General features: G+C 32.3%; 4 protein-coding genes and 1 long non-coding RNA gene across 5 annotated transcripts; 3 read left to right on the top strand and 2 right to left on the bottom strand.

Annotated features, from left to right (window-relative positions):
- Positions 1-1,752: 1,752 nt before the first annotated feature.
- Positions 1,753-5,009, bottom strand: LOC116000127. The gene is made up of 2 exons (XR_004094066.1): positions 4,819-5,009; positions 1,753-2,175 (listed from the first exon to the last, which is right to left on the bottom strand). It is a non-coding gene; the product is annotated as an uncharacterized LOC116000127 (long non-coding RNA).
- An 8,612-nt stretch (positions 5,010-13,621) lies between these two features.
- Positions 13,622-16,752, top strand: LOC116000088 (3-oxoacyl-[acyl-carrier-protein] synthase I, chloroplastic-like). The gene is made up of 8 exons (XM_031240107.1): positions 13,622-13,805; positions 14,464-14,825; positions 14,919-15,350; positions 15,449-15,622; positions 15,706-15,819; positions 15,994-16,095; positions 16,220-16,286; positions 16,381-16,752. The coding sequence occupies exons 1-8, from the start codon at positions 13,655-13,657 to the stop codon at positions 16,446-16,448; spliced, it is 1,470 nt and encodes a 489-aa protein (XP_031095967.1). The 5' UTR covers positions 13,622-13,654; the 3' UTR covers positions 16,449-16,752.
- An 18,323-nt stretch (positions 16,753-35,075) lies between these two features.
- LOC115999675 (auxin response factor 9-like) lies at positions 35,076-39,550 on the top strand. Its single transcript, XM_031239534.1, has 14 exons — positions 35,076-35,645; positions 35,743-35,855; positions 36,158-36,253; positions 36,435-36,488; positions 36,575-36,745; positions 36,854-36,938; positions 37,075-37,165; positions 37,297-37,461; positions 37,585-37,698; positions 37,781-37,853; positions 37,937-38,093; positions 38,181-38,641; positions 38,744-38,931; positions 39,048-39,550. Exons 1-14 carry the CDS (start codon positions 35,588-35,590, stop codon positions 39,178-39,180), a joined length of 1,959 nt encoding a protein of 652 aa, XP_031095394.1. The 5' UTR covers positions 35,076-35,587; the 3' UTR covers positions 39,181-39,550.
- On the top strand, positions 39,483-40,337 carry LOC115999504 (auxin response factor 9-like). Its single transcript, XM_031239351.1, has 4 exons — positions 39,483-39,543; positions 39,629-39,918; positions 40,021-40,209; positions 40,326-40,337. Exons 1-4 carry the CDS (start codon positions 39,483-39,485, stop codon positions 40,335-40,337), a joined length of 552 nt encoding a protein of 183 aa, XP_031095211.1.
- A 12,573-nt stretch (positions 40,338-52,910) lies between these two features.
- Positions 52,911-55,322, bottom strand: LOC115998649 (probable E3 ubiquitin-protein ligase RHA4A). Its single transcript, XM_031238272.1, has 3 exons — positions 54,783-55,322; positions 54,441-54,526; positions 52,911-53,659 (listed from the first exon to the last, which is right to left on the bottom strand). The coding sequence occupies exons 1-3, from the start codon at positions 55,008-55,010 to the stop codon at positions 53,287-53,289; spliced, it is 687 nt and encodes a 228-aa protein (XP_031094132.1). The 5' UTR covers positions 55,011-55,322; the 3' UTR covers positions 52,911-53,286.
- Positions 55,323-64,591: the final 9,269 nt, after the last annotated feature.

Raw genomic sequence — 64,591 nt, 5'->3', positions numbered from 1 at the left:
ATATATATATATATATATATATATATATATATATATATATATATATATATATATATATATATATATATATATATATATATATATATATATATATATATATATATATATATATATATATATACCCTTATTCACATGAGGACCCTAATATATAGTGGACTATTAAGACCTATCATAACCATCCATATGGATGGAATAAATGGTTGAGATTAAATGTGATTATTCACTAGGATCATGTAAGATTTTAAGAAGGACAAAATAGTCCAATACTAATTCACGAAAGAGTTAAAATAGGGAAAGGAAATATTTAACATATCTGGACGTGAGTAGTGTAGTAATTAGTGGATGTGAATAGGTGTAGTATTATTGGTAGTAAATGAAATGAAGAAGAGACTGGAATGGAATTAACATTACAAGGAATATTTAACATATCTGGCCAGACTCTTCCGAATTCGTGTGCCTTTCTTGAATCTTACATGTTAAATGGAAAGACGCATAGAAACTTAGGTAATTCATAAATTGAGATAGGGAAAAAAAGATGGAATTTGCAAGGCCTATTTATCATATGAAAATGCAAGATCATTTGTAGCGAAAAATTAACAGTAACCAATTTGAGGTTTTTTTTTTTTTTTGGGTTAAATGTGAGCCTATGTTTAATAATTTGGCCAGAATTGTAGAATTTGTAGTTATTGTGTGCCAAAATCGAATATATTGTGTTCCAGCCGTGCATTTGTTGTGTGTCATACATGTTAGACGCGGGGAATAAATCCCCAACGTGTAAATGCCTCTACAATTTGCGGTTAATATTTTTATTTTCGTATATTGTGAGCCGATGTTTGAATGCCAATTATGCTTACTTGTCTTGTTTGCACACTGAACTAGACATACAGGGGAATGACGGTGAAGCATGTAAGGTGCAAATATGTCTTGAAACAAACAACGAATTTATAACGGAATGTGAAGAATCAATAAAGTCATACCTTCGTCAACAATTTAGAACAATTGACGAAGGTGTTTAGTTTTACAAACAATACGCAACCACGGTAGGATTTGATGTTCGATGCAGCACCATGAGGAAGAACCGAGACGAAGACATTGAAATGAAGTATTTTGTATGTTCCCAAGAAGGGCACGCAATCAGCACAAATGAAGGGAACCAAACCAAGTATAACTTATTTTGATTTTGTTATGTCCACTTAAACCAAAGAAAAAAAAAACAGAATAAAAACAAAGGGAACACAGCATAGTTTTTAAAGACTAAATGTAAGTCTTCATTGACTCTTTAGTTCAGCGTGATTCCAAACTACAAATTTTAATTAGACATGATAAAAAAGTATTAATGAGTGATTAAATAAATGTTGGCAGTCCTACAATTTGAAAATGTTTGACGACAATGACCTAAGCATTTTTGTTTTTTTTTTTTTTTGGATATAATGTTCACCTATGTGTGTTAATTTGCTCAAAATTGGAGATATCATGTGCCAAAGTTGAAAATATTTGTGTGACAGTCGAGCATATATTGTGTGCCATACAAGACAGATGGGGGGAATAAATTCCACGCGTGAAATAGAGTTCTCAAGACTTTGCTTTGCGCAATTAATGAAAAGTCCGGTATAATTTGCGGTTATTATTCATTTTCCATAAATTGTGAGCCTATGTTTGAATGCTATGTATGTCATATATTTTCAGGAGGGCACATGAGGCAGAACAAATTGGCACATTATATAACGTAACTATCGTAGAGTGTCGTACCCGTTTATAATAAGTTACATATAACAATTTAAAACTTGTGCCACACCAGTTTATAACATGTACCATAATAGTATATAACGTGTGTCATACAGTGCAAAGTGCAAACTCGTGTCCACGAAATGTAAACCAAACACAATTAAATGATTAATATGGTAAAACAACAATGACAAAAAAAGAACCTATAATTGATCAACTTCTAGGGACTGCCATGGGAAACAACAACAAAATCAAAATGGTGATGTCAATACAGTGCACAAAACCAACAATCTTTGGTGGTAAACAAAGGAGACCTTTCCAGTTCCTTTGCAGTTAAATCAATATCTGGAGCATCGCACATAGGATCTCCCGGCCCATCGACAAAATCGTCATCCTCATTAGAAATATGAGACGAACACCCCATGTCAAGTGCACCACTGTGTCATTTTGCTGCCACCAAGAAGCACATATAATAATCAACAGTAGCACACAATGCGACCCAAAATGGCATGCATAATAACAAACTGTGGGACACAACAAAAAACACTAATTGGCGTACAAAAAAAAAATTGCACACAACAAAAAAAAAAAAGCAAAAAAAAAAAAAAAAAAAAAAAAAAAAAATAAAAAAAAAAAAAAAAAAAAAAAAAAAAAAAAATTAAAAAAAAATAAAAAAAAAAAAAAAAAAAAAAAAAAAAAAAAAGAGACTTAGGAAAACTTAAAAAAAAAAAACAAAAGGAAAATAGTCGATACATTCAGATAAGAAATGTGCATGATTGAAAAAGCTAACGAATATAAACTTACAAAAGCATGGCACACAACATCTTCGAGCAGCGGTGTACATAATTATAACATACAAAAATCAACCTACGAAAATCAAGATAATCATCATCGTAGCACGCAGATTGAAGCGCAAAATGTTTAAATAATATTATAACATACTAAACTATTCAATACCAAACTATTATAATACCAATAAATACAACCTAACATGAAATTAATCTACAACTTAAAACTACCAACCACCATCATTTTTAAAATGCCTGCTTTAAAAAAAACACAGCAATATAATAAAGCTACCACCCTGAACCCACCACCAGCACACATCCCAAAAAAAACAAACAAAGATAACACTCAATGCTCGTTATTACAACCTCAATTATACAATCAATGCTAGTCACAGAAGAAACACTAAACTTGGTCACAGAAGAAACACAATTGTGGCACACAATTTAACCCCATTTGGCACACCATCAAATGAAGCACGAAACCACTACATTATAACCTTATGCACACAAGATTTGCGCAATAGCACACAACACTATACCGGCACACCTATAAATGAACAACGAAATCCCCCCATACAATTGCAAAATTAAACCACATAGTTGACCACATACGTTTGCACAACATTCTACATCAAAATTTGTATAGAAAGAAAAAAAGGAAAAAACTAACAAAGACATGTAGGACAAATATAATTTCACAAATAAATAAACAAAAAAAAAAGTCATACTAAAATCTGTTAGTCATTATATGCATTGGCACACAATATTGACACATTGGCATATAAAACCAAGTCATTATTGACATTGGCACACAATATAATTTTACAGTATAATAGGTGACCTTTTTTAAACATTTTTTAATGACTTGCTAATTTAATATTAAGGAAAAATAGTCAGAGTCAATGAGTTCAATAATAATTGCCCTAAAATATATTTCAGATGGAGTAATACAATTTTTTTTGGAGAGGAAATGTTAAGTTTAATTATTGGATAAAATCTTTGTTTTTAATGAAATTCAAACTACGATTTAACAAATGTAATTCCTAGGTAATTTTTCTACTTTACATTATAATTGTACAGTATAATCTGTGTCACTTTTTAAACAAAATTTAATGACTTGCTAATTTAACATTAAAGAAAACAGTCAGAGTCAATGTGTTTGATAGTAATTGCCCAAAGTAGTTTTCATCAAGAGTAACAACAGTTAACTATAATTTATAAAAGAATAACTTAGCCTTAATTCACATCAAGTTGGAATATACATGTATCTATGCAGGTTAGCATATCCTTCACATGTGTAAATCATCTTCATCAATTCAATCAATTTCTTCTCGAGTAGATGCCATTTGGCACACAATTTTCTCAAATTGGCATACAATTACATACCACTTGGCACACCAAAAAAGAACCAGAAAACATGTTTTCTTCTATTCGTTTCAATACCATTATTCAAACGCACCATATGAGGAACACATTCAAACTCATAGTGACATACATAATCATAAAAAGCTATGAAATGGCACACATTCAATCTCAAATTCCTTCTATTCCATTCAATACTACTATTCGAAAACACCACATGAGGCACACATTCAAACTCATAGTGCCAACACATACACTGCCAACCACGGTAAACAAATACGATGAAAAAAAACAGACAGACTACGAGCAAGAACAAAAAAAAGCATAATTAACAACATACATAATCCAATCAGGAAAAAAAAACAGAACCAGGAAAAGAAAACCACTAAAATCTAATATCTATTTGAATACTATTATTCAAAAACACCATATGAGGCAGATATTCAAACTCATAGTGCCAACACATACACTGCCAACAACTGTAAACAAAAACAATAAAAAAAAAAATCACGGACATAATGCGAGCAAGAAAAAAACAACATAAATAAGAACATACATAATCCAATCATAAAATGAAAAAAATCAGAACCAGGAAAAAAAATCAAAAACTCAGAAACCCTACCCCATCCCGCCACACGCCGCCCGTAACCAAACCGCCCACCACCGCCGCAGTAAAACATGAAAACGCCGAACCCAAACCCCCCACATCCACCCCACCACCGCCGCAGCAACACATGAAAACGCTGGACCCAAACCGCCCACCACCACCACAACTAAAAAACAACTACAAGCAATACATATACAACTACAAACCGAACAAAAAACACACAATAAAAGGCAGGAAACAACACACGAACTGAGTATTGAGTGCCCTCTGCCATTGCTGATTTTTTATCCACGAAAAATTAAAAAGAAAAAAAAAATTGAAATCGGATAAGCCTACCTCGATCAGCCACCCTAGCAAACCTCTCTAATCGAAGCCAAGACTCGCCACCATCTGCCATTGATGCGCCGGTATATCCGCCACGCTCAACAGCCGAGAAAATTGCCGAACACCGTCGAAGGGACGGACGAACTCAGCCAACGGAAGTGCTCTCCAAAACCAAGAAGAAAACGAAGAGTCGAAAATTTACCTCCAATAAGAATCCGAAAAATCTGATATTCCAAAAATAAAAACCACTTTACAAAGACAAAAACACCCTCTAACCCTGATATAAACCCAAAAATTACCTAATTAAATAACACAACTAATTAAAAAATCACCTAAATCTACACCATTAATTTTTATAAATCAATGGTTAAGATGAGTCCTAGTAATCCTCTATAATCTAATAGTACTAACTCGAATACAACTCTATATATATATATATATAGAGTCCCCATCAGATGCGGCCAGTCTCCCCGTGCGGTTGTGTGGCCTTATTTGCACCATTAGATCCCATGATCTAAGGCTTCATATTAATCCAAACAATATAGGCGCCGATCTTTAGCTACGCGAACGGGAAGGATAATGTTGGCAATTCACTACAACTTCAAAACCAGATCAGATCAGAAGACGACGAAGACTTGAAGTCGACGAGCACTGAGCAACAAACACCAGACGAGCGTAGAAGGGATTCCATCACCAGCAACGAGCGCTCCGTTCTGAACAAAACGCATAGGTCGACTCCAACAGAGAAACGAGAATGGAGTAATTCGCAATGCTCTGTGCATTATCAACATTAATCTGGTTCATATTTAAGATAATGTTGTTGTAATTCGCAATAGTATGTGTATTTGGTGTGTGGTGGTTAAGTGGTGTGTTTTAATCTGAGAACTGGTGCATTTTATAACGTATAGTGGTGTGTTTTAATTTTGTTGGTGCATTTGAATTGAGTGGTGTGTTTCGGTATGGTGGGGAATGGTGTGTTTTAATTTGTCAAGTGGTGCATTTTATAACGTAGAATGGTGTGTTTTAATTTTGTTGGTGCATTTGAATTGAGTGGTGTGTTTCGGTATGGTGGGGAATGGTGTGTTTTAATTTGTCAAGTGGTGCATTTTATAACGTAGAATGGTGTGTTTTAATTTTGTTGGTGCATTTGAATTGAGTGGTGTGTTTCGGTATGGTGGGGATTGGTGTGTTTTAATTTGTCCAATGGTGGATTTTATAACGTATAATGGTGTGTTTTAATGTTGTTAGTGCATTTGAATTGAGTGGTGTATTTCGGTATGGTGGGGAATGGTGTGTTTTAATTTGTCCAGTGGTGCATTTTATAACGTAGAATGGTGTGTTTTAATACACATGGTGGTGATTTTTACGAGAGTAGTTGCATTTGGTGTGTGGTGGTTAAGTGGTGTGTTTTAATCTAAGAACTGGTGCATTTTAGTATGTTGAATGGTGTGTTTTAATAATACGTTTGTTGGTGTTTTCTGTACTCTAAAATTACCTTCCTACTTACAATTACCATAAAGCCCCCACTTAAGTTACGCGAATTAAACTTCCTAAATCCTAATATATAACCTCCACCATCAGATCACCTCCATCCAGCGACATATCTTGGGCCACACGACCGCACCTAATAACACAGCCGCATTTGATTAAACTTATATATATATATATATATATATATATATATATATATATATATATATATATATATAGGTCATGATCAGGTGTGGCCTGGTCATTAGGTGTGGCCGTGTGGCCTATTTTCAGCCATTAGATCATATCAACTCATCAAATCAACGCGCAATATATATATGTTACAGAACACACCATTCTACGTACTAAAACGCACCAGAGAACCGATAAAACACACCATTCCACACAATATACCAAATGCGTCTATTCACTTAAAATTCACCAATATACTTAATAAAACACATCATTCTACGTATTAAAATGTACCACAACGTGCCTCATGTCAGATTATAAGCATACACTATTTACAAATATTAGAAAACATGTGCTAAAATATGAACCATTATACGTATTAAAATGTACCACACTTATTAGAAACACATGTGTTAAAATACACACCATTCAATGTATTAAAATGCACCATACGACATATTAAAACACACCATTCCACAACACAGTTACACATTATTCTACGTATGAAAATGCACCAACGGATAGATTAAAACACACCATTCCACAACACAGTTAATGCACCAACGGATAGATTAAAACACACCATTCCACAACACAGTTAATGCACCAACATACGTAATAAAACGCACCACAACATGTATTCAAACGCACCACACTATGTACTAAAATGCACCATTCCAATTCACGTAATATAAATACTAAAATTACCATAATAACCCCACTTAAACATACGCGAATTTCAGTAAGATTAATGAAATTGGACGGTGCAGATTAGGCCGCATGACCGCACCGGAGCTCGCCACCGCATTTGAACCAATATATATATATATATATATATATATATATATATATATATATATATATATATATATATATATATATGGGTTTTAAAGCAATTGTTAATTGGACTCAATTTCATCTCGTCACAAATTTGTCCAATCTCCATACATTTAGCCTAAATTTTTGTAAACTATATATACATAAAAAAAATATATGGGGCCCCCAAAAATTGGGGGCCCTGTGCGATCGCACATGTTAAACATGCTCAGATACAGCCCTATATATATATATATATATATATATATATATATATATATATATATATAACATGCTGGCGGTTGCATTGTTTATATTTTCTTTTTTAATTTTTAATTTAATTTTATTAAGATTCTTGTTTTTTTTTTTAAATTTTAATATTGTTATGAAATTTATAATTATTAATTAAATTAAATTTTCTTAATTGTCAATAGTATTATTATTAAATTTATAATTATCAATAATATTGTTATAAAATTTATACGAAGTAATTATAATTACAATTATAATTTTTAGAATGATAACAGATAGAGAAATAATTAAAATATAGTAGAATAAAATGGTGGATTCATAAACTAGAACATCCATATCAATGAATTTTAGGGGTTTTTGAAACAATATAAAAAAATTGGATTGGTTTTTTCTTGATGTCGGGTGTTTTTCTTCTTCTTCTTCTTCTTCTTCTTTTTTTTTTTTTTTTTTTTGTGAAATTTACTCCTGCATGGGTAAGATTTTTGTGGGATCTACTGCTGGTGAAATGGATACAAAGGTCTCTGCTTTTCTCCGCGTGAACCAGGCGCATGCACCACGCGCCTGCTGGCGTGTTTACGTCTCTGCACCCGCGCGTCTACATGCGTTAGATTTTTATTTTTATTATTATTATTATTATTATTATTTGCGTTCTCTCACACTCCTCTCTCTACCAGTGGCACTTAAAAAATTGTGTAAAGTTTCTAACTGATATGAATATTCAATGGAGAGAAAATTTTTGTGATTGAGTGAGATAGTGGATGATAGACCCATGACAAGCTGAGGAAATATATAAATAGATAGATTTCAACAAACTTGTGGTAGTACGGTACTACGGTTGTACCAAAAAGACAAATTCAGTAAACTTTAGTAACTTTAATTGTTGCCTTGTTGTGCGAAATGGGCAATTACTTCTACCAACATATCTTTGGCAAAAACTCATGATAAGGAAAAAATAATAAAATATCGTTACCCATTTATTTTTCTCTACTTACAAAGTCAATACAGAATAATATTGAAGTAAAAAAAAAAAAACTATTGTATGTCTCATACTTAAATCAGTACTCAACATTTAAAGGTGTCAACGTAGGCCGTCCATCTTGTGACAAATTAATATGGTTCACAGGGTGTTGTGTGGACAAATTATTACGTGGAGCATGATTAACACAGTGCTGTGTAGACTATAAAAAATATATTTTTTAATATACTAAAACTACATTATTTGTATATTGAATGTACATTATGCAAATTAATGTATTTTTAATACTCAAATAATATATTTTTATGAATATAAAGTATATTTTTTATATACTAAAAACACATTATTTATGTACTGAATGTACATTGTTTGATAATATGCAAAACAATGTACTTTCAGTACAACTGAAATTTCAAATAATATGCTTTATATACATAAATAATGTATTTTTTATTTATGGTCCCATATGTGGACCATTTTTTTTGGGTGTACCCAGGAATTTCACTGTCAAACACAGCGGCCCTGTTTGGTAAATGGCTATTAGTTGATACTGTTAGCTGATTGAGTTAGAAGGTATAATTAATTGATAATATTAGTTGATTGTAGAAAAGTGTTTGGTAAATTAGTTGTTAGCTGATAGCTGTTTGGTATAATTTATTTTCTCAAAAGGCGAATTGAAAATGTTGCTTTGAGTACCTTTTGAAATTTAGTATTTTGGAGTTACAAAAAGCTTATTAATCAAACATTTATATTGATTTTTTAACCAAGTCAAACAACTAATAATGATCAAATAGGCCAAAATTGACTGATAGGCTAATTATTTACCAAACAAGGCCAATAGCTAATTTATCTAACCCACTTGAGTGTATGCACCTCTTTGGATGGAAGTTGTTATATCGTGGACCATGGTCCATAGAACTTTGTGGACCATGATTCAAAAACGACACCGTTTCTTTAAGTAAAGAAATGACTGCCGTCACATTTTAAGGGAGCTCCGTAAATGAAATTACAGTTCATCTCAAATGATACTGCCTCACATTTATTTTTATATATTATCAAATGAAACTGTTGTTGGGAAACAATTCTCGAAATACCCAAGAAAATGGACGAAATAGAAAATCCACTAAAACAAATATTACAAGAAATATTACAAGGAAAAATAATCCACGAAGGATTACAACAAAAAGGAAATTACAAGAAAATTCCAGGAATTTAAACCTACAACAAATGTTAGATAAACCTGGAATACAGGGACGGTGTATAACGGACTTTGGGGTAGTTGTAAGTACGAGTCGTGTTGTCACTTTCCTTAAAACCTTATTTACCGCTTCCCGGGGTGCTGGAACGTTGCGGCCTAGGTTTCCCAGGATAAAACGTACTACGGCCCTTGCGTTTGAGCACACAAACTCGGGACCCGGCGAACGAGAACGTGGGATGAACACATGTGGCTTGAAGGAAGGAAGAGCAGAGTTTCGAGGTAGGAAAACTGATTTTCGTCTCTGTGTATGGCTTTTCACAAAATGCTACTGCTCCCCTGGAAATATATAGGAGATTAAGGAATAAATAGCATCATAAACATGGCATTCAATTCTGGGAATGTAACCTTCGTAACAGCCTTCCACTAACCCCCACTAACAAGAGTTTTAACTCTGAAATTAATAATTGGAATTAATCTGAAATTAATTCCTTAAAGACTAGAGTTAATTCTCCTGAACGGTCACAATGGAGGTGAAGAGTTAGCCTAGAAGCTGTTCTCAAGAGGTCACCCGAAAGTCACGCTGGAGTACCGCCTACGAGACGTGACTCTTTGCATCGAGAGGTCGATCGGGCGGACACGCGGGCGTAACCGCACGAGACATCGCTGATGTCTCGAACTGCGCCCAGTTCGAGACATCCAACGATGTCTCGAACTATCGCGAGACCTATGTCTCTGCGCCCAGTTCGCTATCGCGAGACCTATGTCTCGAGCGCTGCCGCTGCGCACCTTCGAGAGGTCGCGGAGTGGTATGAGATGGAAAACCGCTCGGAGTTTTAGCCCGTAAGGCCTGCCAATTTCCGGACGACATTCGTGCCCGCAGGTGCCGACGCACACGAGTTCAAGCCTTTCGAAGGCATTTTTGGGATTTGATTTGCACCCCCCCTGCACGTGAGAGAGAGCATCTATGCTATACAAGTTAATTAGTCATAAAATGACTCTTGTTATATAGTGGGTGAAATCTTCTTCCCAAACCAATGTGGGACAAAGGCTTTCCTTAAAGCTTTTTCCCACAATTTTTCCATCTCAATGGGTCTACTTTGAGAACCAATTTCTCATTCACCCATTATCCATTTTGAGCGTATAATATATCGATCTCTTCGTCTAAGAACGAAGAACCCGAATCCACTTTGACCCGACCCAAAATCGGAAGTGGACCCACATATATTTATACCACAAAATGGCCACTTAAAATGCCATTTATTGCCATTTTTTCCAACAACTGTAGTTATATCAAAATGAAACTGTAATTGTGTTGAAAGGAGACTGCAGTGTATATAAAATGAAACTGAATAATAGTTTCACATATTTGAGTGCATATTGTCCAGTGAAACTGTATTTATATCGAAATGATACTGTAGTTGTATTGAAAGGAAACTGCAGTGTATATAAAATGAAACTGAATAATAGTTTCACATATTTGAGTGTATAATGTTGAATAAAACTGTAGTTATATTGAAAAGAAATTGTAATTGTATTGAAAGGAAATTGTAGTGTATATAAAATGAAACTGAATATGTTATACACATAGAGTTACTTTTACGAAACGGCGCAGAACGAGTGCGTTTCTTTTCATTAATTAAAACGACGTCGTTTTGATGCATGAACTGCCATACATTATGGACTGCATTCCATAGTAAAATTTACGTCTGGTTGGATAGTTGGCCTAAAGATTTAAAATTGTTACATATCTAATATAAATGTGTAGACCATGATCCATACAATAATACTCCCTGACTAAAAATTATTTAGGCCCTAACCCATGTCATATTGATTGACGGGGTTTGCAGATAGTATTTTTTTAAAAATATCATCAATCTATTTTGAACTACCATCTTTATTCACCTTAAGACTTCCCATTAAAATGACATTTTAAGACGGAATTTTGCAATGGAATATAACCTTATGACTATTGCAGTACTTTTTGGAAAGAAAAAGGATTAAATAAGTCTATAAATTTTATATGTAAAGTTAATTAGACTTACAAATTTTTAATAATTGTAATTAAATATATTAACATGTAATTTTTGTGCGTCAATAATAAAAAACCAATCATTCACATGTAATAAACTGTTATGGAGTATTACAATCCTGACGAGCAAAATTGATTAATGTAATTCAAGTTGAAATTGTTTAAATATTTCAATCATAACTAATAGGCAGAAGGGTCAAATAGGCCTATATACTACAACTGATTGTTCATCCAGCACCATGAACTACAATATGGTCCATCTAGACCCTCAAACTTATTATTTTAGAGCAAGCAAACCCTCTAACCAATTTGTGACCTGTAATTGCAGGTATTACAAGTCATCTAGAGCTCCGGCGAACCTTCGACCAAATTCCGGCAACTATAGTCACAATATCAACGACCAGCGATTGTTGACTATCGCTGTCGTCGGTCGCATCCTACCAAAGATGGCTAGTTGCCTTCTCTAGCCATGCAAAAGGCGACCAACTTGATCGCCATCTCCGGCAGTGGAGAAAGCCAAGGTGACCGACTGGTCACCATCTCTAATTGCCGGAGATAGCGACCGGCCTTCTTCGGCAGAACGCGACCGGCGACAACGACAGTCAACGGTTTCCGGTCGTTGATATTATGACTTTAGTTGTCGGAATTTGGTCAGATGTTCACCGGAGGTTTGCCGGAGTTGGTCGGAACTATAGATGATCTGTAATACCTGCAATTACAGGTCACAAATTGGTTAGAGCGTTTGCTTGCTCCAAAATAATAAGTTTGAGGGTCTAGATGGACCATATTGTAGTTCCTGGTGCTGGATGAACAATCAGTTGTAGTACATAGGCCTATTTGACCCTTCTGCCTAACTAATATGTCAAAGCCCAAAGGAAAGGGTAACTCTTTAGTATATACTTGTAAGTAATATGAACATGAGTTTATTTAGTTTACTTTATACTGCCAAAGGTCCTCACAAGCGCCGAGGGCTTCGGGCCGGGCAAGGGCAGCAAGGAAGGATCGTTTCCCCCTTGCTCCGCTTTGCTTCGCTTTCCCCTTGGGGGAACCTTCATTCGGACTTCCTACGGAAGCCTTCCTTTTAACCCCTTGCTACGCTTCACTTCGCTTTCCCCAAAGGGGAATATTAAGAGCGGTCTGCCCCTTACTCAATTCCCTTTAGGAATTGCGGGGCAGGAAAAGGCTTCAATTTCCTTCGGTCCATTAACTACGATCCTTAGCCGCAGAGAAGAGTAAAGAACAAAACTCTTTAGACTGCTAGGGAGAGTAGGACTTATTCCTCTTCAAAGGACCTTAGGGCTAACCGGTCAGCTCACTCTAACCAGAGTAAGCCTCATTTTATGGAAAAATTGAAAAGCCATCCCAATTATATATATCTTTCTTGTTTAATGCTTAGATTGGGCACTTTTTAACTTTAGTCACCCAATTATACAAAAGTCACTTATTGACACTTTTTTCCTTGGTTAATTATATCTCCCGTGGTCCTTGATCTAGCTCCCTTGATCTATACAACTGGTGGTTTACTTGTTTTGCTCAACCGTACCTTGGAAAACTGTGATTTGTCTCTTTCTTAGTGTATAGATACCAATTATAAAAGAACAAAATTTTATAACAAACAATTTACGTACTCTAATTCCTTGTATTTAACAAATTAAATGTGGTTTATCGCTCATCGCCACTGCTGTTCTGTATGGAACTATAGAAGCATGGAGACGGTTGACAGTTGGACGGATTTCCCAATACCCAAAAAGTTCCCCTTCAACAAAAACCAAGAAATCCACTTTGTTGTCTATGTCAATTTTGTGTACAACCCAAAGTGTTTTATAGATATATATGTATATATACACACACACATTGTGCATTGACTGAAGGGAAAGGGTGGGCTAGCCAAAATTTTCACAAACAGTGAAGAGAGATGACTAGCATTGGCAGTACATGTTCTTCTGGGTTGGTTTTCAAGAATAAAGAGTCATCAAGAAATGGGGCTTCTATTTTGCAATACAATGGGCTTAAACCAGTTCAAACCATGCAACTGAGATTGGGTTCAGCTGCCTCTAAGGCAAAAGGTGACACTATCATCCTCTCTCTTGATTATGGCCCTGTTTGGTAAACGGCTGTTAGCTGATTGGGTTAGAGGGTATGATTAATTGATATTCTGATTGTAGAAAGGTGTTTGGTAAATTAGTTGTTAGCTGATAGCTGTTTGATATAATTTCTTTTTTCAAAAAGCTAATTGAAAAAGTTGTTTTGAGCAACCTTTTGAATTTTAGCATTTTGGAGTTACAAAAAGCTAATTAACCAAACACTTTATTGATTTTTTAACTAAGTCAAACAACTAATAGTGGTCAAATAAACCAAAATTTACTAATAGACTAACTATTTTACCAAACATGGCCTATATAAAGTATTGTATAGCATTATGGTTACAATGCATGTTGTTTACTTTTGATCATGTTTTTGTTGATGTTTGATTGCACTTTGTGAGATGAGTAGTCTAAAACTATAGTGGATGATCATTTTTTCTGCTGCAAATTATATAGATTAATGAAGGCATTTGTATGAGCCCTTTGTGAATCATAACTAACAATTGTTCGCTGAAATTACTAAACGAAAAGGCTGGTGTTTCTCGTTGTCTTGATGAACTGAATAATGGTAGAACAGCTGCATTATATTCTCCATATTGAAGTTTAACGTGGCGTTAAGAATATGGTTTCTTCTTTCCAGCTCCAAGAAGCTGCAGGAGGATCAGGGCCATGGCGTCTACAAATGTTTCGGCTCCCAAGCGAGAAACAGACCCCAAGAAAAGGATTGTCATAACTGGAATGGGCCTTGTTTCTGTGTTTGGCAGTGAAGTGGATAAATTCTATGAGTGTCTTCTTGAGGGACAGAGTGGAATAAGTTTAATAGACAGATTTGATGCTTCGAGTTACTCTGTTCGATTCGGGGGACAGATACGAGACTTCTCCACTGAGGGTTATATAGATGGAAAGAATGATCGTCGTTTGGATGACTGCTGGAGATACTGTCTGGTTGCTGGGAAGAGGGCCCTTAATGATGCAAATCTCACCCAAGAAGTTCTTGATACTGTGAGCCTTTACGGTGCTGTCAATTCTAGCTTATCACTACAGGCATTTCTTTCATGACAAAAGAAAAGAAAAATGTTTTCTTGTATTATGCAGATGGACAAATCCAAGATTGGTGTTTTGGTTGGATCCGGGATGGGAGGATTAACAGTTTTCAGCAATGGCGTCGAGGCCCTAGTTCAAAAAGGATACAAGAAGATAACCCCATTTTTCATTCCTTACTCGATTACCAACATGGGTTCGGCTTTGTTGGCTATAGACACTGGTTTAATGGGTCCAAATTACTCGATTTCAACAGCTTGTGCAACCGCAAATTACTGCTTCTACGCTGCTGCAAATCACATCAGAAGGGGCGAAGCGAATATCATGGTGGTCGGAGGGACTGAAGCAGCCATCATTCCCGCTGGGGTCGGTGGCTTCATAGCTTGCCGTGCCTTGTCCCAGAGAAACGACGAACCAGAAAAGGCTTCAAGGCCATGGGATAAAAACCGGGATGGCTTTGTCATTGGCGAAGGCTCTGGTGTACTGGTATCAATAAATTAATTAGCCCCATCTGAAATGATCTCCAGCTAGTTTTAATATAACTTAGCTTTGATTTGATCCCAATTTGTTCTCGACATGTTTAGGTTATGGAAAGCTTGGAGCACGCAATGAAACGAGGCGCCAATATCATTGCAGAGTACTTGGGGGGCGCTGTCACCTGCGATGCTCATCACATGACTGATCCCCGATCAGATGGACTTGGCGTTTCGTCCTGCATAACCAAGAGCCTAGACGACGCTGGCGTTTCTCCTGAAGAGGTAATAAATAGGATTTCTGTTTCATCGATACAGATTATGATAGGTACATTGTTTTAATTTTAAACATGATGGTCCAATAATAGGTGAATTACATTAATGCTCATGCAACATCAACTCTTGCTGGAGATTTGGCTGAAGTTAATGCTGTCAAGAAGGTCTTCAAGGATACAAGTGAAATTAAAATGAATGGAACCAAGGTGAGAAATTTACACAAACACAACAAACAAAGAACTAGAAGTTTGGTTTTTGAGTTTTGTAATGTTTTTTCTGTGTTCCAATGTATATATTCTAAGTCCCAAGTTAAACATTGGCATCTCTACAGTTTATATTTATAACACTCTTGACTGATATATATTCTCCTTCGTTTTCAGTCTATGATTGGGCATGGACTCGGGGCTGCTGGCGGGCTGGAAGCCATTGCAACAATCAAAGCAATCACGACGGGCTGGATACATCCAACTATTAACCAATATGTACTATATATCGATTATCAAACACCAAGATCAATTTATCGATATTAATTTCTTCTGTTTTCCGACAAACTGTTAACTGTTATTATCAACCGCATTTCCTGATGTGTTTCTCGTGTTATTATAGGACTTGGAGCCTGAGGTTACTATTGACACTGTCCCAAATGTCAAGAAACAGCATGAAGTTAATGTTGGTATGTATTCTCAGAAAACATTACTTTCATCATCAGTCTGCAGCTCTTATCTAATGCAGCATTCTTTGTGTTTTGTTCTTATTGTGGCTGGCAGCTATCTCAAACTCATTTGGCTTTGGTGGGCATAATTCAGTTGTCGTGTTCGCGCCTTTCAAGCCCTAAACAGATTTAAGGGAAATCACTCTTTGTCTTGGGTCATTTGTTATTCCTCTAGACCAGAAACTCTGTGTCAGTTCACTTAGAATCTTTACACAGATGCAACAATTTTCTGAAATATTGAGGTTTGGGGAACATTATTGTCCCTTGCTGTACTCTTTCAGACTAGGATCAAAATAATGTTGTTTTTGGCTACATTAACTGCAACTTCATTCTCAACAAGAAATATATACCAATCCTGTCAAAGAACTCTTCTGTAATCTGTACTTCATCTTTTGTGATTACAATCAAACATTTTGATCTTTGCTAATGTTTCTGACATAAATTGACTGTCAAAGAACTCTTAAATCAACATTTTTGAGTGTCAAACAGAACCAATCCGAAAGTTGGGTCTTTTAAGACCCTGCGAGACGGGTTTAGCTGACAAAAATTGAACTCGTGACTTTTAAGTACGAGAATTATACTTCACCCACCTAATTACCCTCTCGGGTTTAAGGTGCTTAGCTTCTGTTTGAAGAAAAATGGAAGCATCTTGTTAAAGTGTCTTCTGGGATTTTGATTTTCAGATCAGATACCAAATTAAACCACAACCCTTCACTGGTACAAGAAAAAAGGTTAAAATTTTGGCACGACAAATCAAAACCCATTTCCTAAAGAGTGGTTAAGTTTTAATAAACATTTATAATAATCATGGTTTACACATCATGTCTATCGTAATCCTGGTTTGTCTTTTTATATATAATGTGTTTTTTTTACCGACCAACTCGTACCTAGTAGCTACTATGTACATAGGCCTTTAATTATATGATACATTGTTGTAAAGTGATGAACAGTGGCAGTAAATTAATACTTTTAATAATTTTGCTTCTTTTTTTTTCCCAACCATCGCTGATCTCTTTGTCCTCAGCTCTATGATTTTGGGTTTAGACTACAAATAAAGAACATTAAAAGGATAGGAAAAGTTGCCAGAAATAGCAACTTGAGTATGGTAGTTTATTAGTTTGCTTAGCTATTGCGCAAACATGATTGGGTAGACTTGCTATTTATACTCATCATACTCCCTAATTAGGATCATTATTTATTATTTTGGTTTATTAATGGGTGCCAACTATTAAAGCAAAGTTTTTTTTTTTTTTGAATATAAATGTTGCCAAACCATGTATAATTATTGTGTCTAAGGCTTTTATTAATCAAGACTATCACACACACACACACACACACACATATATATATATACACACACAATAATGTTGTAATTTTTTTTTATATAGAGAAAATAACAAGAAATTATAGTTAAGCAACACAAATACAATCAGTTAACATAGGTTTAAGACTGTCGGAGATAACAACAATATGATACGACACTCAAGTCAAGACAAGCCAAGAACATAACTCTACCACAAAATTAAAGCTAGCTCACTACACAATCAATTTGCCCACTCCTTGAGAAGTTGACGTCTGCAGCAACTTACTCTATGACGGCGACCCTACTAAACACTAGGTAGCCCTTTTTTCCCCTTTGAATGGCTTCACTTTAGACTCTTCTCGGTTCTCCGATCAAGGATCGGGTAGCCCTTTTCCGAGATATTCCGACCTCTCAATGAGAGCACCAAATGATACGGCACTCAAGTCAAGACCCTAACTCTACCACAAAAGCTAACTCATGAGTCGAGGTTTGGCCCTACATTAAATACGTACCACTCCACAATCTCTTGTGAAGCAAATGTGGCCTGGTATCGTATCACACAACAATTGACTTCTTTGTGAACACAAATAGTGCAACACCTCCATTCCCATTCTTGCAATTAACCACTATCCCACGCAAAAATGCAGTCGTGATCTGGGCTGGTTTTTTTTTATTTGCGTGGTCATGTGCTGGTAAATATGTGAGGCCCTATCAAAGTATAAATAAACTGTGAATTGAAGAAAAGTGATTCAGGTGAATATTACGGAGTATAATTTTTTTTGAATAATACGTAGTAGAATTTAGATCAGTCATGAAAACTTAATTTTGAACCAATATAATTACAAATACATATACTAACTATTGGGCCAGGGTTGGACTAGGGACCCCCAAAATTTTGGGCCCTGTGCGGTTGACATCTTGCATGCCTTAAAATCCGACCCTGGTCGTGATAGATAGTCCAAAGTTCGAGAAAATACAAAATTTTACCCGTTGTCATAACATTGAGTTGTCCGGCCTAGCCTTGTCATGCATACAATAGTGTTAATGAGATACTAAGATTGTTAACAACAACAAAGTTTATACTGTTTAATAAACGTTTGTTAATATGAGATTATATTAATAGCTATTTTTAAAGAGAAATTTAAATATATAATTTTAAAGAAAGGTAATAACCTTAAAATTTTGTTTAACCTACTCAATTAATCGATTGTGTATTACACTATTACATAGTTATTCTCATAGAAAGTAGACCAAGAGCATCTCCAAAGAGTAGATTTTTTTAATACTTTTTTCATACAACTAGGAATGAGATGGAGAAAAAAAGGGGATAAATATTGTTAGAATATATATAGTTTATGTTTTCTGTTAAAAAAAACTCATTTTTAGAAGTTATTTTTTAGACTAATATTATAAAATTAGCAGTTTAATTTCGAGTAATTTTTAGATCTTATTTTTAAAATATCTTTGAATATGTTTGATTTATATAGAATAGATATAATTTTAACTTAAAATATTTGCAAGATTTTTACCTTTCATATTGAAACCAAATTTATATTCGTATATAACATAACTAAAAATATGTTATCATATATGTGTGCGCGCGTGCGTGTGAATTTTACATTTGATATCCGAACCAAATTTATATCTATATACTTTGTATAGAATACAATTTTTTTTTACAACAATATAGATCAGAGTTCAAATTTTATTTGTGATAATGTGAATAGTGCCTAACTTTAAGCATAAACAAATAAATTTTGTTTATATAAGTAAATGCGAGTAGAAAAGATATAAGATATTGATAAGTAAATGAATATATGATAATGAATGTAATTATAGTAATGAATAAATATGTAAGTATATAATGGTGAGATTGTGGTTATAGTGATATATAGTCAAATAGATGATAGAGATCGATTCTATTTTTTTTTTCTAATTAGAAAAACAGTTTTTAAAAGTTCTCAAATTTTTTAGAAAATTAAAAAATGTTTTTTTGAAAAGAAAATTAAAAAATGTTTTAAGTTTTCAAAATGGATAACTGTGCTAGTAAACATGTTTTCTGTTTTCTATTTTCAAATTCTCTAATTTTCTAAAAAACTAGAGAAATTCTCCAGTTTGTAAACGGGTCATCGTAAGTCTTCTTTCCTTCTTATTCCCTCCTCCTCCATTGAAGACAAAGAATGAGTAAATAATTGTTTTAAAAAAGAAAAAAGAGAGAGAGAGAGAAAGAAGATGAATGCTATCTTCCCTTTCTTTTAAAAAAAGTTTATATTAATTTTTTTTATTGTTCATTTTTTAAAATGTCGCGTCAGCTGTCACGTATAATTTTACCTATTATTGTCGGTAATTGGCCTGTTTTTAGATCTAAATACACAAAAGTAAAAAATTGATAGGTTTAATTACAATTTTTAAAAGTTCATAGGTCTAATTGACTTTCTTATTCAAGGATATACTTGACCCTTTTTCCAAAAAAAAAAAACGTTTTTATTAAATTTTTAGGTCAAAGTTTATTACATTTATCAATGTGATTAAATATGATGAGTTTGGCAGGGTCGAGCCAAACAATAAAAATCTTAGTTCAGCCTATCTATCTCCTAAAAAAAAAAAAATTCTTCAATTTCTTTAGTTTAGAATTATTATATTTGTCAACTTATATATTTATTTTTATTATATATAATAAGTTGCAAGTTTTTTTTAAATATAATAAGTTGCAAGTTAATTTCTTTTATTTACATCTTTTTATTATAATTATTATTAATATTTATAATCATTATATAATTTATATTTTAATATAAATAATTATTATCATTATTAAATCAATTAATCTTTTATAAAAATAACGTTATAATAGATTTATATATGTTCACGATTTTAAAAAGAAACTAAACATAAAAAGTATATCCATAATTTTTTGATTTATGGCCAAATAGAACAAATTTGTTTTCTAGCTTGTAATTAAACACCAAAAAACAAAATATGTTATAGAACTGAATCATTTTCCAATATCATTTTTTACGTTTACAAACGAACCCTTGGTTAATATGTCCAGTGTTATATGGTCCAAATTTTTAGCTGTCGAATTAATTTCATTCTTAATAAATTTAATTTATCAGAGACAAATATTTGGTAAGCAATTGAATTTATGTAACACAATTAGTATTCATTGTATTCTAGATAGTTTTTAATGCAGCCCTTGCCTTGATTTTTTATTTTTTTTATTTTTTTGAATAGTGGACTTGCCTTGAATATTGGTACGGGTAGTTAAGCTAACAAAATGATGTAATTTAGATTATATTATAGGGAAAATAACAGTTTTAGTCCATTAATTATACTTATATTGTAGATTTAGTACATAAATTATTATCATATACATATTGTTCCTTTTAATTATGCGTAAAATGACAGTTTTAATCCATTACTAACAAATTCTATTAAAATTTACATTTCACTTCAAATTCTCAAGTTATTGAAAGACATATAACTCATTTCATAGAATTTTCTCAAATTCATTCAACTAAATCTTCATATGTAACGATTTTCTTCATTCATAATGAAGAATTGTTAGTTTTCTAAGATTTATAAACATGTGTCTACTTATATTTAGTTTTAAGGCCGGTTAAATGTCAATTTACTAGTTAGAAAATGAATTTATCTTTCTAAATAATCAAGGTGATATTTATATGTTTGATTTCATATTTCTATAGTAGTAAAATATGACCAGTATGTCTTATTTGTAATATATACTTTTGTTTCTTACATAGATTCTTGAAGAGCATTTAAGCAAAATGAATGTTCAAATAACAGACATTGATTTGTGAATTATAATATGTATATTGATATCAATTTTTCATACTAACATTTTTTTATTTGAGCAAAGTATTTCATATAATAATTTTCTTTTAAAATATCTTTCAATAATCTAATATGCTTGATATTTGTGTTGTCTTGTTGCAAATGGAAAATTGAAAATGCAATTGTGATAGAATCATTGTTCTTTTTTTTCTTTTTAAGAAAATGGAAATGACATATGATGATATGAATTGAAAATGCTTATAGATTGAAGACTTACTCCAACTTATCAACATGAAAACAACAAAGTATTTAAATTCGTAATATTTATTTCAACTAGTAATATTTAGTAAATTTGAAAACCAAAATAATTTTGAAGTTCTAGCTATACTCAAATGAAAAAAAAAATGTGTTTGTCAACCTCAACGATTAATTAATTATTTAATATAAAATGGTATAAATAAAAAATGACTAAAGTGTCTCTCAATAATTTGGAATTTTAAAATACATTATTAATATTAACATAATTGCCACTTTACACATAATTAAAGAAAAAAATTTGTGTGTGATAATAATTCATGGACTAAATCTATAATATAAATATAATTAATGGACTAAAACTGCTATTTTTCCCTATATTATAATTATAACTTAGTAATTATTTGCATGGTTAACATAAATTCTTTCAAGTGTATGTATATGTATGTGTGTGTGTGTGTATATATATATATATAAAAGTTGGTAGGGAATTATTAATATAAAGTATTTTCAAAAATTTAGTTAAGTTATTCACAAAATTAATTCAAAAGCATGTAACACGCACATTTTCTTTAAAATTTCATATTTCTCGAACACTTCGAATTATTATGGAATAGAAGAATTGACCAAATCCTTGCTCAGGTCATGGGTGCACACAAAACTTCTATGTTACACAATTCAAACTCTTTAAAAAGTTGAATTGTATTTATACTAGTGTAAACACACATACATTTTCAACGTGGGTCAAAAACTACTTAAAAGATCAGACTTCCCAAACCTCATTTTGTCCCACTCAATGGATACATTTCGAATATTAATTCTTTTTTTTTTTTTTGGTGAAAATATCGAATATTAATTCTTATTCACTTATTATCCATTTTAAGCGTATAATATATCAAATTCATCATTTTAACTTAAAATTAATCTAAGTCTAGTGACCCAAATTGAAAATGAACTTCACTCAAATTAATACCTCAAAATGATCATTGTACTTATGATGTGAATTTATACTTAAATTTTGTAACAAAACAAATTAAATTCATATGGGTGTCGAAATAGGCTGGTGGTAAGGTGATGTGGCATGTGACAAAATCCACCTTAGTTTATCAACAAAATGACAGTCAAATACTTGTTTACAAACAAAAGTGGCATAAGCAATAGTAATGAAATTCCAAATCATTGTGTTATATAATGTAAATCTGTGTTGGAATCTTGCCAATACAAGTCCCCCACAAAATCACATCCTTTTTCCACCGAATTTCCTTAATAGAATACTGAATTATAGGCTAGTATCAAAATATTATGTTACCGTGTTATGGTCCTTTGTTAGTTAGGGTCATAAAGTACAGTTTACTCAGTGCACACTTTCAAATAGTGGTTATGATGAGTTTCTCTCGTCATTTAAAAATATTATGCTATTATGTATCGGTTAGTGTTATGTGAAATCATCCTACATGAGACAAATTTTAAATATTGTATATAATAATAATAATAATTATTATTATTATTATTTTATTTGCAAAATAGGGTTAACAAGTAATAGTTTTTAGTAAAAATGTAATGCTTTGTTGACCCAAAAAAATAGATTTTTATATGCAAAGTATTATATATTTTAAATTTGTCTCATGTAATAAAATGATCTCACACAAATTTATGTGATTATGAAAAAGGTAATGCATGCAGCATATACATTTATATATATATAATACTATTTTCTTTGTATTAAAATCATTATTTAATTTTCACTCCTTAATATGAAATTCTCGAGAGCCAAATTTTATATTGTGTCATCAGACCGTGGCGTTGACTACTACGCAAGTATAAAGAAATAAAATTATACAATTGCGACTAATTACAACTTTTGCCATAATGCTGGTAAGCGCTTGATCATATATATAATTGGTATCAGAGTTTAGTCACGGGATTGATACGTAATAAGCAATATGGAGAAGCATATGAGCATATCTTGAGGGTATTAATTATGTCCTCTGTTCAGATTCTGATGCGCCAAGTCTCATCTCCTTTCAAGTTCACAAGATTTAAAGGCTTTTACAACTATAATATAGTACACAAATATGTATATTTTAAAAAAGAGAAACATATAATAGAGACATGCATATATATATATATATATATATATATATCAAATCACCAATCACAATATGTTGATATATGGAGGGATGGATGGGAGATAAACACAAAAGCACAAGATTATTGATCATATATATCAGATCGTCCAAGTGGTGTCTTTAATGGAAGATCAGAGGAATTAGTGCATGCCCCATTCAACTAATTTGCGCACTAAAAGTGATGATGGATGGCTCAGTTTTTTGGTCCACCAATCATACCATTGCAACATGGTTTTTGACTTCCACTGCTTTACTAATCTCACAAACATTGCACAAAACCAATAGGAATGCGATAAATCAGCGATTAGAAAATAAACCCCACTGAGCAAAGATGCAAATATCCCCCAATCCTTCTGCACGCCCAAACATTGCCTATTTAAACATAATAACTAATTAAAAAACCCCTACATCTACACCATTAATTTTTATAAATCAATGGCTAAGATGAATCCTATTAATCCTCTAAACTCTAATAGTCCTAACCTGAATACAATCCTATATATATATATATATATATATATATATATATATATATTATAACCTTTACTCTCATCTTTCAACTTTTCCCTACCTGCTTAAGTCCAAGCTTTTCTGAGCTGGATGGTGCCTTCATTTTTGTGTGGTAGAGGAATCCTCCACATACATGAAACTTGTTTCGCTACAATGTATGAGTTTGAATCTTTAATTACCTTGAGGAGTTGTATAAATTTGTTTCGGTTGTGTACACCAATATACAAGTATTTTAAGAAGTTTGAGGTTATTGAACTTATTCACAATGAGAACTTTCAAATTTGAAGTGGAGCCTCTTTTTTTTCTTTTTTCTTTTTTGAAATTTCATAAAATGGGTTGACATGACTCAAGGGATCATAGGCATGCAAATGGAAGTGAGGTCCAATAAATATATATATATATATATATATATATATATATATATATATATATATGACTAAAAATGTGATTGAAGGTGTCCCTTTCAATTCTTCCATGGCCAAAAAGGGAAGATATGAAAACATTTCAAAATTGGATCACACATGGATCTTCACAGGAAACAATTAAGTTAGCTATGTGTGTGTATATATAGTCTTTTTCTCTCTCTTTTGGGATACATTAAAAAAAAAAAAAAAAAGACTATAGGCTGCTCATGTTTCCCATTAATATTTTTTATACTTGATAATTGTGTTTCAAGAGTTTATGTATTAGTTTAATTTCCATTGAAAATGAAATTTTGAAAGAAATTGATATCGAAAATTTGGTAAATGATTTTATACTTATATAAATATGCATGAAGAAAGTCACTTTTATGTTAAATTTTGAATTATATTTTTCTGTGTTGAATATGCATTATATGTTGACAAAAGTTTTTAAAATAAATATAACATTTTTTTATTTTATAGTTGTACTTATATAATTAAAAAAAATTAAAATAAAAGGTTCAAATTAAACTATTAAACATTATTACCTCTATTTTTGTTGGATCAAATTTGGTGCCTTATATCCATGGAAAAAGGAAAATATAATGGTGGGACAACCCCAATTAGTTAGGAGTTGACTTGATTTTCTCAGTTTGAATCAGTCAATTATAACTTATAAGTAACTTAGGTTGATTTTTATCTTATTGTAATATTATATTCGGTAAGGTCACAAAACGAATTTCATGACCTAAAATGTATTTTTAAATATTACGTGGGATTATATTTTTTCATAAATTACAAAGAAAATGGACGTCAATGGATGTCAAGTATGATATGATGGGGTATATAGGAAGGAAGGGCCAGCTTCAATTCATTAATCATTACAAAAAATGAGGTTTGTGATTAGCAGAGGAATCTGTGTTTTGGATAGGAGGGCATTTAGTGAATTGAAGATCAGAACATGATCACATGCTGGATATGTACTACTCAGCCTTGCATAGGGGACCAATATCTCATCTATGCATATATATGTGTATTTCCCCACTCAATAATCTTTCTATTTCAATTAAAGTTTTTTGGTTGTTAGGTATGGGGATTCTAACATGCCGGAATATAATGATGAAGTTTGAACAAGAATCTTCAATATTTTTATATCAAATGTGGGTATAATATGTCTACGAGATTTATAATATATAAATCAATACTTTTGTCATGTTATATCAGGTATAAATATACGAGTATAATAACGATACTAATTGTACATATCCAATGCTACACATTTGTGATTGTATCAAATACTACAATATGACATTAGTGTTATTTGAAATGGTAGAAATTTTTTTTTTCAAAGTTAATTAGAATATAAGATACAATAATTAATTACAGGCATACAATGCAATTCTAAATATAATTTTTTTAAATAGTATTTGCATATCTTAAGTTTATTTCATAATATTCATCATCCATGTGGTCTTTGGTGATGGATGTCAAGAGAGAACTCTACCTAGCTTAAGATAATATAAAGACTTATTCAAAATTTATTTAGTCACCATTGTGTCCAGGTTTATGATCCTATCACAACTACAATATTATTAAAATATATAATTTGACTAAATCTTTATCAAATACTTAAACTAATTAGAAAAATAGCACAATCTAAATTAATTTAATTAATTGATGTACATACTTAAATAACTCAATTAAAATATGATCCAGTATTATTCGTCTATTTATTGTTGTCAAAATTTCAATGTCTACAGTGAATTTATCACGTGCATACCATCAAATAGTTATTTTGGGTTACTTCATTAATTTACCCCCAAGAGTATTATATGTTCTTTTATCCCATGATTGTCTTCACATGGATTCCAACCCCAAGTGATGTTTCAACTTTATAATTTAGAAGTTCATGATCTATCCCATTCTCACAATAAAAATCATAGTATTATTTATATAAATAATATCAAATTATATTAAGAATTACGTATAATCTTATAAAAAAGATGAATAATGTTTACAGGCTCGTCCTTTGTGACTATGCCTGGAGAGTCATTTTGAAGTAGTTTGGTTAAATAGGGTATTGGGGTTGGGGCATGTATGAGGTGAGTTGAATTGAATAAAGTTTTGGGCAGCCAAAGAACAGCAACCAAAATGGTCTCCACATGGGGTGTGCATTCAAAATCATTAGCTAAATCAATCATAATCCATCATAGTATTATTATTTTATTATTTTAATTTCCCCCGACCAATCCTAGTCCTAGTCATTTTGAAACAAACATTTTTGATCCTGTCCCCATGTTTAGGCAGTAAAAAGCATATCCTCCCTCCCTTCACATCACATCATTATATTGGTCACCCCCCATTAAGACCTTTTGGACTGTTGGATGGGGTTGCGTTTAATTTCTCAAATGGAATCTTCCTCTTGGCCGGCTGCTGGGATTCCCATCTCTTGTTTTTTGATACCTAAAGTATTCACAAGTAAACAATTGCATCAAATCTACTAGATATAGCATCAATAATATGTTAAAGTTATTTATAGATGTTCATTTAGATAAGTCCGTTACACATATGTTTAAAGAAATATCAAAAGCAAAGATAAATTTATACTGACGCTGAGATTTGAAAGCGTGGGAAGCAAATAGGTTTAAATACCCTAATAGTTCATTCTATAAATTAAACAAGGAGTGTTTGACGCCCTTGGTTTATGCAGATCTGAGGCAAACTACGTCAAATTGAACTCTTAAATGTCATAAGATTCTCAAAGAGAGTGTTCACTATTACAAGACATGCATCTCAACTTCTAAAAAATTATTGTTAATTACAACCAAAAAAAATCATTTTATATATCACTAACCTCAAAATTCTGGCTAATTAATAAAGATTTTGAGATTAAGATATTGTATTTAATTTGATTCTCCAATTTTTCATTCTACATTCTCTATTTGTAAATTGAAGAAATATACAACTAAACACGTTTTCTATTTTGTTTCTCCAAAAAATAAATCTTCAATTAATAAACGCACCCTTGAAATTTTAACTTTATTAGAAGGAATTTTACTGAGTAATTTTAACTTTTTTGTTAATGTTTCGTGTTTAGAGGTGTTGCAATTATTTGTTATAATAGTAAGAGTTAGTATTTATAGTTTACGTAATTTGGTCAATTTATTTGTGTATCAGTTAGTAATGTTGGGTGGAAAAAAATAGTATATTGTATATATGTCACTGAAATAAAGTAAAAATTAGATTAAGATTATATTAGGCAGGGAATAATAGCTCTTCATATGGAGCAAGGGACGTTAGTATTTTGTCCTAACTCTTACCTATAAAGTACGAGAATACAGGTGTCAACCCATAAAGCTAATCATAATTAATGTTGTTTATTGCGTAATTATGTGAAAAGATAGCCACACGAACACACAAAACTGCGACATTATTGGTTAGTACTTTGGTTATTGTCATGTTCTCTAATTAAAAATAAGAATATAATTAATCATAAAGTTTAAGACCGAACCTAGTACACACACTTATCCATTGTCTTCACTAATCAATAATCAATTGCTAATTAACTAAAGCACTGCCCAATGCTCATGTTCCCAATTAAAGCTACGGTCATCAGCTGGTTTGGATCAATTCTCCTATTTAAAATGTTCATATTTTTAACTAATCTTTGATTTATGAGAAAGTCACGAGCCGTTCTTACTCAAAAAAAATATATTCTTGATAAAAGTTGCCTTGTAATCTTAGCTAAAAAATAACTACAATGAGACAAATTAACTTATGTTGTTCATAGTTGATCGGCTCAAACTGGAAGTGTAATGGATAGCTTTTGGAGTTGAACTTAATTAAAATCTTATAATTACCAAGTTAACTATCCGACCAATATAGTTCATCGTAAAAAGAAAATAAAAACATAGAGTAATATACTAAGGAACAGTTTGGTGTTTTCTCATTTATTTAAATTTGACAAAAAAAAAAAAAGAAGAAGTTACATGACATATGCTCGTAGGGAATAACTTTGCAATAAAAAAAATCAAGTCACCTTAACCGAGATTTACTTATCTTGATTTGAAGGAGTCACATTCCTAGTCGACTTAGGGAGTGTTTTGATAATGGCTTATCAGTCAAATTTTTGCTTGTTTTAACAACTTTACGTGTTTGACTTGGTCTAACAGTTAAAATGAGTGTTTGGTAAATAGCTGTGTTGGCTTGGTTTATTGCATTTTATTTTTAAATATTTAAGTTACCCTTAATTGACAAACTCCCCGTTAAAATTTTTCAAGTCAAACCATATACTAAATATAGTAATAACTTTCTTACATACTCCGTATTAAATTTTCAAAAAATTGAAGATGTGTTTCAAAACCCGAAAAATGATTTCCCAAGTGGCAAAGTGATAGAAACAAGGAAAAACAAATATTAAAGCGTGTTTGGCAAGAGGGAGAAAATAAGTTCAACAGAAAATGATGTCTTAGTCAAAGGAAAATATGTATGATTTTAACCAAAATGACTTCCCCTTTTTTTTGGGAAGGTCATTTTCCAACTCCTAGACCACGCCCCTTCATCTTCTTCTGCTCTCACCTCACCAACTGCTTCTTCTTCATTTTTTGCCACCTTCTTCCGGGCCGGAAACTTCCGGAAACCAGTCGGCCAAACTGATTTCCGAAGCGAAACTAGTATGCGAAACCAGTCTGGCCGACTGGTTTGGAAAATCAATCGACCAATGTAATTTTGCAGTGATATTTTTTTATTTTGTTGTGATTTTTTTTTATTTTGTTGTGATTTTCTAGAAAAATGAACTAAATACACCAAGACATTTTTCTAAAATGCAACCAAATACAGGAAAGGAAAATGGCTCATTTTCCATAATTATTTTCTTGGTTTCCAAAGATTACACCTTAAAACATAAGAATTTAAAGTTTATCATGCAATTAGTAGGTTACAACTTGTGAATTATGTATTGCCCCCCTCAAGTCTTGCAGTAGGGCTGAGGAAAACAAGAATCATGTGACTAGAAAACTTCATTTCCAAAACCAGGGGAGTCCTAATTTTCTAAAACAACTAACATATATTTAGGGTTTTCCAATTGAGGATGACTTGGTGAAAATGAAATGCCCAATTGTATAATATAGTCAATTTTATGCTGTTTAGAAAAAACCCAAAAAGACTCCATCAAACAGCAGTACAGCACCCAGCTCCCCTACAGGAGCCAAACTTCACATGTGACTATGACATTTACTTTAATTTTTCCTCAAATCTTCACCACAATTGGCCAGTGTTAGCACATCATGAAGCATGCCAAATTTGAACATGGGATAGGGAGTAGGGAGATCAGGTCAAATTAAGAACACAAATTGGTATATTCTTCATCAGTAATTGGCTTAAAAAAATGAAGTGTAAGATCCAAGAAACTGATGAACCATGGAATTCTCTTTGTGTATGAATTTTAATTTATGAATGTGTATGAAATCTAGAAGCAAGTGGGGTGGACAAAGATGTGGAATTATTTTATGTTTTCTATTAGCTTTGGAAATGGAAATTTTGTTATTAGACCAAAGGTGCAGTGAACCAAACATGGTACACCATTTGCGATTGAAATGAACCAATCTTACCTAGTAACATGGTCCAAATTCCAAAAAATAAAATAAAATTATTTGAGAATTATATTTTAATAACACTATTTTAATCTAAATAGAAACTTATTTTAAAGTTGTTAATCAAATTGGATGATATTGATAAAAAGTTACCACTCCTTATTAATTATATCTAAAAACATAACAAATTCCGATCCATATTATATCCTTGATTTATGCTCATTATTTTTTTGTTAAATTTTTGTATACATTATGCATTTATGTTATAAGCATTGTACTATACAATTTTGTGGATAAAAATATCATTGTCATTATAATTTTCGTTATCTTTTCTCATTATTATAATTTTGATAGAAAATATAACAACAATTTTATCATTAGGTGAAGAAATTTTTGACATTTAGCTTGTTTACTTGGCAACAAAATCATAAAGTTGATTAATAAATAAATGAAACTCAAACATGTAAATTAAAGGGGATAAAAAATATTGTTTTATCCCAATATTTTGATCAGGAGTACAAAAGAATCCAAGCATGAACGATACGGCACAGGTGAGGTGAGGCCAGTCCACTGACGGTGAAGACTTGCAGACGTGACTTATCATACCAGGACGACGTCGTTTGGCGGGAACGAAGTTAACGTCAAAACTGGTCCCAAATCCCTACGCAATAAAAAGATTGCAGTATGACTGAGCGACCTCACAGGTGGCCCACCTCTGCCACCTGGACGCATCTGATCATTTGTCTACCAGGACCACTCAACGCTTCCTGGATCCAACCGTAGGGAGGAAAACCAAGGTGCAGGTGCTGGACCCCACGTTTCGCAATCCGCTCAGGATCATGAGCTCAGTCGTACGTCAAAACACTCCAATTATTATCTTTAACGTAAATATCAATTAAAAAAAAAAAAAAGATATGCGGGATTTAAATCACAGGCATGCACAAATTATATTCATGGGTTTTGAAATTCTTGTCAAGGCATTTTTTGTTTTTGAAATCAAACCACCAGCTTCATTAAATCAAAATGAGAAACAAATTAACAATAGACTCAAGCGGTACACCATTTCAAGACTGATAGTCCTCCTAAGGCCATCTCCAACCCTCCACACCAAATTCTGCACCAAATTCTACACCAAAAGGAATATTCTCATCATATTCTTACACCAAATTTTTTCTATCTCCAACCCATTACACCAAATTGTACACCAAATTTTATTTCTTTACTAAAATAATTTGTTTTCTCATAAATTAAGACTTTGTATTATCTTTAAATATTTTAATATAAAATATAATCAGAATGTAAATATTATTTTAAGACTTTATATTGTCTTTAAATATTAGACTTTGTTAAAATTATGTTTTATGTACTTTCATTTTTATTTAATATGTGTTCAATATTAGTCTTGTTTTAATCGTCTTGATTAGATATTTTAAATAATATAATTTATTTTTAATGATATAAAATTTATATTTAATAATTTAACAAAATATACAAATACATTAAAACTAAACTAAGGACATAAAAGGAATTACAAAAAAAGACGAGGGACAAAATGGGAAAAAAAGCCTCACCAAAGATGGCGCAGTATGAACAGTACCGCACCAAATATGGTGCGTCACTGTTCATGCTGCGCCATTTTTTTTGGTGCGATGGCGCACCCGTTGGAGATGGTCTAAGTAGCACCTCTTTAAGTTAAAATATGAGCAACAATATTAAATGAATGGTACGGTTAACATAAGAAAACGACATCGAACTGAACGAAGAACCTAACAGTTTACACTGATGGACCAAAACTCCAACATAAGATCAGACCGAAAAGACTGACCCCCGACATTACACAAATTGACACAATCAGACAAGACAGACACATTTCCACACAATCACACAAATTGTCAAGGCAATATTTATAAAGCATGCAAAATATTTATTACAAATAGCAAAAGTTTATAGCTATATATTAAATAATCATTTTTTTTTGGTAAAATTTGCAAAGAATTATTATGCATACAGCATACATGTATGTTATTTTTTATTTTTTTTTGGGTGGGACATACATGTATGTTATGCTATCAGAATTAAGAAATTGAAAAAAAAAAAGAAGATAAAATAGGCCCTCAAGAGATTAATGAAATAACAATTAGACCATCAAACTTTAAAAGTTTCAACTAAAATACTTGAACAAAGTAAAAACACGTAAACAAGTCCATTTGTTGTTTACAGGTAAATATATTTTAACCTGGCAAATTTTGATTACATCTCTCTCTATATCTCTTTCTCTCTCTTTCTTTTTTTTTTTTTTTTAAATTGCCAAGAATTCTTTTTAGCAAGGAGAACAAAGGAACAACAAAAAGGTAATCGGCACTAATCACCTTCTACGATATGAGAAAGCGATTGGCGAACGCACATCGCCTTCTTCAAATCTATAGAAGTTAGTAGTCACCGACAACTAGAATGTTTTTTTTTTATATAAATCTTGAATAAAATAATTTAAAATAATATTTAGTATTTTGATAGTGTCAAATATATAATAAAAATCTAAGGTGGGATGGCATTGAAGGTAACCTAGAGTTAATAGGTAAAAATCAGTAAAATCAATTTGGTTACACGATTTTATTGAGTTTAAGTATTTAATTGAAGCATTTTAAAGTTTTAAAATTTAATTGTAGTTTTAAAATTTAATTGTTGTTTCATGCATGCTATGATAAATAAATAAAAAAAGTTTGCATGTTAAATAAATAAAAAAAGTTTGTGGTCCTTCTAAGTGAAAGATTACAGGTTCAATCCCCAACATTGTAATAGAGTCAATAGTATTCAAAAAAATTTAGTAACAATTATAATTTTTAATCCAAAAAATTGAGATACAATCTCACTCTGCCTATATACACATGTGTTCTTTCTCCAAGGCTAGTTATAGTCCCATAGATCGCGAACCTCGTCAAACGTCTCCCTTCTGTGTCTCCAAGTACCCCGTCACTTCCCATTTGGTTTAATAATGTAAAATACGGAGTAAATATTTTATATATAAAAGGGTTATAAATACGGAGTATTATTTAAGAGTAATTAATAAATGTATTTTTTTTTAATATGAAGGGAAAGAAATTGAAGATAAATTAGTCAAACTAATGCAACTATAATTAATCATAATTAATTTAAAATAATAAAGAGAATATAGAGAAAAATCCTTTGCCATGTTTCTTTAAGCAAAGTAGGAAACCGTGTTGCCTGTTGCAAAGTAACAAGCAATAAGACGACAATCAAACCCGTCATGGTAATTGAGTAATGGCAAATTTCATGTGCTTTTAGATTTCGTCAATGTTAATTGGCTTGTGACACATTGACACTACTCTACTATTTAATATTGTCTCTGTTGGGGATCATAAAAATGATTCGACTGCACAATCTGTAAACGGGATCGGTTAACATTATTGCAATGCTCTATCGTATTGCTTTTTCTTTGAGTTTTCTCGTTACTATTGTAGCAGAAAATATATTTTAAATTTTAATTGTAATATCTTTCTTTATGCATGTATCTTAAAAAAAAAAAAAAACTAATCTATTAATCTTATGTGTGGCCAATTTACAAATTATGGGTATTAATTTTTACTCATTCCATCACTTTTATGTATGATTTTGTCAACAGAATTAATAAAAATTATTAACAATTTAATTTAATATAATAATTAAGTTCAGTGTTTGTATCTAATATTTACATATTTAGAAATATTAAAAGTGATATTAAACACAACAAATCAAATTTAAAAATTATTAAAAATAAATAAAGGAAAATAGTAATTTGACCAATAAAATAAACAAAGCAGATAAAATGATGTAAATGAAATAACATGTTCATTAATACTTTTTTTTTTATTTTTATTTTTTGAAGATAAACGTAGCTATTCCATTAATTCATAACATAAAACGTTTACATCAACGATCAATGAAATGATAAACCATTCCTTACAGTCAGACATAGAAACAACTTTTCTAACTATACTATAGAAAACTTGAATCGCAAACTGTTTCATAACTAGGAAGCTATGTTCCTTCAAGGAGTTTAAAGCTTCATCAAAGATATGGGTCTTCATCATCATTCTTTTTTGCTCGCCCAGGATAAGATCAACACTTGCCGAAACCAAACTAAACGATTTATGCTAATGATAATGAAAAGCCTATGATACTTTTTATTTTTTCAACGAACAATTAATACTTTAAAGTGAAAATGTAATATTTGTTATCTCATAACAAATATTACATTTTTATTAAAAAAAAATATTACATACAGCCCCACACAAATTTTTATATTAAAAAAATAATGCATTTTATCATTTCTCACTGGACTTAAACTTTTGACAAAAATTTTCTAGTAAGTATTGTTTCATTTATAAAATTTAAACTTCAAGGTTTTGAGTTTTTAATTCTTAATAGGTTTGAGATAAGTTTATGGAGTTCAATATATAATTTAGCGTAATCAAAAAGTTTGATTATAAAAAAATAGGAACATAGGTAATAGTAATTAAGTAGCTTGATTGGCGTGAGTGGTCGAACATTTTCATATATTGATCAGGAGTTGGAATCTCCTCTTGTATGGAAAGACCATTCTCGCTAATACTTTGTCTCTTAATTAAGTCAACATCTCGTGGTTGAGGTGTCTAACTAAAAAAATAAAGAATGGAACATTTCTCCCATTAATAAAGCAATCTAAAATTTCTTAAAACAGTAATAATGAATGGTCTGTGGCCCTGAACCAATGATGTAAAAATGAACAAAAAAAAACGCAACACTACAGGGAAAAAGGAGACATCCACGTTCGGTGTAAGACACACAGAGAAAGCAACAAATCGAGGCGTATAATATGCTGGTTTCCGGGACGCTCTAACGGCGTTTCTCTCTCTCTCTCCCTCTCTCTCTTTCTCCTTCCTCCATTGATTCTAGAGAAAGTTTGTAGCCACAGTACAGGTGGGCAGTAGTATTCTTGGTCTTCTGAGTTGAGGCACCAAAGTCGAAGATAAAAGCTATATGCCCTGCTGAGAAGTTGAACGCTGGGTACTGGAACAGTCACCAAAAGGGCGGAGTTGTGATAAAGTTTGCAGCTTTTTTTCTTTTCTCGGTTGTTTAAAGGGTTCTTCTGCATACGTACCCAGTATTTATTGTGGGGTTGTTGATCTCAATAGCTATTTACTAGGCTAATGATGTGATAAAATGCCCAGCAATGTGGAGAATTTAGGTTGAGGATATCTGGGCTTTCATGAATTTCTGAAATTAAACTCCCTTTGCTTTGATCATGGCGACTAGAGGTTCCCTTTCTTCTCAGCAACAACAAAGCTACATCTCAGCTCCAGGTTTACTTTAGTTTCTTAGATAAAGATCTGTTTTCTATTTTTCTCTATGATTTTGTTTGGGTTGAAAATGTTTAAATGTCTGGTCTGAAATTTTCAGGGCAAGATGATCTCCTCTATGAGGAGCTATGGAAGTTATGTGCAGGTCCATTGGTGGATGTTCCGAGAACTCATGACAGGGTTTACTATTTCCCACAGGGGCACATGGAACAAGTAAGAATATTCTCTTGTGGTTGGTTTCAACTTTTGCTTTAGGTGGAGTTCTTCTTTTTTTGTAATTTAGACTTAAAATTGTTCAATTATTGGCCTTCTTTGTTCAGATATTTTACAAACCTTGAATTTCTTTCTGTTTCTGGTTTATTATATGGCTGTTGTGTTTCATACTTTCATCTCATTGATTAAACCTTAGTTTTCGTTATTGGATTCCTTTTGCTTTTTTTTTTTTTTTTTTTTACTTTTGGCAATTGTTCTATTGTCAATTTTCTTTAAATTTGACCATCTTTTGGATTGTTTAGTTGGAGGCATCAACAAATGAAGAGTTGGATCAGAAAACATCCATGTTTTCTTTGTCACCCAAGATCCTTTGTCAAGTTGTTAACGTTAAGCTTCAGGTAACAATTTTGAGCAACATATATATATGTGTGTGTGTGTGTGTGTGTGTGTTGTTAGACCAGACATGCCATTTAGATTGGGATATATATCATATATGGAGTACTATACTAACTTTAACAAACTGAGCTAATATATTGATTGTAGTGAAGGGATTGATCATGTGAAGATTGTTGTTTGTAGGTTGAACCAGAGACTGATGAGGTTTATGCACAAATCACTTTGTTGCCCGAAGATGTACGGATCTAAAACTATTTCCCTGTACTAAAAAAATATCGTTTTGTTTGCACATGAAACTTATATTCCTGGCTGGATATTTGTAGGAGATGGAGCATACAAATCTAGATTCTTATTCTCATGAGACTTCAAGTTCTCATGAGCCTTCAAGGCCCAAAGTTTACTCCTTCTGCAAGGTGTTAACGGCATCTGATACGAGTACTCACGGTGGATTTTCTGTTCTAAGGAAGCATGCTACTGAATGCCTTCCTCCGCTGGTATTATCTTGTACCAAGTTATTACGTTCTTTTGCCCCCGTCTCTATTATTGGACATGTTTTGTCTCTATTTCAAATTCTCAACCCGCTTATGGTTGGTCTATGATAGGACTTGAATCAGCAGACTCCATCACAAGATCTGGTAGCCTTGGATCTTCACAGGATTGAATGGCGTTTTAAACACATATTTAGGGGTAATTACATCATTCTATGTTGCATCTTTTAATATGTTTGGGTAGAAAGAAAGATTTTCATATCCTATTGCTTTTTAGTTTCATCTCCCAACAAAAGAAACAAGTTAACCTGATCTTTTAATATTTTATCGTGCAGGCCAACCTCGAAGACATCTGCTTACAACGGGGTGGAGTAACTTTGTATCTTCAAAGAGATTGGTTGCAGGGGATTCCTTTTTGTTTTTGAGGTATTTGCTGCTCTATCTGTTTGTCTTTTGCATTTGTTTCATAATCTACAACATCATACATGATAATTAAGAAATATAAGACATCCATAGTTGATGATTTCCTTAATTTGTCGAGCCAATTTTGCTTCTAGGGGAGAGAGCGGGGAACTGCGAGTTGGAATAAGACATCATGCTCAGAAGCAAAACTCTATTCCTTCCTCGGTTATTTCAAGTCGAAATATGCATTTGGGAGTGCTTGCAACGGCTTCGCATGCTGTTACCACGAAAACCCTCTTTGTTGTTAACTACAAGCCAAGGTGAAACATCCAAGTCTTAATTTTCTAGATCTTATTAATTTATATATCATAGAATCTGAAACTGCTATCAAGGCCTTTTGGTTCTGTTGCACTTATACTTGCTTTTCACCATAAAATTTTCAGAATGAGTCAGTTCATAGTAGGCTTGAGGAAATATAAAGAAGCTGTTAATCAAGGGTTCTTGGTAGGCATGAGATTCAAGATGCGATTTGAAGTGGAGGATTCTCCTGAGAGAAGGTGGGAGAACTTTCGCAAGTTATTAAATGTATCTTGTTGCTAATACTGCTGATAGTCATGATATTTACTTTTCTTCATTCAGGTTTATGGGCACCATAGTTGGGGTTGAAGATATTTCTACGCAGTGGAAAGGCTCTGATTGGCGATCATTGAAGGTTTACATTAGTTCCTATATGTTGCATACATTTCTGGATTTGGAAGAGCATAAGTTTACTAAACTCTCGCCTCCTCTTTTCAGGTTCATTGGGATGAGCCTGTCCCTATTACGAGGCCCGACAGGGTTTCTCCATGGGATATAGAACCTTTTGTGCCTTCAATCCCTTCGTCACTTGCTCTACCGGTGGCACCAAAGAACAAAAGGCCTCGACAAGTTATTGAAACCACCACCGTTTTGGGTGAGCCATGTGCCTTCAATTTCTTCTTTATCTATCGAACTTGCCCCTAAGAATTCCTCCCTTAAATTTTATTGTTAACTTGGTCAGAACCTACTCTGTCAACTGCATCCACTGTTTGGAATCCTTCCGTAGACTCGTTGCAAGCAAATAGTAGTCCTCAGGGACAAAGAGTAGTGGAGTGTGCGTGGCCTTCTCATGTGAAGCTGAATGCTTCAACTTGGTCCGTTGCTTCAAACCACGTCCCCGCACACACTGTAGAACAGAAGGACAATCTAACAACACGCCCGGGTGATAAAAGAAAATCCGACGCTGTCCCGCCTTGTAGGTTGTTTGGTATTGACCTGAATAGCACCTCGGCAGGTTCAACTATCGAGATCTCCAAGGCTGCAGTTGAAGGATGCTTTTCAAAGACACCGTCCTTTGGGGATTCAGAGCAAAAGTCTGACCTTTCTATTGATACCAAAGGTCTGAAGCAAGAGCAATCACAGGTCACTCAACCGAAGGAGGGCCAAACCAATCAGAATTCTTCTATTAGAAGTCGTACCAAGGTACACTACACCCCAGTGTAATTTGTTTAGAATTCACTACCATTGAAAGGAAAATTCTATAAATCTAAAATTTCTGTGTTTTCACGGAAATCCTTTGAGTAGGTTCAAATGCAAGGGGTGGCAGTGGGCCGGGCAGTGGACTTGACAGCAATAAAAGGATACGATGAACTCACAAGTGAACTTGAAGATATGTTTGAGATCCACGGAGAGCTTCGCCCAAGAAAAAAGTGGGAAATTGTCTTCACAGACGATGAGGGGGACACAATGCTTATGGGGGATCATCCATGGCTGTAAGTATCTATTCTTCCTTTTTACTGTTCCTAATAAAATTGAAAGTGCTTCACTACAATAACATGTTCCACTGTTCTTTGTCACCTAACAGAGCTATTTTAATTGATATTTGCAGAGAATTCTGTAGTGTGGTGAGGAGGATTCTTATTTGTTCGAACACTGAGGTGAAGAAAACGAGTGCAGGAAACACACCCCCGTCTTCAGTATCCGAATCAATAACTGTAAACGACAGAAATTCCCCCTTCTAGTCGTATACCTTCCCTGGTTGTTTTTCTTGTCCACTCCCATGGTCAAGGAAAAGACGTCGGGAGAACAAGCCTTTCTAGTTTCTTTTCCTTTAGGCTGTCAGAATTAACAAAAAATGAAATTCTTGCAGAATGGAAAGGGTCTGAGTACTAGAATGCTAGTTGGCAGCTCTATATTGACACCATCTGATTGGGGGTAAAACTCCCAAGTTAGAACAAGTTGAGGTGTTTGGGGGAGGGGGGTGCATTGGACTGTTAATGTGAAAACTTTAAGTGTAGTTTGGTTTTTATGTATCTCTGTAAATATGGAAAATGTTGTATTTGGGTCATTTGGCATCTCTGACTTTAAGTGTAAACTCTGTTTAGGTATCAACTGATTGGAGGTAACAGTGGCACCACCTTGGTGCCCTTCTTTTTAGTTGTTCATCTTCTTATTCCCTATTCNCTGTAGAACAGAAGGACAATCTAACAACACGCCCGGGTGATAAAAGAAAATCCGACGCTGTCCCGCCTTGTAGGTTGTTTGGTATTGACCTGAATAGCACCTCGGCAGGTTCAACTATCGAGATCTCCAAGGCTGCAGTTGAAGGATGCTTTTCAAAGACACCGTCCTTTGGGGATTCAGAGCAAAAGTCTGACCTTTCTATTGATACCAAAGGTCTGAAGCAAGAGCAATCACAGGTCACTCAACCGAAGGAGGGCCAAACCAATCAGAATTCTTCTATTAGAAGTCGTACCAAGGTACACTACACCCCAGTGTAATTTGTTTAGAATTCACTACCATTGAAAGGAAAATTCTATAAATCTAAAATTTCTGTGTTTTCACGGAAATCCTTTGAGTAGGTTCAAATGCAAGGGGTGGCAGTGGGCCGGGCAGTGGACTTGACAGCAATAAAAGGATACGATGAACTCACAAGTGAACTTGAAGATATGTTTGAGATCCACGGAGAGCTTCGCCCAAGAAAAAGTGGGAAATTGTCTTCACAGACGATGAGGGGACACAATGCTTATGGGGGGGGATCATCCATGGCTGTAAGTATCTATTCTTCCTTTTTACTGTTCCTAATAAAATTGAAAGTGCTTCACTACAAAACATGTTCCACTGTTCTTTGTCACCTAACAGAGCTATTTTTAATTGATATTTGCAGAGAATTCTGTAGTGTGGTGAGGAGGATTCTTATTTGTTCAACACTGAGGGTGAAGAAAACGAGTGCAGGAAACACACCCCCGTTCTTCAGTATCCGAATCAATAACTGTAAACGACAGAAATTCCCCCTTCTAGTCGTATACCTTTCCCTGGTTGTTTTTTCTTGTCCACTCCCATGGTCAAGGAAAAGACGTCGAGAACAAGCCTTTCTAGTTTCTTTTCCTTTAGGCTGTCAGAATTAACAAAAAATGAAATTCTTGCAGAATGGAAAGGGTCTGAGTACTAGAATGCTAGTTGGCAGCTCTATATTGACACCATCTGATTGGGGGTAAAACTCCCAAGTTAGAACAAGTTGAGGTGTTTGGGGGGGGGGGGGGGGGGGGGCATTGGACTGTTAATGTGAAAACTTTAAGTGTAGTTTGGTTTTTTCTGTATCTCTGTAAATATGGAAAATGTTGTATTTTGGTCATTTGGCAGCTCTGACTTGAATTGTAAACTCTGTTTAGGTATCAACAACTGATTGGAGGTAGCAATGGCACCACCTTGGTGCCCTTCTGTTTAGTTGCTCTTCTTATTCCCTATTCTCAGAATTATTTCAATTATCATAATAGTTCAACTAGAAGAAAAAAAAAAAAAAAAGAAAAAAAAGATGGCCCATATAATTTGGTCACATGTTCAAATTCCCTTATAAGTCACCATCAACCATTTGTATGCTGGGGGTCAATTTTCAAAGGTCTATTCATTCATACAATTAGCAAATGAGGGGCAGGGCTACCAAACATAAAATAAAAAGGAGTTTCACACCGGAGTAATGTCTACTCAATTGTAGCCATACACCTAATCCATATATTGAAACTGCTCAAAGTAGTAAAGAAGCAATGAGAAGAGAAATTAATTATGTAATTCTATATCTTACACTTAGGCTGGGTTTAGAAACCCGAAAATCACAAATTTCTGAGTTAAGAATAGCCTCAGATGAATTAAACTCATTCCAAAAATAATAGTACATAATGACATTGTCTTGAAATATCAATAAGATAGATAAACTAAATAATCATGGAGTGAGCAGTTTGTTTAACTCTATCCCTCTTCTACCAATTAAGGGCATAACTATTCATTCCATTCCAAAAAAGATGTTGCAATCTCATCATCTATATGCACAACACCTCCCAAAACTCTTAAAAAAGAAAGTGGGTACTTACAAAGTTCACCCAGGTCAACTCTTATCCAAACATCTCTTCTAAATGAATAAACTAAAATCAAAGTAGGAAGCATTCCGTCAACTAGAAACAATATGAACACAATCTCCCCTATACTATTAGAAGTAAAACCCATAGAAGTAGCTTGTACAAACTCCTCACATGGAAGGAGGACCGTCTGCTTCCCCCACTCCGCCTCCATTGATGTGATCTCAAGCGTCCATATCTCTATCCTATTCCCTTTTGCAGTAGGGCCGACGAAGTCTTCGTTGTCTGAGTCTTCAGGAAGAGGAATGTTAATGAACGCTAGGCGACCATTCAACTTTATCCATGGCTCTTGCCTGTACGCCCACTGCGGGTACGGATCATATTCAGGTGGGAACGGTATGACCCTCATAAACTCCTCTGTCGCAACATCTATGGCGACTATATGTGGTGATTGGTCACTAATTTTAGGTATGAAATAAATAATCCCATAAATGTGGATGGCTCAATGTATCCTGTGAAAAGGGGGGGGTTTTATCTCCCTCCATGACTCATCCACTTGTAGAGTTAAAACCCACTGTCGAGTCAACAACCGGGCGGGGGCGGGATGATAGTACACCGTGGATTTGAAAACCTTATATCTCCCGGAAACCGGGTCAAGCCCCACCGCCGCAAAAGAGCAGATATTATGGAATTTGGTCCGAACAACAAAACCGCCATTGCCAATGTTACTACCGCTACCGCACGTCTCGGGGTGGGGCGGCAGAGAAATACGGCGTCCTGTGCTAAGGTCGAAGACGGCGCCGCCTCCAGTTCCGTGGCGGAGCATACACATCATCCTATCGCCACAACTGGAACCGGGCGGCCATTCTAAACCTCGCGAATCTAATTTTTGGACACTGCTATCGATGCTTTCTTCACTGTACCTGACGGAGTATAATCTTAATGCGCCACGTTGATGGGATGGAAATGCAAAGTTGATTCTGAACGCCAAGCGTCGTGGTTCCGGTATGTAAGAATACAAGAATTTGCAACTACATCTCAATCGCGCTACACATTTTGCAGGGAGACCAGTGAGAATTTTTATTAGTATCTCTCGTGGAAGACAAGTTATAGAAGCTGAAGCCTTCATCTTCATCTTCTGTTTTTGATCTTCCATCGATCTGATCTGCAAATCCAGATTGGTAATTACGATAGATTACAGCTTAGCTTTTTGGCTTATTGTTGGCCTGCTCGATTATATTTTGATGTTTTATATAGCTAGGGTTAGAATAGAATTATTAGTAGTTAATATCAAGTAAAACACACACAGGCATTGAGTCCTATTATAAATATATTTCTTTCTTCATACACTTAAAATATACAATATACAGAAAGATTAATACAATATAACTATTAACTTGATAATCATCAACTCCACAAGCTAAGCTTTCAAATTCTATCTATTCCTAGTGAGGTATGTCTATATGCTACTAACCATGTTCATAAATATAATGGTGAGTTTCGGACCAAACTCAAATACAGCTTATAGCTTTAAAAGTTTTTATCATCACCTATTGAATTTATCCAAATCTTAAAATTCATTTAAAAATTTTCATGTTATAATACTATATAATATATATATATATATTTTTTGAGTTCTACTGACTCTGTTACATTGTAGTATCGGTTCATAGCTAATGAAGCACAAAGAGTCAACAGATACCTCCACTGAGACTCCCTTCCACATGGGAGTGTACACCGGATACCGCTTGACCACAAGGCCTTTGGCGGATGTTATAACTTATATAATTGCATATCGATACAAATATTCTTAAAATATTATAACAAATTCATTCAGTGGGTGAAAATACTAGTACATATAAAACAAATAAATGTTATATTTGAAATTATTAAAATAAGCAAGGGCACAATGATAAATTTTTGTGTTTAACAAGAAGCTGTAGTGGATTTGGGTTTGGTGAGAGGGGACCATCTCACATTACACTAAGCCATTTTTGGCCACAACCCCTACGCCCTAGCTTCAACCTCGACTACTTTGAGAAAACAAACCACTGTTCAATATTCTTTGCGGTTTTATGTTTTTTCTGCTCCATCTTTAGTCCTTTTTATTTTTTTATCCTCGTAATGCCTTTGTTGTTTGTACTTGTATGGAGTGAGATAGAGGATTTTTTTATAGGAATGGGGCTCAGCTCCATCATGTGATGAGTTTTTAGTTGCGTATCATTCAGAAAACACATGCTCTAGCAAGAGATTGTTGAAAATTATAACAATAACAATAATAATGATAGTAATATATATGAAGAGCTGAGAAGTTGGAAGGGGAGAAATAACTCAAAAAGCAGTTTGTATTGATGTTTCTGGAAATAATGCTTTATGAGGAAGGAGGAATGATACATCAGAGGTTCGGGGTCTTCTTGTATTTATAGTCAAGGAAGGAAGAATCAATCAAAACCCAGGTGCAACCACTCTAATCTCTAAATATAAAAATATAAAATTAAGTATTAAATTTCAATATGAGACTTGAGCAATGAAATTTATACATGCACTTAACAATTCCTATTTATATTCTTATACATTTTATTTTTTTCAATATTGGTTCAATTTCCCACCAAAATTACTTTCTAAAAATAAAAATATAAAATTAAGTATTAAAGTTCAATATGAGACTTGACCAATGAAATTTATACATGCACTTAACAATTCCTATTTTTATTCTTATACATTTTGTTTTTTTCAACTGGAGTTTATTTTTCTCTTTTCTTTTTGTACAAATAAAATTAATGTATAAAAAAGTATATAATTAAAAATCTATAATTAAGATCTTTGAAATGACATCCATGTTAACATATTTTTTTTTTTTTAAAATAAATCTATAGGTACATAAAATCATTACTTTATTGTAATATTTATATAAGCTTTTCTTTTTATTAACATATAGAAATAACATTATAAATCTACTATAAAATGAATAAAAATACATATGATGTACATTTAGTCTAGCATTTTTAGACTTTACAACTTATGTTTATAAACATATAGAATAAATATATTAGAATAAATTTCACTTTTGGTCCACTGACTATTATACATGAATCACATTTGGTCATTGACTATTAAAATTTTCTAATTAGGTGCATGACTATATAAATTGTATCACATTTGGTCTTGCCATTCAATTTTTCGGCCAACTATTGTAGAAAGTGCTCCTTTCGAGAGGAGTACTTCCGGCAATAGTTGGCTAGAAAATTGAACGACAGGACCAAATATGATAAAAATTACATAGTCATGCACCTAATTAGAAAATTTTATAGTCAAAGACCAAATGTGATTCATGTATAATAGTATCAAAACAAATTAATTGACTTATTTTTGAATTACGTTAACATATTTATTTTTAAATAATGTAGAAGTCATTGGTTGCTTTTGGTCATTTGCATGAAATCAAAAGTGGTCTATGTATTAGACCCACTGCCATGTAACCGCGACCTAGAGATTAAGGTCCCATTGAGTGTGTAAGTAACTCCTAATAATATTTATTTATTTATTATTATTAACTATTATTATTCTTTTGAATTCACCTTATGAGAGTATATTATAGGGTATTTCGGTTAACAACAAATTTGAAAGGACAAAGAGCTAAAAATTGGTTAAAATGGAGGGAAATTAAGGTATATATCAAAATTGTTTTATATATTTTATAAGGTTATTAGTAATGTTTTATTGTTTAACTTTCTAATATATATACATAAAAATTTATAATTTGTAGTGTCCTACACAACTCGGTAGTGTGGAGTGCGGATATTATGTCTTGCGATTTATGTTTGAGATATGCACTCAATACTATGAGTTTGAAGATTTAGAATCGGTAAGTAAAATTTAATAAAACTAAAGAGTTTTAAATTATATTTTATTAATGTTAAAACTAATAATTTGATAATTTTTAAATTTTTGTAGGCATTTGCGGGGTCAAAGCCCTACACGGAGAATCAAATCAATGAAATTCGTGAAATTTGGGCTAAATACTTTTGTGAAGAATGCTTATGATGTTTTGTGTAGGTAAAGTATTAATTTAGTAGTGTTTACTTATGATGTTTTATGAAATTGTAATGATGTATGTGTTGGTACTTAGTTTTTTATTAATTTAGTAGTGTTTACTTTGATTGAATAAAGTATTTTGAAAACTTTGAAGATTTGAAGTGTTGGTAATTTAGCTTTAATTTGAATTGTTGAGAAATATTTAGAATTGAAGTGTTATTTATTGTTGAAGTTTTGAAAACTTTGAAGTAGCTTTGAGATTTGAGATTTGTGAACTTGTTGGATAGATGTTGAATAGATTATTGTTTTGAGAATTTATTAGATTTGAGATTTGAGAAGTTGGTGTGTTTTGATGTGTATGTGTTGAAAACTGGACAGGAATTGTAAATGCTACAGAAAATTATTTGGGGTGCACAGCAAAATAAATAGCATATTAAAAAAATTTTAAAAAAAATAATGTCAGCTGCGTACGAAACTGCCCAGTTCCGGACGCAGCTGGTGACTATCTGCGTCCGGGGCAACTCCAGACGCAGATAGTCCATGGGCATCTGTGTCCATGGCATATGCGTCCGAAGTATTCCGGACGCAGATAGCCCAAAACCCCAAACACAGATGCTTTGTACTAGTGATTTAAAATATTCAAAATTGAATTATGTCTAACAATCCATTCCAACATAACAATAAGAAAACCAAAATGAACAAATTCCCTAATCATCCCCAACATTTATTAACAAATGCTTCACATGAATAGTCTAGCCTAGGGGTGTAAATGAGCCGAGCGGCTCGCGAGTCGCTCGGTCAAAGCTCGGCTCGAGCTCGGTCAAATTTGAGTTCGAGCCGAACTCGAGCTCTAATGTCTTAGGCTCGTGGCTTGACGAGCCGCTCGCGAGTGATATATATATATATATATATATATATATATTATTGTTTATTTTTAATTGAAACATGAATTTAAAATCAAACAGGTTAAATTCGAGTTCAAAATCGGACTCGAACTTGAGTTCGAGCATGAATTCGAGCTCAAATTCAAGCTCGAACTCGAGCTCGAACAATCGAGCTGCTCGAGCAGCTCGAAAATTACAGAGCTCGAACTCGAGCATCAATTTTCAAGCTCGATCGAGCTCGAGCTCGAGCTCGAACTCGACCCGAGCCTTCCTTAACGAGCTTAAGCTCAAGCCACCCTAGATTCGAAATCGGCTCGGCTCGTTTACACCCCTAGTGACTCTAGCCTTCACTTCTTCCTCTCTTTGTAATGCTTCACATGACGTCCTTTCTTGCCTTTTTGGTAATGCATGAACAGTAATTTATTTTAGAAATAATGCTTAAATAGGCCATCGAACTACATGTGAAAATGTAATTGAGTTACTCAACTCAAAAAAAAAAAACAAAAATTATAGTTTGGTATCTGAACCGTCCAAAATTATACAATTCAACTAAAATTGACATGTTTCTGGTTGTTGTTGGCGTTGCGATCATTTTATTAAAAATTATTTTTAAAATGTATTTTAATAATTTTAAATAAAATAGAATTAAAAAAAAAGCCCAAAAAAACCCACCCCACCCCTTCTTCTCCCGCCGAAGACAAGACACTCTTCATCTCCAGATTTCTTCGTCTTTGGCCTGGCGACTCTTCGTCTCTAAATGCAGACTGCTAAGATAAATCAGGGGAATATTGCATTGAAGAGGGTTGTTGAATCCATTGCAAATGGTGATTGCACATATTTATGCAGAACTTGCATTGAAATTCTTAGAATTTCATCAATGTTGTTTATGTTTCACAATAAGAGGTTTCCTTTACAAACAAGGACACAGATATTGCTGCCCACCCCAACAGAAATCAGGAAAGAAATATTAATATAAAACGCTTGAAAAAAAGAGCAAAATGGAACATTTGTTGGCTGCAAATTCAACAAATATCATATCATTTACATTTGTTGTTTCATATCATATGCTTTTCATACAAGGTAACTAAATAGGCCGAGGTGAGGATCATTCCTAAGAAAATGACAAAATTTTTTTTTTTTTTAGTACTACGTGGGAGTGTAAACCAGATGCCACTAAACCAGAAGGTTTTTGGCAAGTCTAACCAATTATTAACTCACATATTGCATTCTCGATTCTAATTCTAATATTAAAGTCTTAATAGAACTCTAACCACAAATCCTTATAGAATTCTAATAAAGTTGTAAACAATTATTTTAGTGACAATTATAATCAATCTCGACTATATTATCTTGCATTTGTAAACTTAGAATTACCATTTAAATAAGCAAATTTAACATTCAATTACCTATGCATGAGCATCTCCCACATAATATTGCATTTATATACTTTGAAGTACTTATTTAAAAATAAACATTGGGCATTATTATATTCACGCAATGAGCATGAAAAACTAGTATTTAAATAAATGTTGTTACGTTGTTCTTGTTCTTGTTCTTGTTGTTATTATTATTATTATGATATTTTGTGTTATGTAAAAAAATTCTAAAGTAATGATCCACACCCGTGTTAATCGTACTCATATAATTATGCATTTGATACTTTATTACCCAAAGTATAATTAATTAGAAATCATTATCAATAATAATTAACACATGAGTTGACAAAGTAGTAGTAGTTGCATTATTTTAGTTTTTTGAATTTATTTGGTTCCATTTTTCATGCAAGGTTTTAGTTGTTTCTGTTGGTTGGACAAGTATATATGTCCAGCTTTGTTTATGTTTTGAATGTACTTCTTCTCTTCATGTTAATATAGAGATTCTTTCCTTTCTCTATCTTTTGTCCTGTAAAATTCCAATATGGTATCAAAGCATTAAAAATCGCTTCGCGTTTTATGTGTGCCAAAGTTTGGGTTTTGTTTGATTTCTGTGAGTCGATTAACAAAGACTATGAGTTGTTCTTTGCGTTTTTACGATAACCTTTGTAAGATACAGATTGGGACAATGCGGAAGACGATTGGTTTTGTTAAAGGAGGGCTTTATCAGTTTATTGAAGCAGAACAAAGCCATGTTATGTCTACAACTGCATTTGATTTTTGGCATTACCGATTGGGACATGCCTCGGCCGAGAGAATAAGAAAGCTTCGTCGTCTGGATGATACAATAAGCTGCCAACCAAATTTATCATGTGAAGTATGTCATTTGGCCAAACAAAGGAAGTTGCCATTTCCTGTTAGTGTTACATTTACTAAAAAATGTTTTAAGTTAATACAAGTGGACATTTGGGGTGCATTTCGTACCTCCTCTTTTTATGGTCATCGTTAGTTTTTAACAATAATTGAGGATTATAGTCGGGCTACTTGGGTTTTTTTTTATGTAAGGCAAGGGTCAGGCACGACAATTGTTAAAAGATTTTTGTCAGTTTGTTTTGACGCAATTTGAAACTAGAGTAAAGAGTATAAGGTCAGATAATGGGCAAGAATTCGAAATGGATGATTTCTATAACTCTCTTGGAATTGAACATCAAAAAACTTGTGTCGAAACACCACAACAAAATAGTGTGGTAGAGTGTAAGTACCAACATATTTTATGTGTTGCACGAGCTTTGCGATTTCAAGCTAACTTATCTGAGGTGTTTTGGGCAGAATGTATTTCTCATGCAGTATATTTAATTAATAGATTGCCGTCTCCTGTCATTGGTGGTAAAACTCCGTTTGAAGTTCTTTGTCGCAAAGCTCCTAATTATTCTATACTCAGAGTTTTTGGATGTTTGGCGTTTGCATGTACTTTAACTAGGGGGCGAAGGAAGTTCTGTCCTCGCGCGAGGCGCTGTGTTTTTCTTGGTTTTCAGCGAGGTGTTAAAGGTTACAAATTATTTGATCTAGAGACACAGAAAATTTTTGTGTCTAGAGATGTTGTCTTTCATGAAACTATTTTTCCTTTTTCTGACAGTAACATAAAATCTCCAGATTTCTGCATTCCCTTGCCTACAGATGGGACATGTTATTTGTATGACTGTCATAAGTCAGATAACTCTCCTGTAGTTTCTTGTGATGGACAAGCTGCTGATGATCTTGACTATATGTCTAGTGGGTATAATGTTTTGGCTAATGGTAATAAGGAGGTATCATCCCATGTAGAACCCAACAGCCAGGATGCATTCACATCACCTACGCAAAGTGTATCTAGCATGCACCTAGATCCTCAGACCAATCAGGAGCAGTCACCTGGACAAAATGATGTAGGCTCACAGCTTAATTGTCTACCTAGTCAAGAGCAATCATCTGGGCAGCATGCATTGAATTCACAAATGGATTCTCAAATCAGTCAAGAGCAACTACTGCATGTTATTCCTGTCTTGCGTCGATCGAATAGACACCGGGTGCCTCCAAGCTATCTTAAGGATTACCATTGCAGTCTGTTAAAAAATCCTCCTTCAAATTCTTGTGTTCAGATGACAGGTTCACCACATGAATTATCTAGATTTATTGGTTATGATGGTATTTCTAATAAACAAAAGAATTTTATTTTGTCAGTAACCTGTGCTGTGGAGCCACGCAGCTATAATGAGGCTATTAAACATGCAAACTGGCGCGAGGCAATGAAGCAGGAATTGGAAGCCTTAGAAGCAAATAACACATGGGTTGTGGTTGATTTGCCACCTGGTAAACAACCCATTGGATGTAAGTGGGTGTACCGAGTCAAGTTGCTTGCGGATGGTTCTATAGAGCGGTACAAAGCTCGATTAGTGGCAAAGGGTTACACTCAAACTTTTGGCCTGGACTATTTAAATACCTTTAGTCCTGTTGCAAAGGTCACGACTATTCGAGTGTTGTTAGCCGTCGCAGCCATAAAAGGTTGGTATTTACATCAACTTGATGTGAATAACGCCTTTTTACATGGTGATCTCCATGAAGAGGTATATATGACTTTGCCACCAGGGGTCGAGTCAAATAAGCCCGGGCAGGTGTGTCGGCTGGTCAAATCCTTGTATGGATTAAAACAAGCGAGTCGACAATGGAATGAAAAACTGACTTCAGAATTAAGGAATATGGGTTTCATGCAAGCTTCTGCAGATCATTCTTTATTTACTAAAGGGAAAGGTGATGGATTTATTGCATTATTAGTTTACGTGGATGATATTGTGGTTATGAGTGGGGACTTGAGTCAAATTCAGTGTGTTAAATCACATCTTCACACTGCATTTCGCATTAAGGATCTTGGTCCCCTGAAATATTTTTTGGGGTTAGAAGTCACAAGAAGTACACATGGCATAAATCTTTGTCAACGCAAGTATGCTCTTGACTTACTTGATGAAGCTGGTTTTTTGGGTAGCAAGCCTGTTGAGAGTCCCATGCTTGAAACGACAAAGGTGCTCTATTCAGATAGTCCAGCTCTCATTGATGCTACAGGTTACCGAAGATTAATTGGCAAGCTTATTTACTTAACCATTACGCGACCTGATTTGACTTTTGTCACACAACAATTATCTCAGTTTGTGGATACACCCACTGAGGAGCACATGCGAGCTGTTAGTAGAGTGTTGCGGTATCTCAAAAAAGCACCAGGTCAGGGTGTTTTTTATTCAGCTAGTTCTTCATTACAGATAAAGGGTTTTTCTGATTCTGATTGGGCAGCCTGTCCTCGCTCTAGGAAGTCTGTTATAGGTTTTTGCATTTTTCTTGGTGATTCTTTGGTTTCCTGGAAATCAAAGAAGCAAGTTACAGTTTCTCGGTCTTCTTCTGAAGCTGAATATCGAGCTTTGGCTATTACTAGCTGTGAAATTCAGTGGCTTCTTTTCTTGTTAGCAGACTTGGGTATCACTTTAACCTCTACTGCGGTTTTTTATTCTGATAGTCAATCAGCACGCTATAGCGGCTAATCCGGTTTTTCATGAACGCACCAAGCATATAGAGATTGATTGTCATTTTGTCCGGGAGCGTGTTCAGAAAGGTGCCTTGAAGTTATTGTATGTTGATAGTGCTAATCAGCTTGCTGATGTCTTCACCAAACCGCATGGTCCTACTTCGTTTGCCATGTTCATGTCCAAGCTGGGTGTTCATTCTATTTACCCTCCAGCTTGCGGGGCGGTATTAACACATGAGTTGACAAAGTAGTAGTAGTTGCATTATTTTAGTTTTTTGAATTTATTTGGTTCCATTTTTCATGCAAGGTTTTAGTTGTTTCTGTTGGTTGGACAAGTATATATATCCAGCTTTGTTTATGTTTTGAATGTACTTCTTCTCTTCATGTTAATATAGAGATTCTTTCCTTTCTCTATCTTTTGTCCTATAAAATTCCAATATATATATATATATATATATATATATATATATATATATATATATATATAATATGGTACAGTTAATTATAATGTTGACTAACACTATAAATTTTCTCTACTACTATACGGCCGCCCAAACTCGAGTTTTCTGGCTCCGCCCCTGGACCAAATATTCCATGTTAACTTCTGAACATACATAGCATCTAGTGTTGGGCGCCAGCCAGGTTGGCCGAGTTTACCCCAGCTCGATTTGAAACTGTGACTTACCCTGGTTAAATGGTTAATATCAACTTATATATCACCGTTTTAAATAAGATATGGTAACTAAATAGCCAAATAACTCTATAGTTAAACGTGTTTGAACATTTAATATTGGGAAAATGACACTTTTTCCCCCTATGTTATATGCTTATAGCACTTTTCCCCCCTGTGTTATTAAAGTGGCAGTTTTCCCCCCTCAGTTATTTTAAAAGTGGTAGTTTTCTCCCTTTTAATGTTAAATTGACATTTTTGCCCTTAAAATAACTATTTCATTTATTTTTATTCTCCAATCAATTGTTACTAATATGTATGAAAAATCACGGTTCGACACAAACCTAATCGAACACTGTAGCAATTGAACTTAAATAGTATAGACGGTTACGGTTACGATTCAGAACCGAAAAAATAAAATAAAATAATTGTTAAATTTAGACTATTTTTAAATAAGAAATAAAATTATAAAAATAAATACGTAGTAAATAAATACATAAGTTTTGATTGGCGGTTTAAAATCGAAATTGGAACCGAACCGTACCGATTTATCAAAATAAGTGTTTGATTATTTTCACTATATATGACTGTGGTTAAGTTCCGGTTCACGGTTCAACAATTATTTAATTTTAAATTTTTCGGTTCTGAATCGTAACCAGAACCGTCCATACTATTTCAATATGATTGTTACAGTGTTTGGTTAGGTTCGAACCGAATCATGATCATCCATACATATAAATAATAATTTGTTGGAGAAAAAAAATAAATGAAATAATTATTTTAAGGGTAACAATGTCAATTTAACATTTCAGGAGAAAAAACTGCCACTTTAATAACACAGGGGAGAAAAGTGCTATATGCACATAACATAGGGGGAAAAAGTGCAATTTTCCCTGATTGATAGTCAGCCGCCTTCCACTATAAATGTCACATTTCTGGTGTTTTAGATAAAAATGAGCTTACAAGACATGCAGGAAGCCTTCAATCACCTAATTAACTCCTTTAATCTAACTTCATTTACTTGACGACTTGTACTCTTTATTCACATTTGTACAAAAGTAGATGGTAGCTAGGCATGATCCAAAATGGAATTGGTAGAGTAGTTAATTAATTAAAGTGCGACGTGACAGAATAGTTGTTTCGATTGCTGCAGGTTTGTGATTCAATTCCTATGGCATATCGATGAAGACAAGATTGGTTTAATTTGAGTTTCTCTTTCTTGTTGAATTGGGAAGCACTATCTAAATAAGTTATACTAGCTAGCTAGGTGTTTGATGATGATGATGATGATGATGATGAGCCCTGCAGATTTATGGTGATCACCACTTCCTCTTCTCTGCTGCTGCGATGACAATCGGATCTAAACAACAATCCGTTCGTTGTCCCGTGTTCCTCGTCGTTGGTACGAGGATGATGTCGTGTGTCGGGAATGGATGGCGGCGGAGGAGAAACCATGGGCGGCGGGTGGTTAGTAGTGATATTGGGCGCCACGACGGGGCTTCTGCACATTGGGCAAGTGGAGTTTGAACGCAGCCAGTGGGTTATACACTGAGTGTGAAATATGTGCGTGCATGCTGGAAGCTGCTGCAACTCCTCTTTCTCCTCAAATTCTCCCAAGCAAATGCAACAACAACACCTGCAAATCCATTTCCCGGTTAATAATTTTGCCATTTTCTTACCCACCACAGGTGAAATTCCCTTGCTCAATGAGCCGGATAATGGAAAGATAAATCACGAAGACTTTAATGATTCATTAAGTGGGTGGACCAATATTTGGTGCCACAAAGAGCCCACACATTGAGTGTAATATTTCTGACACAATTTGTGTCTTTTCCTACAATCTACCACTCAAAAATTAATTGGGCTGCCCATGCTGGCTAATTTTGCTATTTTCTTGCCCAAAACACGTGATATTTCCTTGCTGCCAGATAGTGGAAGGATAAATCACTGAGACTCAATGGTGCACTAGGTGGAGGACCAATATTTGGTGTCACAAAGAGCCCACCACATCGGGTGTAATTTCCGGTACCATTTTTGTTTTTTCCTATAATCTACCACCCAAGAATTAACTGGTTGTCTGTGCAAGCTAATTTTGCTATTTTCTTGCCCAGAACAAGTAAAATTGCCTTGCTCAATGAGCTAGATGGTGGAATGGCCAATCATGGAAACTCAATAATCCATTAAGTTGAAGGACCAATGTTTGGTGTCACAAAGAGCCCCCACCACATCGTGGGAGGACCAATGTTTGGTTTCACAAAGAGTTCACCACATTGAGTATAATTTCTGACACCATTTGTGTCTTTTCTTACAATCTACCACCCCCAAGAATCAATTAGGCTGCCCATGCGGGCTAATTTTGCTATTTTCTTGATTATGCAGTAAGTTTAGCAGCAATTAAGGTAAGTGTTTGATCTTACTGCGATTCCTTCATGGCAGGATCTTCACCAAACACTATTACTGGAAGCCTCACCTTCTGGATCACCCCTTTTAAACCTCCTTCACTCTGCAAAAGTGGAACACAACATACATATTGCATCTGTCAGATTCAAGCGTTTATCACTATTTACACCAAAATTTATGACTAGTAATAAAAGGGTAACTTTATTTTCTTATATTTGGTTAGCAGTCAGGCCAACACTACGGTCCAATAATAGAATATAATGCGGACTCGACTCTTCAAGCCGCCTCCAACAATATTTTTAACTATAGTACTAGGCAATTAAGAAACATGATATTGAAGAAGAAGAAGAAGAAATTACCATGGGAGTGTGCAGAGAAGGATGATTAGTTGATCTTGTTGGGAGAGTGGGTGGTGAAGGGGAGGAGGCATTGGAAATCCTTCTCTTCAGATAGAACAAGTAAAACAAGAGAAACAGTATAATGGAGAACAGTATAGGGATTGAGAAAATGAAAGCTTGGTAGAGTTTGAGTTGGAGTGTTTGAGGATACAAGTGAGGTGGGCTAGCAGTGGTTTCAGGCATCCCCATGATATTAATTATATCTATCAATTAATAACCTCAAAGACTTGGTAAAGAAGAGCAGAAAAGAGATGTTTTAGTTGATAAAATTGAGAAAAGTAGAGAGTTTGAGCAGTGCAGAAAAGGGCAGGTGAGGATTGTGCAGAGAGATGATGAAGAACATGGTGGGTAATATAGGGGGAGAGGAAGAGGAGAAAAAAAAAAGGGTTTTGTTGTGTTGTTTTAGGAATCAAGATTTGATGAAATTTAGGAAGACATGATCATTGAGAAAAATAATAATCATGTGTAGAAGACTGCTGGAAATGGTAGTAGTGCTTTTGAGATCCAACAAAGTGATCAACCCTTTCATAGTTTCCCACTATAGCCACCCCCACCCTCCTTTGCTGTCACTCCCACTTCATTTTTTTAAGAATAATAAGTGGCAATCATCCACTTTTAGGCTTTATTTTTTAAACAAATTATTGTTCTCCAGCTTGGAGAGCCGAGTCCAACATCTTTTCATCCCAACGTGACTCTAACGGCTAATTAAGCAAGTATATAAGAAAATAAAATTGCATCTTCGATACTACCTATAATTTTTGGTATAATAATAAACGTTTAATCCTGACAATTAATATCAGAACATGTCGACTTAAAAAGCATGTTGTGCACTTGAATCCCATTGAAAACATGGCTGGCAGGTGGCACCCTGCGATTCTCAACAAAACAGAATTATTAACTCTTTTTTAATTACTTAATCAACTGAGTTATGTCTTGAGATACTTTTAGATTTTATTTCTCATCATAGATGAAAGCCTAACTCACCTTCAGTCAATTCATATATAACATCTACTTGGCTTTGCAGCTCCTTTATTTGGCCATTAACTACCATAAAACTCTTTTCCAATTAGTGTAGAGACTGCTAGAAATGAGAGTGCTTTTTGAGATCAAAAAAGTGATCTGATCAACCATTTCATGATTAGTTGTTGCAGTGATGGGACAAGCTCATAGCTTCCCACTATAGCTCCAACCCCACACCCTTAACTTAATTACACTCCATTATTTTATCAAGCATAGCTGCCAAATCTTAACAATTATCTTCCTAACACTTACTAAAGTAATATATTTTTTTCCTACCATCTTTGAATTTTAGAGTCACTTTTTCTTACTTTTACTATTATCATTTATTAAAAAAAAAAAAAAAAAACAACTTCAAAACAGTTTTTAGTTGCTAAGACTGTTAACAATACTTATCTTAAAAATAAAAAAAATAAAAAAAAAAACCTTCTATGTAAGTATGCAACTATAAACTCTTTCAATAGAAAAACTTCATCATGTATGTTTTCCTTTTTCTAATAGTATAAAATTATTAAGACTAATGAATTTAAGTTTATCAAGAAAATAGAAACAAAAAATATTTATATTCGTGAAAAAATTACACTTTTGTACTCCAAATATAAGGATAGTGGACTAAATCCTACGATTATGAGAGCCTCTATTTTTAGTCCCCCAGTTATCAGTTTCGCGGCATTTTCTCTCTCCATAAAAACAAAATTGATAGTGGCAACTAATTACCGCCTAAAAACTTAATTTTTCAAGGCTAAACTTGTAAATCTATTTTAGTTTTGTCATCCCCTCATATATTTAATTTCTCATCTTTCCCTTCTCTCCACTTCAAGGAAAAATTATGCATTCAAGTTATTTTGTTGAAGTTATAGATTTTGAAAAAGAAAATTAGGAGTTTTGTCTCTGTAACCCATCTATTGGAGGAAAGACACAACTAATAAGGTGAATTTACAAGTTTAATTAGTACTAAGAAATTAGGTTTTGAGAGTGAAATTAGCCATCTCTGCTGACTCTATTTTAAAGAGGAGAAAAAAGTAGGGGTGTAAACGAGCCGAACTCGAACCTAGGGTGGCTTGAGCTCGAGCTCGTTAAGGAAGGCTCGGCTCGAATTCGAGCTCGAGCTCGAGCTCGGCAATTTTCGAGCTGCTCGAGTTTGGCTCGACCAGCTCGATTGTTCGAGCTCGAGCTCGAGCTTGAGCTTGAATTTGAGCTCGAATTCATGCTCGAACTCAAATTCGAGTCCGATTTTAAACTCGAATTTAACCTGTTTGATTTTAAATTCATGTTTCAATTAAAAATAAACTATAATATTATATATATACATATTTTATATATATATTGCTCGCGAGCGGCTCGTTGAGCCACGAGCCTAAGACATTAGAGCTCGAGCTCGGCTCGAACTCGAATTTGACCGCGCTCGAGCCGAGCTTTGACCGAGCGGCTCGGCTCATTTACACCCCTAGAAAAAAGTCACTACGTTAGCTTATAACTAGAGGACCAAAACTCAAAAAATGTCTATAATTGAGAAACTAAATTCACTATACCCAATACTTAAAAAACGAAAAGCGCGTCATTTTCCCATTTGAAAATATTGGTAAGATTAGCAAAAAAACATTAACCAAGTGTGAATAGTTTAAATCATGTCAGCTAACATACATTAGTTCAAATCTATGACCAGACTCGACACTATATATATATATATATATATATATATATATATATATATATATATATATATATATATATACTAGTATTTTCGCCCGTGCGTTGCACGGAATGGATTTGTTATAATATTTTAAGAATATTTGGATCGATATACAATTATATAAATTATATTATCGAATATTATATAGCGCAATTGATGAAATTAGTTGAATCGATTATGTTTTCTGATGTTTTCCTTGCTTGAATTAGAGTAAATAATTGTCCAATTACTCGTGCGATGTACGGATAAATTTTTTATAATACATTTAGATAATAAAAATAAAGATGAAATTATAAAAAAAATTATAATATTTAACATGTACATTTATTTGATTATAAAATTAGCGCAAAAGTATTACTCAATTAATTGAATAATATATGACTTGTTTGTCTACAATTATCTTAAAAAGATCGATATGTAATATGACTTATGTAATTATATTATTACTAAAATAAATATGGGAAAATGATAAATAATCTATTTATAATTATTATAAAAATAAACTAGTATTTTTGCCAGTGCGTTGCACGGAATTGATTTGTTATAATATTTTAAGAATATTTGGATCGATATACAATTATATAAATTGTAACATCGAATATTATATAGCACAATTAATGAAATTGATTGGATTGATTATGTTTACTGATGTTTTCCTAGCTTGAATTAGAGCAAATAATTGTCCAATTATCCGTGCGATGACATCGAATATTATATAGCGCAATTTATTTTTTATTATATATTTAGATATTAAAAATAAAGATGAAATTATAAAAAATTCTAATATTGAACTTATACATTTATTTGATTATAAGATTAGTGCAAAAGTATTACACAATTAATTGAATAATATATGACTTGTTTGTTTACAATTATCATAAAATATCGATATGTAATTATATTATTACTAAAATAAATATGAGAAAATGGAAAATAATTTAATTATATTATATTATGTAATATGACCAATGTTTAACTTAATTACCATAATAATTATTAGACAATTATTATTAGTCAATTACACTAATATATGTGCAATTATACTTTTATACCTTAAGTATATTCATTTTCATCGTATGACATTTAGTTTTTCTTCCTCCTCCATATTTGAATGAATTAATTGTAATTATTATAAAAAAAATATAACAGCCCATGTTTAATTAATTTTTTAAAGTTTAAATAACTTAAAGTTTTCAAAAGGAAAGTGTAATTAATTTTTTTTAAGTTTTTAAATAATTTTCAATCAATTTTCATTTAATTAGTAATATCCTTTTAATTTTTCAATTTGCCTAATTTCCGTTTCCTTTTCTATTAGGATCTTTTTATATTTTCAAAAATTTGTAAAATCAGTTTTCTTTTCCATTTTATCTTTACTATTGTTTGGGCAGAAATTTTACAAAGGATGATTTTATTTTTATTAATAGTAGTATAGATATAGAAGTATAGATAAGTATTCGAAATATTATTATTTGTGTAAATAATAATTAGTAAATTATTTTTTCTTATAAAATTACTCATAATTTTCAAGGAATTTTCTTATATGTTTATTATTGCAGAATTTGTTTCCATTATTCTCACAATTATAATGGTTTAATTATTCTCAGAGTTTGGTAAATAAAATTTTGTTACCAATTAAATTTTATTAATTTTTTTTACCAATTAATTAGTAATATTAGTTTGTGTGGGGAAGTTGAAGGGGATGATTTTACTAAATAGAATAGAGATTTTATTCTATAATTATTCTATGTGTGACAATTAAATTATGTTTTCTTTTTCACTTTTTCTTTTTTATTGTTAATATTATTAGTATTAATCATTAAATTATGGACCCTTTTTTTATTTCCTTTTCTATTGTTTCCTCAATAAATTTTCATTTTCTATTGTTTGGACAGAAGTGGTTGGACGGGAAAGCACGAAATGGAAATTTTGTTAGGATTTTCCTTTTTATTAGTAACCTTATTATTATTAGTCCATTTCCTGGTAAGTTAATTTCGTTCTGTTTTCTATTTTTCCTTGTAAGTTAATTTTGTTTCCTTTTTCATTTTTCATTTTTACTGCTAACATTATTAATATTAATCATTGAATTATGAATCATTTTTTATTTTCCTTTTCTATTGTTTGTTAAATATTTTTTTAATTGCTTGGGCTGAAGTGTTTGGGCGTGTACTTCAATTTTCAAGGGAAAATGATGCAAAAGTTCTCGTTTCACCATTTCTAATTCCGGTAATTCCTCAAACTTCAATTCAATCGATGCATATGTTTATATTTTTTAATTTGTTTTTTTGTTGGTTTGTTTTTGTTTTTCTTTGAATAGTAAAAACAATAACTTCAATGCTAAGCCATTTCTCCACCATTTCATCAAAGTCCGAGTAACTGATTCAATGCTAGATCATCACGTATATACAAAAATAAATCACATAAAGATGACTTAAAAACAAAAAAGGACCCGTCTTTAAGCATATGCATACATGTTCCTGCACACGGAAGACGTGCTAATAAACATATGCATACATGTGGGAAACTTAGAAATTAGGAAGAAAACCAAGAGAGAATACAGACCAATGGAAATGTTAATGGCGACGACGATCAAGACCGGGAATGACGACAACCACCATTCTTGGAAAAACCTTAGAGAGAGGATCCAATTCTTGAATCTCTTGAGTAGTGCACAGGGGGAAGACAAACCCAAGTTTGATCCTATCATTTTATAGGCATGGCGTAGGATCTTTTTTTAATTTGCAGGCAATTAGTAATTCTCATTCCCTTTTTCAATTTTCATTTTCTAGTATTAATGATTAATTTCTGTTTTGTTTTTCATTTTCAATCAATTAGGGATCTTTTTTTTTTTATTTATAGTCAATTAGTGATTTTCGTTTCCTTTTTTATTTTCTATCAATTAGGTGCCAATTAAGGCACAAATATGCATAGAAGTTATATTATTATTATTATTATTATTATTATTATTATTATTATTATATAATATGATTGACATTCATAATATATTAGCATATATATAATATAATATGATTGACATTTGTAATTTTTGTATATCAGCCAGAATTCGTAATTCGTGTATTTTTTTGATAGCATATATATAATATAATATGATTGAAAATATTTGTTACGATTTAATGAACAAATTAATTTATAATTAATAGATATTATTTTGTAATTTTCAATTCCAATAATATGTTATATTCTTGATTTAATTTTCTACTAATAAATGATAACTTTATGGACGTGATCTTCGTGTATATATATATATATATTTTTTAAGACAATTTCCGTGTATATATAAATATTGCCAATTTTATTGCATGTACATTACCGTGTATAAGTGACATTAATATGCTAGTATTTGTTATGATTTAATGAACAAATTAATTTAATAAAATAATATTATGTAAGCAAACAATTCGTGTTAGTATGTTATTACCATTTGAGAATTGGTTGGAAATGATTTGAAAATAAAATATAATAAATATTTGATTTAATTTTACATGGGACTTGCCAATTACAATTATTAGATATTATTAGCATATATAATATAATAAATATGATTGATATTCATAATTTTTGTATCTCGGCCAGAATATTAGTACATTTAGATAAATATTAAAAAAAATTGTAACAATCAAAACCACATTCTTATCTCATTAATATTATTCTATCATAATAATTACCATAATTACTAATAACCTATTATAACCAATTATAATTAATATTATTCTATCATTAATATTATTCTATAATAATAATTAATATTATTAATATTTAATAATAATAATAATAATAATATTATTATTATTATTATTACCATATTACTAAAATACCCCTACATTTGGGCGGGAAAATTCTAGAGGAGGATAATGCTTTTATGTATAGTATAGATTTAACGACTGATGTTTAACTTAATTACCATAATAATTATTAGGCAAGTACACTAATATATGTGCAATTATACTTTTATACCTTATGTATATTCATTTTCACCATATCGCATTTAATTTTTTTCTTCCTCCTCTATATTCGAATAAATTAATTTTAATTATTATAAAAAATCTAACAACCCATGTTTAATTAATTTTTTTAAAGTTTAAATAATTTAAAATTTTTAAAAGGAAAGTGTAATTAATTTTTTTTAAAGTTTTTAAATAATTTTCAATCAATTAGTAATATCCTTTTCCTTTTCCAATTTGCCTAGTTTTCGTCTCCTTTTCCATTAGGATCTTTTTATATTTTCAATCAATTAGAAAAATCAACTTTCTTTTCCATTTTATCTTTACTATTGTTTGCGCCGGAAATTTCACAAAGGATGATTTTATTTTCATTAATAGTAGTATAGATATATAAGTACAAATAAGTATTTGAATTATTATTATTGGTGTAAATAATAATAAATTATTTTTTATTATAAAATTACACACAAAAATTTCCATTATTCTCACAATTATAATGGTTTAATTATTCTCAAAATNATATAATATAATATGATTGACATTTGTAATTTTTGTATATCAGCCAGAATTCGTAATTCGTGTATTTTTTTGATAGCATATATATAATATAATATGATTGAAAATATTTGTTACGATTTAATGAACAAATTAATTTATAATTAATAGATATTATTTTGTAATTTTCAATTCCAATAATATGTTATATTCTTGATTTAATTTTCTACTAATAAATGATAACTTTATGGACGTGATCTTCGTGTATATATATATATATATTTTTTAAGACAATTTCCGTGTATATATAAATATTGCCAATTTTATTGCATGTACATTACCGTGTATAAGTGACATTAATATGCTAGTATTTGTTATGATTTAATGAACAAATTAATTTAATAAAATAATATTATGTAAGCAAACAATTCGTGTTAGTATGTTATTACCATTTGAGAATTGGTTGGAAATGATTTGAAAATAAAATATAATAAATATTTGATTTAATTTTACATGGGACTTGCCAATTACAATTATTAGATATTATTAGCATATATAATATAATAAATATGATTGATATTCATAATTTTTGTATCTCGGCCAGAATATTAGTACATTTAGATAAATATTAAAAAAAATTGTAACAATCAAAACCACATTCTTATCTCATTAATATTATTCTATCATAATAATTACCATAATTACTAATAACCTATTATAACCAATTATAATTAATATTATTCTATCATTAATATTATTCTATAATAATAATTAATATTATTAATATTTAATAATAATAATAATAATAATATTATTATTATTATTATTACCATATTACTAAAATACCCCTACATTTGGGCGGGAAAATTCTAGAGGAGGATAATGCTTTTATGTATAGTATAGATTTAACGACTGATGTTTAACTTAATTACCATAATAATTATTAGGCAAGTACACTAATATATGTGCAATTATACTTTTATACCTTATGTATATTCATTTTCACCATATCGCATTTAATTTTTTTCTTCCTCCTCTATATTCGAATAAATTAATTTTAATTATTATAAAAAATCTAACAACCCATGTTTAATTAATTTTTTTAAAGTTTAAATAATTTAAAATTTTTAAAAGGAAAGTGTAATTAATTTTTTTTAAAGTTTTTAAATAATTTTCAATCAATTAGTAATATCCTTTTCCTTTTCCAATTTGCCTAGTTTTCGTCTCCTTTTCCATTAGGATCTTTTTATATTTTCAATCAATTAGAAAAATCAACTTTCTTTTCCATTTTATCTTTACTATTGTTTGCGCCGGAAATTTCACAAAGGATGATTTTATTTTCATTAATAGTAGTATAGATATATAAGTACAAATAAGTATTTGAATTATTATTATTGGTGTAAATAATAATAAATTATTTTTTATTATAAAATTACACACAAAAATTTCCATTATTCTCACAATTATAATGGTTTANTTAATTATTCTCAAAATTTGGTAAATAAAATTTTGTTACCAATTAAACTTTATTAATTTTTTTATCAATTAATTAATAATATTAGTTGTGCTGGAAAGTTGAAGAAGGGATTTTATAAGTTTTATTAATAGTGTTGATACGTGAATATAAAAAAATATTACCAATTAATAGATATTAGTTAATTTTCATTTTACATTTTCTTACCAAATAAGTTTTATTAATTATTTGACCAATAAAATATTTAATTAATTGACCTCAAAAGTTTGTGCGGAAAAATGAAATAGAAGAATTTTACTTTTATATATAGTATAGATTATATAAAGCTTACCTAATAATGTCATTACATGTATACATCAATCAATAATAATTTTATTTGGTAAACTTTATATATATATATACATGTACCGAATATAGTAATATTTTTTTGGAATACTATAATATACATCATATAGTAATTTGATTGTTGAATTTTTTTGTTAATATTATCATGATAGAAATTAAATTGCGTACATTAACATAATATAGTAATATTTTTTTTAATACTATAATATGCATCATTTAGTAATTTGGTTGTTGAAATTCTTTTTTTGAATATCATCATGAGAGGAATTTAATTACATACATTAACATAATATAGTAATATTTTTTTGAATACAATAATATACATCATATAGTAATTTGATTGTTAGAATTTTTTCTTTTAATATTATCATGAGAGGAATTTAATAATATAGTAATATTTTTAATGGGTTATTGTTCTTATAGTACCAAATAGATCATATACTAATATATATACATACATACATATATATATATATATATATATATATATATATATATATATTAAAAATATGCAAGATTAATATATTCATGCAGGAATGGAATCATATTTTGAATATTTTGTCAATTTTAGCCATAAATAAGGAATGATAAGGAATGCTATAATTTCTGATAAGGAATTATTATATAATATTATGTTGACTGATTTCAAAATTTTTGGACTAAAATGAGTGGGAAAGCTAACACTTCTGTTTTAATATATATATATATATATATATATATATATATATATATATATATATATATATATATATATATATATATATATATATATATATATATATATATA

This window comes from Ipomoea triloba, chromosome 12, assembly GCF_003576645.1.
Source record: "Ipomoea triloba cultivar NCNSP0323 chromosome 12, ASM357664v1".
Taxonomy (NCBI): Eukaryota; Viridiplantae; Streptophyta; class Magnoliopsida; order Solanales; family Convolvulaceae; genus Ipomoea; species Ipomoea triloba.
The sequence above is the reverse complement of the archived record's forward strand: the minus strand, read 5'-3'. Positions and strand labels throughout refer to the sequence as shown.

Bases quoted from the DNA above. Each gene is read 5' to 3' on its own strand.
- LOC115998649 (XM_031238272.1), bottom strand. From the start codon at position 55,010: ATGGGGATGCCTGAAACCACTGCTAGCCCACCTCACTTGTATCCTCAA. The intron at 54,527-54,782 runs GTAATTTCTTCT...CCACTTTTGCAG, and splicing joins CTTCTCTGCACACTCCCATG to AGTGAAGGAGGTTTAAAAGG. The intron at 53,660-54,440 runs GTAAGATCAAAC...ATGGATTTGCAG, and splicing joins CCTGCCATGAAGGAATCGCA to GTGTTGTTGTTGCATTTGCT.
- LOC116000088 (XM_031240107.1), top strand. From the start codon at position 13,655: ATGACTAGCATTGGCAGTACATGTTCTTCTGGGTTGGTTTTCAAGAAT. The intron at 15,623-15,705 runs GTAATAAATAGG...GTCCAATAATAG, and splicing joins CTGGCGTTTCTCCTGAAGAG to GTGAATTACATTAATGCTCA. The intron at 15,820-15,993 runs GTGAGAAATTTA...CTTCGTTTTCAG, and splicing joins TTAAAATGAATGGAACCAAG to TCTATGATTGGGCATGGACT.
- LOC115999675 (XM_031239534.1), top strand. From the start codon at position 35,588: ATGGCGACTAGAGGTTCCCTTTCTTCTCAGCAACAACAAAGCTACATC. The intron at 36,939-37,074 runs GTAATTACATCA...TTTATCGTGCAG, and splicing joins TTTTAAACACATATTTAGGG to GCCAACCTCGAAGACATCTG. The intron at 37,699-37,780 runs GTGGGAGAACTT...TTCTTCATTCAG, and splicing joins GAGGATTCTCCTGAGAGAAG to GTTTATGGGCACCATAGTTG.
- LOC115999504 (XM_031239351.1), top strand. From the start codon at position 39,483: ATGGAAAATGTTGTATTTGGGTCATTTGGCATCTCTGACTTTAAGTGT. The intron at 39,919-40,020 runs GTACACTACACC...TCCTTTGAGTAG, and splicing joins CTATTAGAAGTCGTACCAAG to GTTCAAATGCAAGGGGTGGC.